The sequence below is a fragment of the Triticum urartu genome, chromosome 5A, assembly GCF_056163025.1.
Source record: "Triticum urartu cultivar PI428250 chromosome 5A, HENAU_Tu73, whole genome shotgun sequence".
In the NCBI taxonomy this organism is placed as follows: domain Eukaryota; kingdom Viridiplantae; phylum Streptophyta; class Magnoliopsida; order Poales; family Poaceae; genus Triticum; species Triticum urartu.
The window spans coordinates 529,895,966-529,967,332 of NC_141877.1; the positions used below are offsets into that span (position 1 = coordinate 529,895,966).

General features: G+C 44.2%; 4 protein-coding genes, 1 long non-coding RNA gene and 1 pseudogene across 26 annotated transcripts in view; 4 read left to right on the forward strand and 2 right to left on the reverse strand.

Annotated features, from left to right (window-relative positions):
• Positions 1–20,042: 20,042 nt before the first annotated feature.
• On the forward strand, positions 20,043–22,239 carry LOC125556527 (uncharacterized). 2 transcript variants are annotated; one of them, XM_087523095.1, is made up of 3 exons: positions 20,043–21,330; positions 21,857–21,913; positions 21,960–22,239. In XM_087523095.1, the coding sequence occupies exons 1-3, from the start codon at positions 20,134–20,136 to the stop codon at positions 22,017–22,019; spliced, it is 1,314 nt and encodes a 437-aa protein (XP_087379221.1). In that variant the 5' UTR covers positions 20,043–20,133; the 3' UTR covers positions 22,020–22,239. The 2 variants fall into 2 exon arrangements, with proteins under 2 accessions (XP_087379221.1, XP_048575201.1); XM_048719244.2 differs by having other exon boundaries at positions 20,045–21,330; positions 21,857–22,237.
• A 2,981-nt stretch (positions 22,240–25,220) lies between these two features.
• LOC125510277 (uncharacterized) lies at positions 25,221–29,292 on the forward strand. Of its 11 annotated transcripts, XR_015602584.1 has the most exons (6): positions 25,221–25,731; positions 26,665–26,823; positions 27,474–27,829; positions 27,925–28,564; positions 28,706–28,793; positions 28,948–29,292. It is a non-coding gene; the product is annotated as an uncharacterized LOC125510277 (long non-coding RNA). The 11 variants fall into 11 exon arrangements; XR_007284540.2 differs by having other exon boundaries at positions 27,925–28,793; XR_007284543.2 differs by having other exon boundaries at positions 27,925–28,793; positions 28,972–29,292.
• Positions 29,293–30,478: 1,186 nt separating this feature from the next.
• LOC125510278 (uncharacterized) lies at positions 30,479–37,813 on the forward strand. Of its 10 annotated transcripts, none has more exons than XR_015602587.1 (4): positions 30,480–31,969; positions 32,524–32,630; positions 33,968–34,284; positions 37,457–37,813. XR_015602587.1 is itself a non-coding variant. In XM_087521508.1 (3 exons), exons 1-2 carry the CDS (start codon positions 30,713–30,715, stop codon positions 32,599–32,601), a joined length of 1,335 nt encoding a protein of 444 aa, XP_087377634.1. In that variant the 5' UTR covers positions 30,479–30,712; the 3' UTR covers positions 32,602–32,630; positions 37,457–37,813. The 10 variants fall into 10 exon arrangements, 5 of the variants coding, with proteins under 5 accessions (XP_087377634.1, XP_087377633.1, XP_048531375.1 ...); XR_015602586.1 differs by having other exon boundaries at positions 33,968–34,106; XR_015602585.1 differs by lacking the exon at positions 37,457–37,813 and adding an exon at positions 34,975–35,853 and having other exon boundaries at positions 33,968–34,875.
• A 3,466-nt stretch (positions 37,814–41,279) lies between these two features.
• On the reverse strand, positions 41,280–43,908 carry LOC125507271 (uncharacterized; annotated as a pseudogene).
• Positions 43,909–63,667: 19,759 nt separating this feature from the next.
• On the forward strand, positions 63,668–66,928 carry LOC125510281 (uncharacterized). Of its 2 annotated transcripts, none has more exons than XM_048675421.2 (3): positions 63,668–63,918; positions 64,667–64,977; positions 66,284–66,928. In XM_048675421.2, exons 2-3 carry the CDS (start codon positions 64,693–64,695, stop codon positions 66,590–66,592), a joined length of 594 nt encoding a protein of 197 aa, XP_048531378.1. In that variant the 5' UTR covers positions 63,668–63,918; positions 64,667–64,692; the 3' UTR covers positions 66,593–66,928. The 2 variants fall into 2 exon arrangements, with proteins under 2 accessions (XP_048531378.1, XP_048531379.1); XM_048675422.2 differs by having other exon boundaries at positions 63,670–63,918; positions 64,663–64,977.
• A 3,047-nt stretch (positions 66,929–69,975) lies between these two features.
• The window catches only part of LOC125510280 (uncharacterized), a 3,006-nt gene continuing 1,614 nt past the window's right edge, over positions 69,976–71,367 (reverse strand). The window contains exons 4-7 of the mRNA XM_048675420.2: positions 71,203–71,287; positions 70,572–70,662; positions 70,373–70,479; positions 69,976–70,273 (exon numbers count right to left, since the gene is read on the reverse strand). Coding sequence (XP_048531377.1) covers positions 70,150–70,273; positions 70,373–70,479; positions 70,572–70,662; positions 71,203–71,287 — 407 coding nt within the window. The 3' untranslated portion in view covers positions 69,976–70,149. The remainder of the gene's footprint in view (positions 70,274–70,372; positions 70,480–70,571; positions 70,663–71,202; positions 71,288–71,367) is intronic.

The window sequence follows — 71,367 nt, forward strand, 5'->3', positions numbered from 1 at the left end:
GAGATGCCTTAACCATCTCTGCCAAAGCTGAACTAGGTCCCCGCCAAAAGAAGAAGAAGAAGAAGCTGAACTAGCTCAGAGCATTGTATAGCTAGCCACAGCCGATGCAGGAATATTTGATATCACAAAATACACTCTTGTTACGAGCTAGCCTCGTGGCCCAGAATATCCACGCATGTTTGCAGACAAGGTCGCCAAATTGAAATGCTGGAACATGATCCCATCCCGAAAATTACGAGCAAGAGGCACCTTCCTTTTCCTTCCTTCCTTTCCATTAGTCTTTCTCGTGCAAATGCAACTTAATTTTTTTTAACACAGTACAGACGCAAGCACTCACAACTGAGACTTGAATCCTGATGGACTGGGGATACCACTATCCCTTTAACCATCCAACCACATATTGATTTGCGCGAATGTAACTCAATTAGTACGTACAGTAACTATGTTTCACTGTTCCAATAGACATTGGATACCAGACAAGCCATGTGTGACCTCTGATCTAGGCGGAGTTAATGCGTGACCGGACCGGGGTTTCCAAGCAAGTGCAGGCCAAGTCAACCGTCCAAGTTTTCGCCATTTTCCCAGCAAAACTACGCGTCATTTTTTCACTATAAACTGAGCTCAATTGACATCGCTGAGAGAAAGCGTCCCTAAGCCAACATGAAACTGCTCAAGCTCTTTGTCGTCCTGGCAATCTTAGCTGCTTTGTGCACCTCAAATGTGTCGTCGCAGGCTAGCGCGCTAGGGAAGCAGCCAAAAAAAGCGCCGAAAGTTGGTGTGCCGGTGAAACGGCAGAGAAAAATGCCTCCAGCACCAAAGCCGTCGATGTCGGTGAGCTCTGAAAAGCCAAGGACTCCACCACCACAAACATAGAAGAGTCGAATGAAGTCGGTGTGCTGCCTCCACCACATCGCAGATGAGCACACAAGGGAAGAGCGCATAGTTCACCAAGTGTGCCCCCCGCCGCCTTCACCATGAGCAGCATGTTATGAGCTGTGTGCAGTCGTTGGAGCTTACATTTTCTCCTCAGTCACCATTATATGCCCATCAGATCCTGACTTTTCGTATGCTTAGCATTGTTGTGCCCATTTAGCGTAGATCTGTACACACAATGTTGTTGTTTTGTCAAATAAAGTTTCATATGTGGAGATTCATTGCCCATTTGTTCAACTTGTGTCACAAATTAAACCAACTAAATAGGCTAGATTATGGGATATTTTACCTTGGCAAAAATTTATGAGGAAATGTGCAAAAACTAAAAACAATCTAAATGGCATCTGAGACGCCCCTGGTATGCTGGGTTGTCCTATATATGCCACATTGCAAAAAAAGAGAGCCACTTCCAGCCTTCCAGTTTTTCATCTTTCTTTCCTTTTTTTTTCCTGTGATGAAACTTCTCATGTGCCAATCTCTATGAAATGCTCGCTTTACTAAAATTGGACAAGGAAAAGTATCCTTATGTTTTTCGGTGTTTTTTTAAATGAAACAAAATTCATAAGATATACCAAAAAGATATACTCTTCACGAAGCTTTTTTGCTGTAATTTGAAGTTGAAAATAACTCCTTAAAATAATATTAAAAATATCAGACAAGTCCTTTGACTTGAGCAAGAAACGTTCTAGCTAGGATGAAAAAAAAAACTCCATCCTTTCCGGTTTATTATGCTTGTGTGTATCCCTAGATTGATAATTTGACAAACACAATACGTACAAGTTATATATATCCCAATAGTTATATATACCACTAGAAAATACTTTCCATTTGAAGTTTCTAGTGATATTTTTTCTGAAATATATCTCGTATCATGGTCAAAATTTTAATCTAGGGATACACACATGCCAAATGAACCGGAAAGGTCGGAGTATTGGCTTTTATATAAAATTCAACACAAACTCGGCATATAAAAGAAATATCATGTCACATCCAATAAAACCAATGTTCTTGGATAAGTTGTTGTAGTCCTGTAGCGCCGTAGCGGCTGCACACGTTTGGGCCCAACTTGCTATGCGATAGCACCGCCCGAGTCTTCGATGAGCACACAAATCTTAGAAATAGAAATGTCTGACCGCTAGCTTGAGACAAAAAACCAACCTTTTTAATGGAAGGCCATCGTGACATGACTTATTTCATGAAATAATAGTTACATCATATGAGTTTACTCAAGATAAAATTAGGCGCCTCATCGACCCAATTACAAGATGAATTAGAAGTATAACTATTTCTAGTAATATCATGAGCCCGAGCACGTCGGCACTGCCCATCCTTCCAGCTAACCTCCCCACCGGACACCCTCTGTGCCGCCCACCTCGGCAGCCGGCACAGAAGCATGCAAAGCCACCAACAAAGATCCACCCACCGGCATGGGGGGGCCCCACGGACCACCGCCCACCACCAAGAAAGCTCACCGGGAAGTCCATCTGCGATGCCGCCGTCGTCCAGCAGCCGGAGCACATGCTATTGTAATTCAGTGAATCAATGGAGACATGAAAATGTTTCCCCAATGACTTTGCACTCGCTACTGGTATTGGTATCAAAATTTGTCGAAATCAACCTTCGTTTCCCTTCATGTAGATCAATGAAATACCAACACCAGTACTAATATCCTAGATTGCACCACCCCCTCCTTCCTACAAATTTACCTCAGACTGCCACTATCCCCCGCATGTCCGCCATTGAATGCCTTTCTCCCAATCTTAGAACATTGTAGAAAATTGCTTGCTGGTTGTCGTGTCAAACTACTATCAAAAGGCGATCGCCTAATACTTCTAACCATGGTAGTCAAATCTCTTTAGACCTACTTTGTACTCCCTCCGTTACTAAATATGTCTTTTTTAAAGATTTCAATATGGACTACATACGGGGCAAAATGAATGAATCTACACTTTAAACTACGTCTATATACATCCATATATAGTCTACATTAAAATCTTTAAAAAGACTTATATTTAGGAACAAGGGAGTATCTGTTTTTTAAGTTCCAAAAAAGGTTAATGTTAAATGTTAAATGCACTCGAGTTTCCTAGTTATTGTTAAATGTTAAGATAGATTTCCGGGTTAATGATGGAGTAAAAACAACATGCAATATACATATAACTTTTTTTTGAAACGAGGCAAAAGACTTGCCATTTTCATTGATTAAGAAGAAGATAATTGCCCGGTTAATTAACGGAAAACCGGGCTAAAACCGATATAACCCAACCCATATGACATGGGTACCTTCGGCCAACCTGGCCACCGACATGGAACACAAAGCTGCAAAGAAGAAAGACATCCGCCGAGGAGTCGCAAGAGTCATCGTCATCACCGGTTGCCTCGAACGGGCGACTCCGACTTCACCGTAGAGCTCCATCATCGAAGCCACCCACAAACAGCTGCAGAAACCGTGGCGGCACATGCCAACAAATGGCCACACGTGCAAGCGACCGACAGCTCCGACTTTGACGACGAGCATCACAAGGGAAATATGCAGGACTTTGCGCCGAACGTGCCTACGCAAACCACGGAAGAGCACCTCGGACACGCCCAGAAGAGCCAACTACCGAAGTCCATGCCGCGACCCAAGCTCCTCGCGACGCCATCATCATTGCCGAACAGAAACCAACGCCCCACCTCAGCAAATCACGCAACGAAGATGCCACCCATCACTAGTGCAGAACCGGGCAATAGCACCGGTTCGTAAGGGCCTTTAGTGCCGGTTCGGTAACCGGCACTAAATTGTAGGCACTAAAGGCTCCCCCCCTTTAGTACCGGTTCAGCATTAACCGGTGCTAAAGGGCAACCACGTGGCACGAGCTAGCTCCGTGGGCGTGTAGGACATTAGTACCGGTTGGTAACACCAACCGGTACTAAATGTTTTGGTGTGTTTTGGTTTTATTTTTTATATTTACTTTAATTTTGTGTTTTCAATTTAATTTAGTGATTGTTTTACATTATAATGAGTTGTTAAATCATTAGGTGATTAGTTTGACTGGATGCGTGTGGATCCTAGCTAAGTCATCAAGTATATGTCATATCCATATTATATATACTTGATCACCTACTTAAGTGATCGGGGTAATATGGATATGGCATATACTTGATCACTTAGCTAGAATCCATCCATTTGAAACTAATATGCAATTTTTTTCATAAATGATATAATAACTCATCATCATCATCATATTAATTAATATAAAAACTCTTGCATCATATATATCATCACCAACGGTTTTCATAGGAAAGATATCATCGAGTTCAACATGGTAATGATATTATAAGCGTTCATAACACCATAGAAGCAAATCACTCTTTGAGATTAAGTTCAGGACGAAGAACACGGACATGAGAGGACAAGTACTAAGAGTATGAACTAGCTAATTAATCACTCCTGCTGCTCTCTCTCAGGTAAAATAGCATAGAACATGTATAGCTTTGCTGATTCATCATATTGGAGCATGCAGATGAACCTGTCTCCTAATCGTGGTTTGCGCTTCTGATTGCTACCCCTAGTACTTCTCTGTGATCGTTCACAATTTTGCTCCAGTCTTTTACTATTAAGCATTCCTTGCTATTAGAAATTCTGAATGCACTAAAGTGCATTGTAGGATATCTTGGCCGTAAGCTAACAATATTCATGGTACCTTTAGTCTCGATCCAATCAGGCACAACATTCATCGGGAGTCCCTGTTGAAGAATATCGTATAGTAACATACTTAGCAATGAAGTTTAGCTTAAAAAAATAATGTATGCAAAAGATGCACTGAGGAGAAATAGTAAAAATCTTACCATCTTTCCTAAATATATGTGACCGTAGTTCAGTACGAACACTATTGGTCGCATGTTTTGAGTACTAACATTTCTAAGTGCAGAAAAGAAATTTGTCTTGACAGCATCAAGATCCTCAAGCCATGAAACATAATGACTTGTCTCCTCGCAGTTTAGTTCAGCCCCGGGACAGTGGACGGTCCTGTCTACCAAGCGCCGGACATGTTTGCTTGATTGGAAGTAAGCTGTCAATATAAATTGAGATCTATTAATTATTCAACTGGTTCAAATAATCTCATATCGAAGACATAAATATGGTTGAGAAACTCACATAATGGTAGAACTGGAGGCGTCTGCACATCGACCCAGATGTATCTATTACCTTCAATATCATCTTCCGGACGAATATCAAAGGTGATAACCATATCAGGCTCAAATGCATAAGCCTTGCATAGTGCTTGCCAAGTTTTGCATTCAAAATAGGTGTATGTGTCTGCATTGTATAATTTGACGTTGAAGGTATAACCATGCTCGGTCTTCAAGTAAACTCTTTTTACCTCCATAGTTTCGTCAGGACTGAAACCTATCTTATCCAAGACAAAAATTCTTGCATGGCAGGGGATACGCTAGTAGAATAGTGAAAAATTAAAATTAAAAGGTGAAGCAAATGAAGAATAAGTCATGCTTAATTACGAAAAAAGACTTGTCGTTGTGACTTACTGTATCCACTTCGAAGTTCTCATCCAGCTTGATGCTGAAGCGTCTATCATCAACTAGAAAATTTCTGTCGCACAGGCCGCGCTGGTCTTTGCAGTATTCGCACATAATGAAATCATGTTCGTCGTCAGACGACATTCCTATGTTCATAGGTGAAACATTAAACACTTATTAGTTTTATTAATTCAACTAATTCTGTTAATTTTCTAAATTTTCTTACTAAAAATAAACTTGTTCTATTAATTTTCATACTAAAAATAAACTAGTTATATTAATTCAACTAGTTCAAATCTCATATATATATATACCTAATTAATATCTAACTATACTAATTCAACTAGTTCAACTTGTTCTAATTCATGTAAATATATTTGTCATTAATATTTAACATTTTTTCCATACAATTCATCTAACATTAACATTCTAACATTATTATCTACGTAATTTATCTAACATTAATCTAAACAACAGAAAATAGAAAATAAGTAAAAACAATGTGTGTGTGGGTGGGTGGGTGTGTGTGTGTGGTGTGTGTGTGTGTGTCTTTCTCTGTGTGAGTGTGTGGTGTGTGTGTGTGTCTCTCTGTGTGTGTGTGTGCGTGTGTACGACCGGGGGGCGGCGGCGTACGGGCGGCGGCGGGCGACGACGTGGGGACGGGTGCGGCGGGCGAGAGGCGGCGGCGATGTACGGGCGCGGCGGGGGCGACGGGCCAGGCGGTAACGGCGACGACGGGTGGCGGGGGCGACGGCGGTGACGGCAACGACGGGTGGCGTGGGCGACAGCGGTGACGGCGACGACGGGCGGCGGGGGCGGCAAGGGCGACGCGCGATGGGGCGACGGGCGCGGCGAAGAAGTTTGGATCGAGAAGAACTACTGGTGGTCGATGAAACTGATTTTTTCGTAGGTTCCATATATATAGGAGGGGTATTTAGTGCCGGTTGGAGCCACCAACCGGTACTAAACGCCAATTTTTGTTAGGCCAAGGGGCGGGAAACGGCCCCTTTAGTACCGGTTCGTGCCACGAACCGGTACTAAAGACCCCCCCTTTAGTACCGGTTGGAGCCACCAACCGGTACTAAAGATTGTGCGCTGCCACCGGCGGTGCACAATGTTTAGTCCCACCTCGCCGAGCGAAGGGCAGCCGCATTGGTTTATAAACCCAGCCGCGGCTGCTCCTTCGAGCTTCTCTATATAGCAGGCTTCTGGGCCTAATTAACTAGGGCGTGCTGCCCTGTGAGCCTGCTGGCCCTTCTGGGCCTGCATTTGCACGCCCAAGGTCTGGCAGGCCCACTGGGCAGCGCGCGAACAAATTTTTTATATAGTTTTTTCTTTTCTGCATTATTTATTTTCTTCTATTTATTTTTGAGTAGTTTTTTATATAGTTTTTTTTTCTTTTTTGCATTATTTATTTTCTTTTATTTATTTTTGAGTAATTTTTTGTATAGTTTTTTTTTATTTTCTGCATTATTTCTTTTTTTCTATTTATTTTCTTCTGGAAATTGAATGCTGCATACTGAACACAAAAGAAGTCCGGAGTTCAAATAAGTTTAAAAAACATTGAAGTGGCCATGTAACAGATGAGTTCTCGTCCGAAACCCTGATACTCCGAAAGAGTTTGTCCAGTTTGTACACGAAGTGCGTCCAGTTTTTGCCGTGACCCGCTCTACTCTTTCGTGCATGCTATGCAGGTGATATGATGATACCATGCCAAGTTTCAACATTTTCAGGATTCATTTTGTAGTGATTTTCAATTTCACGGTCATTTACCTCTCTAAACAATTACATAAATGATCGAAAAACAACAAATGATATTAGAACATGTTGGAAATTGATGACGTCGCTTTGAATGCTGCATACTGAACACAAAAGAAGTCCGGAGTTTAAATAAGTTTAAAAAACATTGAAGTGGCCGTGTAACAGATGAGTTCTCGTCCGAAACCCTGATACTCCGAAAGAGTTTGTCCAGTTTGTACACGAAGTGCGTCCATTTTTTGCCGTGACCCTCTCTACTCTTTCGCGCATGCTATGCAGGTGATATAATGATACCATGCCAAGTTTCAACATTTTCAGGATTCATTTTGTAGTGATTTTCAATTTCACGGTTATTTAGCTCTCTAAACAATTAGCTAAATGACCGAAAAACAACAAATGATGTCAGAACATGTTGGAAATTGATGACGTCGCTTTGAATGCTGCATAATGAACACAAAAGAAGTCCGGAGTTCAAATAAGTTTAAAAAACATTGAAGTGGCCGTGTAACAGATGAGTTCTCATCCGAAACCCTGATACTCCGAAAGAATTTGTCCAGTTTGTACACGAAGTGCGTTCAGTTTTTGCCGTGACCCTCTCTACTCTTTCGCGCATGCTATGCAGGTGATATGATGATACCATGCCAAGTTTCAACATTTTCAGGATTCATTTTGTAGTGATTTTCAATTTCACGGTCATTTAGCTCTCTAAACAATTAGGTAAATGACCGGAAAACAACAAATGATATCAGAACATATTGGAAATTGATGACGTCGCTTTGAATGCTGCATACTGAACACAAAATAAGTCCGGAGTTCAAATAAGTTTAAAAAACATTGAAGTGGCCATGTAACAGATGAGTTCTCGTCTGAAACCCTGATACTCCGAAAGAGTTTGTCCAGTTTGTACACGAAGTGCGTCCAGTTTTTGCCGTGACCCTCTCTACTCTTTCACGCATGCTATGCGGGTGATATGATGATACCATGCCGAGTTTCAACATTTTCAGGATTCATTTTGTAGTGATTTTCAATTTCACGGTCATTTAGCTCTCTAAACAATTACGTAAATGATCGAAAAACAAAAAATGATATTAGAACATGTTGGAAATTGATGACGTCGCTTTGAATGCTGCATACTGAACACAAAAAAGTCCGGAGTTTAAATAAGTTTAAAAAACATTGAAGTGGCCGTGTAACAGATGAGTTCTCGTCCGAAACCCTGATACTCCGAAAGAGTTTGTCCAGTTTGTACACGAAGTGCGTCCAGTTTTTGCCGTGACCCTCTCTACTCTTTCGCGCATGCTATGCAGGTGATATGATGATACCATGCCAAGTTTCAACATTTTCAGGATTCATTTTGTAGTGATTTTCAATTTCACGATCATTTACCTCTCTAAACAATTAGCTAAATGACCGAAAAACAACAAATGATGTCAGAACATGTTGGAAATTGATGACGTCGCTTTGAATGCTGCATACTGAACACAAAAAAGTCCGGAGTTCAAATAAGTTTAAAAAACATTGAAGTGACCGTGTAACAGATGAGTTCTCGTCCGAAACCCTGATACTCCGAAAGAGTTTGTCCAGTTTGTACACGAAGTGCGTCCAGTTTTTGCCGTGACCCTCTCTACTCTTTCGCGCATGCTATGCCGGTGATATGATGATACCATGCCAAGTTTCAACATTTTCAGGATTCATTTTGTAGTGATTTTCAATTTCACGGTCATTTAGCTCTCTAAACAATTAGGTAAATGACCGGAAAACAACAAATGATGTCAGAACATATTGGAAATTGATGACGTCGCTTTGAATGCTGCATACTGAACACAAAGAAGTCCGGAGTTCAAATAAGTTATTAAAAATAAAAAAGAGGTGCAATGCTGGTTAATTTGCTTCAAACCATTCGGAATAGTGTAAACTGCACTGCACATACCTCAGTGCAATCTATGCTATTCTGCAAGGCTTGAAGCTAATCAACATGCAGGTGAGCATTGCAACTCTTCTCATTGTCTGTGCACTCACGGCTTATAAACCGCTCATACTGCCTCTCTCTTGGCGAGGTGGGACTAAAAATCAGCTTACAAAGAAACTCTAGTACCGGTTCATGGCATGAACCGGTACTAAAGGTCTTCGTGGGGCCCCAGCCTGACCATAGCCTGACGCAGCCTCATTAGTACCGGTTCGTGGCATGAACCGGTACTAAAGGTTGCCGACGAACCGGTACTAATGATGCCCGCCCGCCTAGCCGTCGGAACCGGCACTAATGTGCTTCACATTTGACCCTTTTTCTACTAGTGCATCCACGGCGAAGATGCCATCTTCCACCGGTCTCCCAGTCATGGCCGGCTCCGAGACAATGCCCCCAAAGGAGGAGAAAGACGCGGAGACGCCTCCATCGCCCGATCCAATGGATCTAAGGTTTCCCTCCGGAGGCAAAGCCGTGTGGAGGAGGAGCACACCTCCACGACGGCGCTTCCAAGAAAGATCACGGCACCCGCGGGCGCCGCCGTCGCCGGCTCCGAAGAGGACCAGAGCAAGGATTTCTCCCGGAGATGACCACCTGCAGCCACCGACCGCCGCCCATCGACCACCACCTGCCGAAGCCGACCTCACTTCAGCCGAGTGCCGCGGTGCGCGCGCACGCCGTCCACGCCCAAGCCACGCCGGAGCCCGGACCAAGGCCGCCGCCCCGGAGTCCCATCCGCCGCCCGCAGCCGATGCCAGCATCGCATGCCACCCGCCATCCGTCACCCTCCGCTGCGAGCTCCCCCTCGCGAGAGACGACACGGGAAGAAGAGGTCCCGCCGCCGCCGGGTCCGCGCGGGCTTCACCCAGTGGAGCCCCCTGGCGACAGCGAGGGAAGGGGAATGAGGAGGGGAAGCGGTGGAAGGGGACTGCGTCGCCGCCTGCGTCGCCCCGGGGAGGGAGCCACGCGAGGGCTAGACTCTCTTTGGTTTCCAGATTGAGGAGACTAAGAAAATCCTATACATATAACATTTGGTTGCTATGTTATAGACATTTTTAAGTGTAGGCCATTATACAAAGTTTTTTCTATCAGATAAACTGTTGTAGTCATACAAATTTGGTTACAACTATATATTAAAATTTCAGATTTATATACTTTGAGAAAACAAAGTGCTTGTTTCAAGATTAAAAAATGATTAGAAAAGTTAAATAAAACATAGTATACCCAACAATATTTATAAAAGATTCCAGGAAAAACAATCAAGGGGGCGTTGGTTCGTGCACATAATATGTGAGAAGTGTTCAACGAGGTATAGATTCAATATTCTAATACCTAGGGAAAGACAAATGATGCCAGACAAGAGCCATGTGTGACCTCTAATCTAGGCGGTGTTAATGCGTGACTGAGTTTCCAAGCAGGTGCAAGTCAAGTCAACCACCCACGTTCGCACTATTTCGAGGTCAACTCAATTAGTCAACCATCACCTTCACTATAAGTTGAACTCACGAGATATAATCTGAGGGAAAGCTTCGTGTGTCAATAGTAGCTATGAAACTACTCAAGATCATTATCGTCTTGGCCATCTTAGATGCTTTGTCTATCTCAAACATGTCGTCGCGGGTTAGTGTGCTAGGGAAGAAACCAAAGCAAGCGCCTAAACGGTCGAGGATAATGCCTCCGCCACCAAAGCCGTCCCGAGCTAGGGCCTCCGTAGTGCCAATGAGACCACCTCCACCACCAACACAAAAGAGTGGAATGCAGCAATTGTGCTCACCGCCACCACCAATGAAGAAGAGCAAAGTGCATCCAATGCCCTCCACGCCACTACCTCCACCACCAACGCAGAAGAGTGTACCGTGGCCACCGCGCTTGCCGTCGCCTCCACCACCAATGCAAAAGAGCATAGCTCGGCCAATGCTCTTGCCGTCACCCCCACCACCGGCGAAGAAGAGCATAGATCGGTTGTTGCACCCACCGCCACCTCCATCAAAAACAACATATCATTAGAGTGTGTCATCATTGGACGCCATTTTTCCCTGTGCGACACCATTATATCCCACTAGCTTTGAAGTTTAAGTTTTTCATATTCTTAGTCTTGTAGTACCCATTTAGCACAGTAGACCCGAATGCAGATTGTTGTTGCTTCATCAAATAATGTTTCTTTATGTCGAGCATTGTTACCTGTGTTTGTTCAATTTGCGCCACAAGTTAAATAGACTGAATAGGCTAGGTCATATGATATTTTTATTTGGAATTGCAAGTCAACCATACTTAGTAGAAAGTTCTCGCTAGATATGCAAACCTATTTTTTCTCAATGCATATTTGATACAACATGTGGTATGATGGGTCACCGTTTGCCACATGGCAAACAAGAGCTCACTTTAAACCTTAATTTCCTTTTTCTCTTTCCAAGGGCTCGTCATTCACCATGAAATATTTTCTTTACTAAAAGAGTAAACGTGGAACTAAGTTTCACAATGAACAAGTCTTCCCTCACCACAAAACATTCTTCCAGGGAACCTAAGGTTCCTACAATGTAATAAAAATACTTTCCACAAATTTTCTGGCTGTAAGTTGGAACCAAAAACCAATACATTAAAATTAAGAAGTCCCAAAAAGTCCCTCGACTTGAGCAATAAACCTTTTTAGGCCAGGACAAATCCATGTTGGTTCATATACTATGTCATAACAGATTTAAATTATGTCACATATTATGCCAAGTGCTAATTTAGTGTGCATAACTGATATGACCATTCTGAATATACAAAAATTTAAATTTAAATTAAACATAACATCTAACGCTAGTTTTCTTTGAGGGAAAAACGAACAAGGAAGCATCAGTTGGTGCACATATCTGAGAGACTTAACATTGATCAATGAGACATTGCTTAAATATTCTAATTCGTGCATCACTTGCTGCACCCTTTATGTGACACTACGAATGGCCTTGCTAGACCTAGATCTGGCAAAATATCTATGATTTCAGATCACAGTGTAACCCCATGTCACATGCATGCATGGGTTTACTTCGTCTCAGTGGAAGCCTGGAAGGCCTTGGATTCCAGACGGGGCATGTGTTTGGATTCCAGACAAGCCATGTGTGACCTTTAATATATATGGTGCCAAGCCGTCACCGATTTTCCGAGCTAGTGCAAGTCAAGTCAGCCACCTAATTTTTCGCTATTAATTTTTATTAGTCAAGTCAACCACACATAGTTTCACTATAAGTTGAGATCATGAGATATCACTAATACTAAGCCTTCTTTGGCCAGCATGGAACTACTCTTCAAGATCTATGCCATCTTGGCCATCTTAGCTGCAATGTCTGCCTCAAATGCAACGTCGCGAGTTTGTGTGCTAGGGAAGCAATCGAGAAACTTGTCAAATGTTGGTGCCCAGGGGAGCCGGCAGAAAAAAAATGCCTCCAGCACCAAAACCGTCCCTACGAAAGTACGCCTCGCCACCAACAAAAGATTTAGTTCAGCAATTGCACTCACCACTGACTCCACCACCAGCACAGAAGAACCGAGAGCGGCCATTGTACTCGCCGCCGCCTCCACCACCAACAAAAAAGAGTAGAGGGCAGGCACCGCACTCGCCGCCGCCCCCACCACCAACAAAGAAGAGCAAAGTGCGGTCATTGCACTTAACGCCGCCTCCGCCACCGGTGTTGAAGAGTAGAGGTAAGCCATTGCATTCATCGCCATCGCATCCACCACCAACGCTGAAGAGCATAGTGCATCAATTGCGCTAGCCCCCGCCTCCACCACCAACGCAGAAGAGCAGAGCGCGGCCATTGCACTCAGGGTCGCCTCCATCATTCATGTAGAAGAGCATGAGTGCAGCCCGTTCACTGTCACCTCCACCACCAACGAGGCAGTTCATATCATGGCCATTGCGCTCACCCCGCCCCTACTACCAACAACATTTCATCAAAGTAGCGCGCAATCAGCAGACCATTAGACCTTAAGCTTCCTTATGCTTAATCTTGTCTATTATCGCAATGTTGCTTCTTATAATCAAATAAAGTTCCGTTTGCATGCCGGGATTCTGTTCATTAGTTTACAAATACCATGTACTGATAACTTAACAGAAACATGCTGAAGTCCTATCATGTTTTGATTTGGAAGCAATGGATGGTTGTCGGTTGTGGACGATTGTTACTAGGCCTGAAATTGCTCCGAACACTTGTTTCTTTTTCCAGGGAAAGCCAAGGGAGCATTGGTCCGTGCCCATAGGTCGTTTTTTGTATGAGAGGGAGAACAACATTGATCAATAAGACGTAGCTTCAATAGTTGTGTAACGTTGTTTACAAAATCATCTCCAAAATGCTTGCTTTTCGGCTTAAGGTGATACTTCCGGAGGTCATTGGTCCTACTCAAAGTGCATTTGTCCCGGGAAGATTGATCACGGATAACATACTCATTGCGTACGAGTGTGTGAATACTATAGAGATGAAGAAAGGAAAGTCCGGGTTATGTGTGGTAAAACTCGATGTGCATAAGGCATATGATCGAGTTGAATGGTGCTTTCTCAAGAGGATGATGCAAAGGCTTGGGTTTGCGGACCAGTGGATCGAATTGATCATGGAGTGTGTGTCATATGTGTCGTATAATGTCAGATACAACTCTGAGAGCACTGATGCTTTTACGCCAACACGTGGGCTGCGACAAGGGGACCCCTTGTCCCCCTATCTCTTTCTAATCTGTGTGGAGGCACTTTCTAGCATGCTTCAGGCGGAGGAGAACAATGGCACATTGACAGGGGTTAAGGTGTGTAGGGAGGCACCGCAAATATCTCATCTGATGTTCGCCGACGACTCTTTAATTCTTATGAAAGCATATGGCCCAAATGCGGCGTGCCTCCGAAGGGTACTGGATGATTACTGTGCTAGCTCAGGGCAGTTGGTTAGCGATGCTAAATCTAACATATACTTCAGTCCAAACACCCCGGTGGAGGAGAAAGTAGTGATATGTCAACACCTGAATATTAACACAGAAGCCCTTAACGATAAATATCTTGGGCTACCATTCATGGTGGGAATGGACAGGAGCGACTCTTTTGAGTATCTCATCGACAGAGTAAATCAGTTGATGATAGGATGGAAGGAGAATCTGCTTTCCACAGGGGGGAAGAAATGCTAATTAAGGTTGTTGCCCAAGCCATGCCGGTGTTCGCGATGTCTGTATTCAAAATTCCAAAAAAAATTTGCAAAGGAATGATGGATGCAATATCAAAATACTGGTTGGGAGATGACGACAACCATAAGCGTATCCATTGGGCAGCGTGGTGGAAATTGTGTGTACCTAAAGAAAGGAGAGGCTTGGGGTTCAGGGATTTACACAACTTTAATTTAGCTCTCCTTGCTAAACAGGTTTGGAGGCTGCTCGAGAACCCTGATTCTCTTTGTGCACAGATTTTGAGAGCCAAATATTATCCGAATGGAAAGTTACTGGATGCCAAGGTGAAAGTGGAAGCTCGTATACATGGCAAAGTATTTGTGCTGGTATTAATACGTTCAGGAGAGGGGCAATATGGCGCATAGGTGATGGATCACAAGTGAAAATTTGGGCTGATTCATGGATACAATCAAGTGCTGATGGCCGTTTCATTACACCACGAGGAGGAACCCTTTTGTCTAAGGTCTCGGGGTTGATTGATCCTGTCATTGGGTTATGGGATCAAGAGTTGATAAATGACGTGTTTTGTCCGTTTGATGCGCATAGAATTCTTGCAATTCCGCTGGCACCACATCGGTAGATGGAAGATTTTGTGGCCTGGAGGTTTACAAGGAACTTTACCTTCTCGGTCCGATCAGCTTATCATGTGGAGTCGCAACATCAATTTGCACGTTGGTATGAACGAACAGAGGGGGAGCCATCCCAGCGCTACCCGGTGTGGAAAAAGCTCTGGACATCGCCCGCCCCAGCAAAGATTAAGATCCACGCTTGGAAGGTTTTACACGGTTTCATACCATGTTATGGGGTTTTGGCAAATCGCCATATTGATACGTTTGATAGCTGCCCTATGTGTGTGGGTGGATGCGAAGACATTATGCATGCTTTCTTCACTTTCCCTAGGGCAGCTGAAATCTGGAGATGTCTGAATCTGGACGGGTTCGTGGAGGAGGCGTGTGATGCAGACAGGGCAGGCTCGGCAGCGTTGGATTATATTTTATGTGCTCCCACACATCAGACGTTGATCACAGATGTCCCAGCTCAGTTTCTAATCCTTATGGGTATCTGGTACATATGGTGGGAACGTAGACAACACGTCCACGGGGAGGAAGTGCAGACCGCGGCACGGGCCGCATTGTCGATCGCGGCGCTGGCAGCAAATTACTTCAAGGCTACGAAAAAGAGCACGACAGTGAGATCAGATGGATGGAGGAAACCACAGGAAGATTTCATCAAATTGAATGTAGATGCAGCTTTCCATGCAGATGCTCTCCAGGGGTTGTAGGAGCTGTTTTACGGGATTACAAAGGTGGATTCATCGCAGCTTCAAACGAAAGGATAGAGCATGTTGCTGATGTAGGGATGACGGAAGCATATGCTCTACGACATGGCATCCTGTTAGCGCAGCAGATGGGGATTAGCAAGCTTGTTGTGGAGTCGGACTGCCTTGAGGTGATTGACACCATGTACAATGGAGGCTTTACAGTATCGGGCGCAGCAACGATCTATTCGGATTGTTTGATCCTTATCATAAGTTATACTTCGGTGTCTTTTGTTCACTGCTCTAGGGAGACAAACTCGGTCGCTCATGTTTTAGCTAGGCAAGCGGTGTCGGCTCCACCTTCGGTGTAGATTGACGAGCCGCCGGCTTTCATTGTAAAGGGCTTAGTGGATGATGCAACACTTTTTTGATTTAATAAAAGGTTTCCAAAGTTTCAAAAAAAAAGACGTAGCTTCAATATTTCTAATACCTGTGACGGTAAAAGTGCATATGGTGATTAGACATTTATAGGCTTCCTAACTATTGCATAACTTGCCCCATCCTTCATCGCGATATTTCGAATGGAAGGTATTCAAACGTGGCGCAACAGCAGGTTTGACGGCCCCGTGGAGCAACAATGACAAATAATTAATTCGGATCTAGAGTTACCTCCTCATCTCCGTCACGGATACATTTACGTCGGTTAATAATACTTCAAATCCAACCTAGTATTCCATCCAAATATACTACGGTCTTATAAAAGTTTACAGAGAGAGTAGCTAACAATTCTGTTGCTCGCATAAGACCCTTCCGTTCCTACTCCTTCTGTAAACTAATATAAGAGCGTTTAGATCGCTATTTTAGTTATCTAAATGCTTTTATATTAGTTTAGAGGGAGTGTTTTTCTAGATATCTGCCACTACAACCACGCTTTAAAACAAACGCAGACGCACATACACAGTACTCCGTCTAGTCCTTTTTACTCTGTATATTATAATTCTCTAAAGTCAAACTTCACAAAGTTTGACCGTATTTATATGAAAAAATATCAACATCTGTCATGCTAAAGTTATACTCCCTCCGTTCAAAAATCTAATGCGCATAGTTTCTAACACACATACCAATGAATGTGCTGGCATTAAATTTTGGACAAGAAAACCTCCACTCCATCTCTCTCACGCCAGGTCCAAGTAGTACTAGTACTACTAGTACCGATTAGTACTCCAGCCATGCGTTGCCGACGCTAGTCTCCGGTGCCGTTGTCGTCAGGCGGCGCCTCCTCCGGCGTCGACGTTTGTCAGGCGACTCCTCTTTTTTCTTACTCCTCCCCATCTTCTTCCTCCTCCTCCCCCCTCCCCTTCATCCTTCAGCCAGTGTCACCGTGGTCAGCTGTACGCGGCCGCTGCGGCCGCCAAGAAGCCGTACACGGGTGCGTTGCTCCAGCTACTGGTGGCGGACTCGTTGATGCCTGCTGCAGTGGACGTAGAGAAGCCCGCCATGGAGAGAGAGGCTGGGCGGGGACGAGTAACTCCAGACATGGTCATGCCGAAGTAGAAGCGGACGCACGGGCCAGGTTCTCCTTCTACCCGCGCACGCTTGCCCGGCGGAGACACCCCACCTCCCCCACAAGCACAACGGCGCCAGGAAGTTCCACTTGATGACCACGCTAGGCGCCCGCAGCCAGATCCTGCTACCGGCGTCCGCCGCCGCCGGCCCCTCTGTCGTCTTATTGACCGAGTCGTCCAGCTTGATTCTCGCCGTCGTCGGTCGGTTCACGCTGCCGCCAGACGCGACACGCAGCTGCACGTGTTGAACGGGCTGGTGGCGGTGACTGCGCCCGACTGGTGGTGAATATGCTCTGCGCCGCCGACACTCGCGTGCGCGTGCTCGCGCTGAAGCTCCATCAGCTAGTGAATCTGCTTTGTGCCAGCGACCTTCACGTGCGTGCACGCGCTGGAGCTCCTCCTCCGTGTTGCGAGGCCATGGACACGGCGAGGCGGAGGCGATGCGTACGGGAGCAGGAGATATGCGGGGAAGAAGACAAGGAATATTTTCGTCAAGAGCGGGGCAAAGTAGCAAACACGCACTACAATTCGGAATTTTCCCAAAAAAACTATGCGTACTACATTTTGGAACGGAGGGAGTACAATATGAAACTTTAAGTCATGACACATCTATTGATATTGATTTCAGATTGTGAATGTTGGTACTTTTTTCTATAAAGTTGGTCAAACTTTACGAGGCTTAACTTCAGTCAAATTTTATATGCGAACTAAAAAAGACCAGAGGGAGTAATATATAAACTTTGGTCAGGAAGTGCGTTTACTTCACAAAACATTTCATCTCCTTGGACTTGAGAGCCACCTTAACTCTCCCCCTCTTATTGTAGTACCGTAACTGTTTTAGCTTTCCATCTATTTCCTCTGTCTCATAATATAAGAACATTTTTCAAACTGTTTGTTCAGACCTGATGCTCTTGATCTCTCATGAAATCGCGCAAGAACTGTCCTCACGGACCATTGTAAACTTTTATTATCACTGTTCTCTTCCCACTTCAAGCTAATTCTACCCAAACATTCCGACGTGCAGCTGTAGAGAAATCGTTCAGGCACTAAAAAATAAACCCAGACTGAGACATATCTGAGATATGGCACTAAAAAATAAACCCAGAATGCTCATAGGGATGTTGTCCGCGCCTAGTTAATTTATACTCCCTCCGGTTCAAAATATAATGTGTACTACTCTTTCAAAAAGTCAAACTTTGACCAGTTTTATGGAGAAAATATCATTGTCCACACCAAACTATTATACTTTGCAAGAATTAACGGCCCAAAAGAGCGTGACTCATAAACATATTATAGGGTTAGCCGACTTTCCTGGTTTTCGTGTTCGTTCTTTGGATCTAGTTCCCATCGTGTTCCAGTTTCGTTTTTCTTATTCTTTTTTGGGGGTCTTTTCATTGTTTTCTTCTTTTCCTTTTTCTATTTTCTATTTTTTTCCCTTTTCCCTTTTTGAGACATTTTTCTCTTTTCCATTTTATTGACCTTTCGGTTTTCCATTTATTTTGTTTTATTTTTTACTTCTTATTTGTTCACTTTTCCTCCACATTTTTTTTCTTCTTTTTCTTATTTCATTTTCATTTTTATTTCTCTTTGTCCCTGTTTCGCTTTTCCTATTATTTTGTTTCCATTTGCCCCTTTTCTATTTCTTCATTTATTTCATTTTCATTTTTTGGTTTCTTTTTGTAGAGATTAATTTTGTTAAATAACTTGTTGGGGTATTAAAAATGTTATTTACAGATAAAAAATGTTCAATGTATTATTAAAAAGTTTATCACTCCCATAAAAAAGCTTATCATATTTTTAAAAAATCATTCTAGAATTTAATAAATATTCAGTTCGTGTGGAACACATTCTTCATCTATTTAGTAAAATATCATAAGCTGTTTAAAAAATATTCATCTTTTATTAAAAAATATTGATCATGAACCAAAAAAATATGCATCATTTTTATAAAAAAAAAGTCATCATGCATTAAGAAATTCACCTTGTATTTGAAATATCGTAGTGTATTAAAAAGAAGATCTCCGACACAACTAAAAATTATATCAGAGTTATTTGAATTTATTGTCTCTAGCTCCATCCTTTGCACTTTCACTTTTCCTCTAGCCTCGCCGCAAAAGCTATAGAACACCAAACCCGCGCAAGCTGGACTAACACCATAGCTTTTGAAAAGCCGCATGAGTCGCTCGTCCTAATGGATGAGAACATAAAATCGTTGAAACGCATTGTGGCCGGGGACACACACTTTGCATGGAAGGTTGTCGGACCGCTGCTTTGTTGCCATATTGTCGAGGAAGAGGCCAAGAATAGAAAAGAGTGAAACAGGATAACCACTTTCTGCCATTACCGCTTTGACGGGACAAAGTGTAGGATGATGATCCACATATCTAATACTTATGATCCACGAGACAACAACACCAGAAACACCTTGATGTGTGCCTGTCAGCCATGTTAACCACACCTGGACGGGGACAGAGTCATGCGACATTGCCTCCACCGTTGAGTCGCCACAGACATGGACACAGAAAACTAACCTGAGAAAAATTTAAACTACACTCCAACTCTGTTTCGTGTTTCCCTCGTCTCCTCGTGGCGAAGTGCCCACCGAAGACAAGGGGGGCCGGTAGGTGCAAACACGTGCGGAAAAATGGAGCTTCTCTTCCTTATGCCTTTTTTTTAGAAAGCTCTCTTCCTTGAGGCTATAGGGTCCAATCCAACCATATCCTTTTTTTAAGCAATGCAAGCATATAATATATCCTCTAGGATGCAGGGCTTCACAGTCGTAGAAAAGCAGTGCTCCGATGTATACTCTTGGCCCATATAAAGCAACAGCCCGGCCGAGGCCTGGTTAGCTATGCTTGGACAAGGCCCAGTTGTGGTCCATCGCGGCGGCCACGAGAACTGGGAGATGAACAAGGCACAGCCCCTGCCGCTCGTCTCTCGTCTTCTCCGCCGCCATGGCCTCCGACCTCGGGCAACCGCCGCCGGCGAAACGCCCGCCGACGGCGCCCACCACCATTACTGCTATCGGCGACGACCTCCTTTGTGAGATCTTCCTCCTCCTTCCCTCCCTTCCGAGCCTCGTCCGCGCCGCGCTCGCCTGCCGCACCTTCCTCCACGCCGTCCGTTCGTCCCCCGCCTTCCGCCGCCGATTCCGGGCACTCCACCCGCCGCAGATCCTTGGCTTCTTCTGCGACCCCGGCCGCGAAGCCGTCCCTCCCTTCGTCCCCCTCCGCAGCCGCTCCGACCCGGACCTAACGGCCGCCGTCCGCGGCGCCGATTTCCTCCTCACCCGGATCCCAGAAGACAGCGGCGACTCCACCCTCGGGTGGGAGCTGCAGAGCTTCCACGGCGGCTACGTCGTCCTCGTCAACAATGCCACCGACCAGATCGCTGCCTACAACCCCCTCACGCAGGCACTGCATCTCTTCCCCCACCCGCCCGAGGATATCATCTTCTCCATCTCCCCTGAGTTCCACATCCTCTTCTCGGAAGAGGACCAGAGCGTGTTCCGTATGGTCTGTGTCCAGCACCAGGACACGCCGAGCCTAGCCGTCTTCTCAACGGCGACCAGCGAGTGGCAGGTTTTTCCGTGGGTGGAGACCCCGCCACATCCTGAAGGCGACGTTCGCTTGTTCTACCCTGGCACGCAGCTGAATGGATTTGTCTATTGGAAACACGCGAGCCAAGCCTATGTGCTCGCTCTCAACACCGTGACAATGCAATTTTCTAGATTGAGCTTGCCGCATTTCTTGGCAGAGATAGAGGATATGCTGTTTAGGCTTGGCCAGACCAAGGATGGGAAGCTCTGTATGGTTGGGGTAGATGACTCTGACGCAAAGATAGGAACACTTGTTGTTCGTGTTTGGGGAGCCGATGATGACGGTGTTGAGAAATGGATGCTGGAAGATACTTTTTCACTGAGTACATTCATTGATGTCACTAAGTCTTCAACAGAGTATGATTCCACGGTGCAGATTGAAGCATTTATCGATGGCTTTGTGTACCTCTGTATTAAGTATGGTGAGCATACCGAGTCCCTCATATCCCTCTGCCTGGAAACAGGAAAGCTAAACAAGATATTTGATGATACATATACAAGCCCTGCTCATCCCTACTTCATGTCATGGCCTCCTTCTTTGGTATGCAACAAGGTGAGCCCGTGCTTGAGTACCCTGGTAAAGTATTTTCAGATGTTTGGTCCTTCGATTTTGTTAAGTTACTTCCGAGCATTGGATTATTGTATAATTGTGATAATCTGCCATTAATTCCACATTTTACAATTTTAGTCAACTGTTTTTTGTTTATTCATTACACAGCAATTGCTTGACACTGAATCTTGATAAAGTACCACACCATCATTTCTGATTTGCATAACTCATGGTACATGAGTTCAAATGCAGATTTTATATTGGTAGGAGGGTGCAATATTTAGCATGTGTTTGTGCAGATTTTATGACGGCACAAGGATATGCAGTGCTTGTCATGCCCCCTATCATTTGCCATTTCGGCAGATCATATGAGATGGCATTGGTGTTACAAATCTTATGTCATTACCATTTACTCTTGTGGATGCTAAACTTGTCTATCCTTGGAATCTATACTCCATAGCATTGCACGATTTGTTTGCGAAAAACTTGAATCCTTTACTTATGCTCAAATATCCTTTTTGGCTCTTAGGAGGATTCACAAACCAAGATTACTGGAGGCAGTGTTGAGGACGCTGGTTCTGTGGGAGCATGACAAAGAAACTCCCTCTGTTTTAGTCACAGTTCTGTGGGAGCATGACAAAGAAACTCCCTCTGTTTTAGTCACAGCGCCACAATCGCACATATTTGATTGATGACGATGAAGCGAAAGTCACGGAGATAGAGTTTTTTTTTACTTTGTATTGGGAATGATAAAAACTCGGCAAACAAAATCACTACAATGCATAACTGACAACTGTGAGCGATCGTAAATTGAGAATAAGTGCCAACTTAGATAGCTTTAGGGAAAATGCAGAAAGAGAGTTGATGGAATTTATGGGACGCGGAGTTTCTGCACCCGAGCTCAAATGAGCTCGGGTGAACAGTAAAATCAAAACTAAATCAATTTTTTAAAAAAAAATCCAAATTTTTTTTGGGAGAAACATTGACAAAAGTTCTAAGTGCTTGCAAAAATTCGCCATGAAATCACATTTCTAGAAGGCGTGGCAAAAAAACAAAATCAGTACTCTGAAAAAGCTACTTTCAAAAGCATTTTGGAGCATTGAATTTGTTTTTTTTGCCACGCTTTACAGGAATGTGATTTCATGATGAATTTTTGCAAGCACTTAGAACTTTTGTCAATGTTTCTCCCAAATATTTTTTGGAATTTTTTGATTTTTTTTCGATTTTATTGTTCACCGAGCTCAAATGAGTTCGGGAGCAGAAAGGCATTTTCGGAATTTATGCTATCTTGCTGTGGATTGAGTTTCAGGCCCTTTTATTCTTATCTTGACTAGTTGTCTGTCATGGGTGCACTGTTTTTATTCTTATCTTGACAACTTGTCCATCACGGGTCCACTATTTATATCCTTATCAATCCGGTAATTTTTATCATTTGACTCTAACCCCACTTTTCCATCATGGAACTCAGTTTCCTTTTGATTGTTTTCTTTTTGGCTTGTTTTTGGAAGTTCTAGAGAGTTATTTTAGTTCAGCAGTAATTATTAGGGGTTTACTACAAAGAGGAATGAGCTTATTTTGCATAGTCTTGCTTTGTCATGTCCGCTTGCATACGTTAAGAACTGCTCCCTTTGTAAATTAGTTGATCTAAAACATCTTATAATAGCTTACAGAGGTAGTATTAACATGTACTCCCTCTGCACCAAAATTAAGTGTCACCAAAGAGTTAGCTATGGACAGGGATGCGTGGAAGCTTGCTATTCATGTGCCAGAGCCATGAGTTGGTTGCGAGATCTTATGGGTTTCGTCTCTAGCCTACCCCAACTTGTTTGTTGTTGTTGTTGTTGTTGTTGGTGGTGGTGGTGGTGGTGGTGGTGGTGTTGTTGTTGTTGTTGTTGTTGGTGGTGGTGGTGGTGGTGGTGTCGTCGTTGTTGTTGTCTGCTACAAACTAAATCAACAACACTCTAAAACATCTTATAATAGTTTACAGAGGTAGTATTAACATGTACTTCCTCTGCCCCAAAAATAAGTGTCACTGATTTAGTACGAACTAAATCAACGACATTTATTTTGGGCAGGGACGAAGCTAGAAAAAATGGGCACTAGTGTCGGTCGCTGCCGGCTATAATAAAAAGAATAAGCATTTTGCTTAATAACAAATTTGTTTTCAGATTCAAAAGCTTGTCATACCGAAGCCGCCGCTAGTACCGGCACCGCTTCGCTTTGCTGCCGGAGGCCGAAATGTTGCTCGTGCCCTTGCCATAGAGGGCCGCCACGCACCACCCATGAGTCCATACGGGCGAGGAGGAAAAGCCTCGTTGCCGCCCGCGTCGCACGGGCTTCGCCCGGCTGTACCTACACCGGCGGCAACGAGGAGAGGAACGGGAAATTGATACCCGTAGGGTAGCAGCGCTAGGGTTCTCCCATGGCGCTCGTGGGGAATGCCGTGGGAACCCAATTTTTTTTTCCTTTTTGCAAAGTGGATGTGGGTAAAATCATGTACGGTTAGCAGTAATGCTACATGTACAAACAGATTACAGGATTTTACAAAGAGGGTTAATTAGATTGGTTAATAGGTGGGGAGGCGGCCCACCCTTTCTAAAAATCAGGGATGACAAGTTTGTGATTGGTCAGTAGATAAAAAGAGTTTGTAAACTTATGTATTTGTTTATATGTCTAGTATTTTTGTACGGTTAGACTAGATATTGTGCCGCTGCAGTCGTCTGATATCAAAATAAAAGGACCAGCTTAGCCAGCAAACATTCGTTGGGGAGGATGACAATTGCAAACGGTTTGCATGGCAATTTATGTTGATTGAAGATGATGAATTTAGTTACCAAACATGACAAATCCGTCTAGGTTCATTTTTTTGTTAGTATTTGCTGTACTTGCGAACTAAAATATTTCATTCTCACAACAATATAAGTTGTCATAAAAAATGTTTGATTTGTTATCTCCTGCTAAGGAACATCAGCTGAATAGCGTTACCAAAATAAAATTGCCGCTGGTTCAGGCCTGTGTACTTCCACCGAGAGGTGAGAGAAAAATTGATTGAGTAGATTGTTACTACTACTCCCTTCGTTTCTTTTTAACCCGCATATAAGATTTGATCAAAGTCAAGCTTTGTAGAGTTTAACTAATTTTATATATAAATATATAAACATTCATAATATGAAATCAATATTATCAGATGCACCATGAAACGTATGTTCATACTATATAGTTTTAGTATTGTAGATGTTCATATTTTTTAATATAAGTTTGGTTAAACTGACTTTAAACAAATCTTATATGCGAAGTAAAAAGAAACGGAAAAAGTACCCCCGTTTCTAAACATAAAATGAGTACGGTTTTTACCAGTGTAGAATTGAGGATCGAGGCAGCAGAGAGATGACCAATGTCCGTTGATTGAAAAATACATCAATTGGTGAAAGAATGATGTCTCTTTATGTAAAGACATGTCCCTTGGTAAAAAGGTAATTTTTCGTGGAGAGACATCTCCCTTGGTAATTAATTTTATTTGAATGGTGAAATTGAATTAACTATGCCAAAAATAATGTAGCGCACCATTCAATTTGTTTATGCACTTCAATGATATCTAAACTTCACAGCTCGTTGATTAAAAATGCAATAAATTTATAAAAGTTGAAAACAAATTTACAGAACATATAATAATATTGCAACAAAGCGGGGGCTTTATATTAGTTTATTCTAAAACTGACCCCTAATATAGCATACATGTTAAGCCACATCACGCTACAAAGAACCGTTACTTAATCTTTACCTTTATATACTAATAGACCAGCAATTGCTTCTGGTCGTCCGTCGTCGGCGTTTTTGCAAAAAAGTCCCCCTGTTTCTGTGAAATTTACCCACGATCCTTTTTAAAGTGAAAAAACGTTTCGAGCCCAGATCTGGCCCGCCCAGGTCCGAGCGCCGCCGCCGCCGCCGCCGCCACCAACGCCCGCAGAGCGCCGACCCCGAGCTCCTCCTCCCCGGCCTCCCTCGCGCGTCGTCCGGCGACCGGCGCCGCTGCCGGCGACCACCCAGGTCATGCCGCCGCTCCCCTGCCTTCTCTCTTTCTCTCTCTCTCTCTCTCCCTCTCTCTCTCTCTAATCTCCTGTCTCTCCTTCTCTCCAGGAGCTCAGCACCAGCGCCACGGATGCCCAGTCCTCGAGCTCACCTTGGAGGTTCGAATGCCGCCACGGGACCTCCACCGGCCAGATCCGGCGCCTCCCTCCCGTATCCGCGCGCCCTCCACCTCCTCTACCCGATCCGGCGGCGCCAAACCCGCCATGACCTCCACCATGGCGCCCGTCGTGATCCTGTGCATCCTCTCCGTCGTCGCACGAGGACTTGGACGCCTGGCTCGCTGACAAACTCCCCCAAATCCTACAGGAGGTTCAGGTACTACATCTACCTGATTAATTTCTGAATTCCACTTCTTTTTTGTGCCTGTATGTGCAATTGAGGGAGACTCTTCTTGATGATCTTGTGTGACAAATCTTACACGGTCAGTTTGAATGTGTGATACGTTGTGTGATCCAGCGATGAAATTCAGTTCGTGCTGCTATGTATCAGTCAAGAGAATGGTACAGAAAAGAGAGAATGAGGACAATAGAAAGTGAGTGAGAGAGTGTGAGTGATTAATGAAGGGGTATAGGCTTTGTACTACTACATACAGTACATTGTACAAAGAAGGAAGTGGGTAGTGTGCTATCTTTGTTGTGAAAAGGGAAGATTTCTTTCCTGAATCATGTACTGGTGGATTGATGATCTAGCGATCATATGAGTGATTAATGAAGGATAACATGCATATTCAGTTCACCTCTCAATTTTTATGGCGCCAAGCTTGATCTTTATCCATCTAACTGACTGAAAGTATCTTCTAATCACTATTGAACGCATATGTTAGTTAGTTTGACTGTATACACCACACAAAGAGCAAAAAATGAATTCTAGGGGGATCTGCGTCCGGTGGCTGCGGACGAGCGGCGCTGGGTAAAATTGGAGTGGAGGTCTGTAACTAACCTCACCTTAATTAGGGGCTCCAGATGCATCATCGGCATACTTAATTTCTTCAGACATCTCACCTTTTCAAGATCTCTTAGTCAGTTCCCGTCCATAGGAAGAGCTGGTAAATGCTCCTTTATCTGCTCACAGTTTCCCTTTTCTTGAGTTGCAATATTAAAGTTTGGTTTCAACGCTTGAGCCCAAAGTCCTGTGCAGTGTGTCTTCAAACTTGGTGCGTGATGTTTGTGCAATTTTGGTTGTTCTTTTGTACAGATTTTAATATGATGTTCTGCACATTGACGTGTGTATAACTGTGTTCTTGTGCAGCCAGAGTGTTCATGGGAGCCTTTGGCGGGCTGATTGGCCTCCCCAGCCCATGTCCATGAGTTGACTCCATCACCCTCTGCCCCGATCACCGGCCTGGACCAGGAGCATCTTCTACGTTGCAAGCAAAGATGATGAAACACCTGGACCATCTTGCACGCGGTAAGAAAATGATTTATTCATCAATCAATGGTGGGTAGCAAGTAGCTCGAAGTAGACAACAACTTTGGACACTTTTGCCTGTTTCCACTGCCTGTTAATGTATCAGGATGTGTGGCTTAACTTACATAGACTAACTGTGCTCATGAAATAGTTGGGTTTATGTTGCATCGTTGCTGTTCAACCTTCTCTAGAACCTTAAACAATAGGCTATTTTAATCTTGTTGTTCAAGTAACATGTTAAACTTACACGGAAGCCAATTCAAATGGTTTTAGTATAGCTGTACAACCAGCTGCTAGAAAAGGAAATTACCTTCCATGTAGCCATCGGGTTCAGGAAAGGAGTCGAATTTGCCAACTATTCTCTTCCTATCGCCATCTTCTCTGTTTTGCTGAAGGGTTAACTCTCAACACCCCTGCATGAGCCCCAAGGCACCACATGATTCCTATGATACACCGATATTCGGCCGGTCCTACATTGATGAACTAATCTTCGTATGATATGTGACATTGGGCAATTTTCTTTATAGCCCGCGGTAGCAGGCAGTGTACTTAATCTAGCTTCAGTTATAGAAAAATATGACAATGTAATTTTGATCCAGATCTTGACTCCAATCTCAGGACAGGAAAAATGCAATTTCTTTTATATGCAGCTTGCAGTCTTTGCGACGCGGTGGCATAGAAATCAAGGTCCTATGCATACTAAATGTGCAGCTTGGCATGGCTCTTGGCACACACACAGTCCATCAGATGAACAGAGCACTCTTGGAGTACTTCTGTATTTCCTACAACAATATTACTTACATTTAGTTTGGTGCCGTCATGGAAATTCAGATGGGCGTTCCACAGCGTGTTCAGAATAATACTTTGCAAGGGACAGCAGGTTGACGTCGAGCAGCAGCAGCAGGTTCTGCAGCTTCGACGACCCCGATGAGTCCGCGGTCGTGCTCAACTCCTGCCAGGAGGGTGTGGAGGAGTTTCCCCTTGAACTCCATGACCTGATTCTAAGGTTCGTAATTTAGCCTATTTTTGGCTGTTGATTACTCCTTTGTTTCTTTGTACATGTTCTGATTAATGGTGCTTTGGAACTCTTGTGGTCCGTAGGTCATGTTCTACTGGCACTCACTTCACCTGAACAGCTGGACGAGATGATAGTGGATATACTCAGTGCAGTATATTGCTATAAGGTTGCGTATTAGCTTCAAGTGATTTTACTCTTATTGGTATCTTGACAAAGCTTGAAGTATATGTTGGTGTCTTGATAGATACAAGCCTCCCTCTTCTGCCCTTCTTTTCTCCATCCTCTTCAGGTCGCTAGCACATGTGAATGGTTCTCGTCAAGAGCATGCTTGTGACATCATTACTATATGTGATGTAGGGCAAAATGATGTTGTCAGAAGGTAAAAACACATTTAATCATTTGCTATTTTTTTCCTTGCCCGTTTCCACCGTCATATACACTGCATCTCCCACTGTAACGGACATCCAAATTTGTATTCTTCAAAGTTTTAATCATCTCTATTGCAGCTAAGTGTTCAAGTGCATCTCTAGCCAAGTTCCCTTTGCTATTGTGTTGTATTTTGAGGAAAGGTGGCTGAGCAGCTCGTGGCATCCGTGTCGCGCCTGCTCTGCTGCTGCCTTGACCCGCCGCCGACGTCGCCGGTTGAGCCGCAAGGGTGCAAGATCATTGTGGGGCCCATTGCATGGGCGTTGAGTATGCTTGATTGCCATGTCGTAGGCGAAGGTGCTAGAGCTTGGTGGCGTGTTTGTGATGTTTTTTTTCTCCCGTTGCAACGCATCGATTGATTTATTCATGCATCTGTCGATTTACTCTAAATTTTTTTCAGTCGTCAAACATTAACTGGATTGGTTCGTGGATATGTAGTGTGACAAGTCGTGTGAGATGAAGGTAGTGAACCACCTCAATGTGAAGCCAAGTATGTGGTGGATTTGCCATGGAAGATGGAAAACTGGTAAGGGTAAAAGTTTGAGCTGTCAAATTTTGTGTGATCGAGGTCTTGGATGGTCAAACCTAAAACGTTCAGTGAAGATTCAGATTACATATGGATTCCTTTTTGTTGCCTACAATGCTATAATCACGCTAACTATGCGCATGGTGTGTACCAGAGATGATTCAAAAATTGCTTGCAGATGGATGTCAAGGAGACCGAAGCCCGTTGTGCCAAAACTAACACATTAGAATCTTTCAATTTGCTGCTACCATATTTCAAAGTAAGAACACGATGATGCAAAGGAATCTTATTGTATAGCCATATGTAATCTCAATTTGTTGCTATGTATAAACTATGATAGGAGTAGGCCCATATAGATGTGTATCCATTTTTGCCTTCTACTGATCTATGACAAAGGGGGTGTGCTGGACTAAGTGGCCGTTACTATTGAAGCAAAGGAGTGGAACTCGCAAATTTTCAATGAATGGAGGTCATCTTTCATATGGATTTTATTATTAAATACTTGCAGATGTGTCTCACTTCCTTAGATCATGTTTGATTCTTAAATTTTTAGATGTTTCATGTAACCATCAATTATGCTACTGGCAGTCCATGTACATTCTTTTTACCTGCTCTAAAAAATTATCTCGGTTTATAAGCATCATTTTAACGTACAAGTAAGATTATGAGTTGATCCGTGCTGAAAACAATTCAGTTGAGGTAACAAACATGTTAACAAGGGTGCAGGTTTTTCTATACATAATTTCAGAAGTACTCCCTTCATTCCTAAATATATGATGTTTTGGTAGTTTAATTTGAACCACCAGAATGTAAGGTAACAGAGGGAGTACTATTAACTTTTTTGGCTAATTTCCCGAACTAAATCACTAAAGCTTTTTGAACCATTTATTTTTGAGCTACGGAGGAGAGCAAATATTATTCATGGTATATTGTAATTAAGAAAGAAGAGTGATTTAATGGTAAAAAAAATACATGATAAGTATTGCACCAATAAAATATCTATGCCACCAGCCTAATTCTCGCACCTTGTATTCTCCCCTTGCAATGCACGGGCATTTTTGCTAGTTATATATCAAGTATTAATCAAGGCCTTTTGCCAAAAAGAGGATCAATCAAGTCCGTTAAATCTTGAAAGTTGGAGCATACAAACATTCATATCCTTTGGTTAATACCCATCACCTTTTTTAAAATGATGTCTCTCCATGGAAAGACACGTTCCTTAGCTGAAAGATGACAGTTGGTGCCTGTGAATAGTCACACCCTTTGGTTCGAAAGACCATTGTCTTGGTGAAAAATATATCTTCCTGGAACGACACATTAGTTGGTGAACAACGTCTCTTCATGGAAAGATACACCCCTTGGGTGAGACGATGCCTCTTCATGGAAAGACGTATTAGTTTAAAAGTTACATAATATAATTACTTGAATTACAAATCACCAAATTTAGTTTGTAATTTTCCAAAATATGCAACCATCAAAATTGTCTCAATCGTGCCAACAACTCATGTAACAAAGTTTATCATTTTAATTTTTTATACGTTTCAATACATTTGAACTTCATGGCAGAAAAAACAATTTTTTTTAAGAATTGCAACACTATCCTCCCTATGCACTCCCAGTGCCCAGCTCAGGTCAACACATGCCCCACGTGCCTCCTCCTCTTCTCATGGCGGCTGCCGGTGGTAATCGCCACCTCCCTCTTCCCCTTCTTACTGATCCTACACTCCGCTTGGCAGCGGTGCGAAGAGACAACTTTTTTTTAGGTGAAGACAGACTGCAATGGTTGGATGCTGGCCCACAGAAAATACAGCCCATCCCAGGCCCAGGCTATTATACCGTAGTCCAGGCCCAACTGTTGCCCATCGCGGTCGAGTGAACTGGGACACGCAGCCCCCCTCGTCCTCATCTTCTCCGCCGCCATGGCCTCCGACCTCGGGCAACCGCCGCCGGCGAAATGCCCACCGAGGGCACCCACCACCATTACCGATATCGGCGACGACCTCCTTTGCGAGATCTTCCTCCTCCTTCCCTCCCTCCCGAGCCTCGTTCGCGCCGCCCTCGCCTGCCGCACCTTCCTCCACGCCGTCCGTTCGTCCCGCGCCTTCCGCCGCCGATTCCGGGCGCTCCACCATCCGCAGCTCCTTGGCTTCTTCCGTGAAACCGGCCGCGAAGCCATCCCTCCCTTCGTCCCCGTCCGCAGAAGCTCCGACCCCGACCTCACCGCCGCCGTCAGCGGTTCCGATTTCTTCCTCTTCCGCCTCCCTGAAGACAGCGATTCCACCCCCGGCTGGGAGCTGAAGTGCTGCCACGACGGCTACCTCGGCCTCGCCAACAATGTCACCGAACAGATCGCTGCCTACAACCCCCTCACGCAGGCACTGCATCTCTTCCCCCAGCCGCTCAGGGAGATCCTCAGCAAGGGTCTGTTCCCCCAGCCACAGCGGCCCAAGGAGATCCGCATGGAAGTCCTTGAGTTCCATATCCTCTTCTCCGAGGAGGACCAGCGGGTGTTCCGAATGGCTTGTGTCCAATTTCGGAACATCTCGAAGGTGCCGGTGTGTGTTGCTGTCTTCTCACCGGCCACTAGGGAGTGGCAGGTTTTGCCATGGCCGGCTCCACCACAGCCTGTGGATGACGACGGGGACGACTGGTTCGGCTTTTGCCCTGGTATGCAGATGAGTGGATTCGTTTACTGGAAACACAAGAGTAAAGCCTATCTACTTGTTCTCGACAACGTGACACAGCAGTTCTCTAGAGTGAATTTGCCGCATTTCTTGGGAAAGATAGACCCTACGCTGTTCAAGCTTGGTCAGACCAAGGGTGGGAAGCTCTGCATGGTTACGGCAGATGACTCCGACGCAAATATAGGAACGCTTGTTGTTCATGTTTGGGGAGCTGATGATGACGGTGTTGAGAAATGGATGCTGGAAGATACTTTTCCACTCAGTACATTTATTGACGCCGACAAGTATTTAACAGAGGATGATACCACGGTGCAGATTGAGGCCGTTATCGATGGCTTTGTGTACCTGTCTATTAAGTATGATGATTATGCCGAGTCCCTCATATCCTTCTGCCTGGAAACAGCAGAGCTAAACACGCTCTTTGATGATACATATGCAAGCCCTGCTTATCCCTACATTATGTCATGGCCTCCTTCTTTGGTATGCAACAAGGTGAGCCCGTGCTTGAAGACCCCGGTAAAGTATTTTCAGACGTTTGCTCCTTAGATTTTGTTAAGTTACTTGCGAGCATTGGATTATTATATAGTCTTGATAATCTTCCATTAATTACACATTTTACAATTTTGGCCAACTATTTTTATTTATTGCTTAGACATCAATTGCTTGTTTCCAATTCTTGATAAAGTAGCAGACTATCATGTCTGCTTCACGTAACTCATAGTACATAAGTTAAATTGCAGATTTTATATTAGTAGGAGGTTGCAATGTTTAGCATGTGTTTGTGCAGATTTTATGGTAGCACAAGGATATAGAGTGCTTGTCATGCTCCCTATCATTTGCCATTTGGGCACATCATATAAGATGACATTGGTGTAACGAATCTTATTTCATTTTCATTTACTCTTGTGGATGCTAAACTTGTCTCGTTGGAATCTATACTCTATAGCATTGCACGGTTTGTTTGTCAAAAACTTGAATCCTTTACTTACGCTCAAATATCCTTTTGTGCCTTAGGAGGATTGACAAACCAAGATTACTGGATGCAGTGTAGAAGATGCTGGTTCTTTGGGCACAGAAGAAACTCCCTCTGCTCTTGTCACAGCGCCGCAATCACACAAATTTGATTGACGACGATGAAGCAATAGTCATGGAGGTAGAGGTCTTTTTACTTTGTATTGAGGATGATAACAACTCTGGCAAGCAAAATCACTACATATGATGCATAACTGACAACCTTGTGCGATCTTATATTGAGAATAAGTGTCGACTTTGTTAGCTTTAGGAAAAAGGAAGAAAGATAGTTGACGGGAAATGCATGAGTGGAAGTTGTTGATATCTTGTCTATGACCAAACCTTTGCCGGTTGAGAACTAGCCTGTTTGGAGTGATCATGGTGTACTTTTTCTCATGAGATGAGCTTTTATACAAATGCGTTGGTACTTTAGTTTTTGATGCTGTGAAAAGGTCATGTTTTTGTTTCCTGTTTAGCTAGAGGGCAAGCCATGGAATTTACGCTATCTTGCTGTGGATTGAGTTTCAGGCCCTTTTATTCTTATCTTGAGTAGTTGTCTATCATGGGTCCACTATTTATATTCTTATCAATCCAGTATTTTTATCATTTGACTCAACTCACTTTTCCATTAAGGAACTCAGTTGCAAGAGCACACACGCAAGAGCACCTCCGGCCGCCGCCTTGCGCTGCCACCTCGCCGGAGCTCCACCAGCGTCCGTGCATTGGTCTCCACTGCTGCCCTCCTCTGCCCAGGGCTGGGTTGAGGAGAGATTTTTATTTTTATTTTTTGTGGGTCCCACAAGTGACTGGCTGGGAGAGATGATCTTTTTTATTTATCTGACTAGGCTGACTGGGATTGCTGACTGGACTGCTGACTAGGCAGTCAATGGTCAAAACCAGTCAAAACAGAGTCAAAACCATGCCAGGGTTGGTTTTTGTCCGGTTTTCAGAGTTCGGGGTTGATTTTTAGACGGCTTTGGAGTTCAGGGTTGTATCTTAGACTTTGGTGGTAGTTCAGGGTTGTAATATGGACTTCTCTCTTTATTTTTCATGCTGTTGACCTGTTGATGTGGAGATACATGAAAGTGAGTAAGAAAACGTCTAGTCATTTATCACAGTTTTCGTTGATTCCAGGATTCACCGACCATACATTCTTCTACTGCAGTATTTTTCTTGCTCTCTAGCTGCTTCGGGATCTGCTCTTCATTGCTTCGAGCCTTTGATTTCCAGTTCATAGTTTCTTTCTCCATTTTTCTTCTTGGTGGACCATCAGCTATTCTAGTGTTCCCAGTCACAGAAAAAAAAGGAGATAAGAAGCTATTCCAGTGTTCGCATGTGGCCAATTTTGTGTTCACCTTGAGGCCTCTTTTGCAGACACTGTTTTCTTTCTAGATGCACTCAAACTTCAGCAGCAAATATTTTCTTAGCTCACATATGATGTTTGACTAAACAAACATTTTTTGCTATTATTTCTAAAAGGAGGTATGTGACTCCTGAAGAAAAAGGGGATCTATGGTCGATTGCTGCTTCGCGACGAGGTGTGATTCTCCTTGAATATGTGGGTGAGCCCAAATTGTACGCGGGAGCTCTCTGGTCACCATTGCTGCTGACTGCTGAGGTACATGCTCTGCAACTGAAATCCTCTGTGCCATGATCGCCTCAGCCGCAACCCTTACATGATTAGGATATCATTAATATGTTGATGGAACCTGTGAGGACTTTGGCTCTGAATGAGGATGGCCATGGCGCTGGAGAGCATGCAACGCCCTCCGTACATGGGCGTAGAACTGCCGCTGGTGAGAGCCCTTAGATTTGTGGCCTGTGCCCCCTTGATTTCTTGCGTCACATATTTTTCTCCCAGATTTTCCTTCTGCTTTGACTTTTTTCTTTTCTTTAAAAACACGAGTCACAGCACACTGACAGAATGCGTACTGCGACCAGAGTTGTGGAAAATTAAGATTGAGGAAGTCAGCACGGGTGCTATCGACAAAAATATTGCTTTGCACTGAAAATATACATTCTGTTTTCATGGTACACAGAAGGCGTCAAAGTTCCAGCCATGGCTTTTTGATCCGTGGAGTTGGGATACAACCACCCTGTAGACATCCAATCTGATAGTTGTTTCTCTGCTCTCCCTCTCTCTCTCTCTTTTACTTTCCTGTAGACAACCATTGCCGCTCTTCACCCTTTTTTTTTGCGGGGGGTGAATCATGAGGCAACAGGTGGATGGGCGTATGAGGCTCAACCACACCACAACCATCGCTGGCTCCTACTCTAATGTCCTGGACAGTGGCGTTGCAAACACTGTCGCCACTAATCTTCTCGCACTTGTGCGGCCGACTGTGCTTTGCCTCAACCGCTCCGCTGCCACCATGGGTCCACTTCAGGTTGAGTCATCCTTCTAAGTTTAAGGGAGTATCAGTCTTTCCTCCGACATCGTTGGCCCTTCCACCTCCTAACCCTTACCTTGTTCAACTGTGTCACAGTAAGGGTGAGGTTCAAGATGACCTTTGTGTAGGTGCGATTGGGATGAAACGACCTAGCGACAGGGGCAAAACTGGTATGGTATGGATATCTCCCAACCGACAATACAAGCTATAGCCTTCAGACATTCTGTGGCAAGAAAATCAGTTACTATAATATGATTTCTATTCAGATTCTGATTTTTGGTTGCATATATAGATATGGTATTTGGCACTGACCGATATTTGACTGGATAGTATCTTAGATAGTTCTTGGATAGCTGCCATCTGCTTATCTTTCCGCACAACATATTGTGAACTGGCTTCACTCAACGTGTATCCAACATAATTACATTGACATTGGGGCTCATATGTGAGAGGTCAATATCGGTTTAAGCATGGCATGCTTATAATAGAATGAAATAAATAATTGTAAATGATATCCTAACTTAGCAGTTTTCCAGTTGTCTCCATATTGTGCAAACATTATTTATGTTGTTCTTTTCTACGCAATGTCTAATGAAATATTTATTACCGTACCGTATTCAATATTTATCCTTTCCATATTCGTGATCGGCACAATATCAATATGATTCGCATCCATATTAATATTCGATAACTATTGATACCATTCCCTTGTAAATCAAACTGTTGGTGCCAAACAAAACAACTTCTTCCTTTCCCCCCTCCCTTGTCAATGCTGTTTCATTCTAAAAACTAAAATGCATCGTCGTTGTTCGAGCTCGAACTCGACAGCCATGACTTCCGAACTAGGGACACCATATCTGATGAAACACCTGCCACCGACTCTCACCACCATTACCGCTCTTGGTGATGACCTCCTTTGCGAGATCTTCCTCCGCCTCCCATCCCTCCCGAGCCTCGTCAGAGTGGCCCTCGCCTGCCGCACCTTCCTCCAAGCTATCTGTTCGTCCCCCGCCTTCCGCCGCTGCTTTCAAGCGCTCCACCCGCCCGAACTCCTTGGCTTCTTCATTCAATCTATCTACACCATCGTCCCTCACTTTGCCCCCCTCCGCAACTGCTCCGACCCCGACATGTCCGCCGCCGTTCGCGGCTCTGATCTCTCGCTCACCCGCCTCTCGGAAGACATCGGTTCCTCTCTCGAGTGGGATCTAGAGAGCTTCTATGGACCCTACCTTGTACTCATCAATCAGATCACTGCTCAGATCGTTGCCTACAACCCCCTGACGCTAACACTTGATCTCATCCCCTGGCCGCCCATTGAGATCTCCCGCTCCTCCTTCCTTGAGTTCCACATTATCTTCTCGGAAGAGGACCAGGGGGTGTTTCGTATGGTCTGTGTCCAACACCATCGCCCACAGTTACCACATGTGGAGGCATACATCGCTGTCTTCTCAACAACCACTAGGAAGTGGCAGGTTTTGCCGTGGGTCGAGACCCCGCCGCCGCCACAACCTGAGGATGATGATGACATTCGCCATTTTTACCCTGGTATGCCAATGAAAGGATTCATTTATTGGAAACAGACAACTCGAGCCTCTGTAGTCGCTTTCAACACCACGACACTACAATTCTCTAGAGTGGATTTGCCGCCGTTAGTGAGAGAGAGATACTATATGCAATCTAGGTTTGGTCACACCAAGGATGGGAAGCTCTGTATGGTTGGCGCAGATGACTCTGGTGCAAAGAAAGGAATGCTTATTGTTTGGGTTTGGAGAGCAGATGATGACGGTGTTGAGAAATGGATGCTTGAAGATACTTTTCCACTGAGTAAAAATTTGTTGATGCCACCAAGTCTTCAACAGAGGATGATGCGAGAGTTCAGGTTGAGGTGGTTATCGATGGCTTTGTGTACCTGTCTATTAAGTATGGTGCGCAAGCAGAGTCCCTCCTATCCCTATGTCTGGAAACAGCAGAGCTTAACAATCTCCTTGATGATGCACGTGCAAGCCGTGCTCATCCCTACCTCATGGCGTGGCCTTCTTCTTTGGTGTGCAACAGGCAAACCCGTGCTTGAAGATCCTGGTAAAGTTTCTTCAAACATATAGTTGTGATAAACTGCCATTCATTCCACATTGGGCAATTTTCAACAACTGCTTTCGATTCATTTACTATTTGTTATACAACAATGGCTTGATTCTAGGTCTTGATACAGTAGGCATGCATACTCATGTCTGATTTGTGTAACTTAGTATGAGGAATGAGGATGCAGTATTTAGTAGGTTGTGCTCCCTGTTGTTTGTCATTAGCGCAGATAATATGATAGCACAAGGAAATTAGGTGCTGCATTGCTATTATTTGAGGCTGGAAAGTTGTCTTCACTTAAGTGTTGTCTAAACACTAGTACTTTTGATGCTAACCACTATGATAATGAGACGTCGTTGGTGTAACAGATGTTATTTCATTTCCATTGCTTGTGTGGATGCTAAGCCTTTCTATCTTTTTTATCTATAGCCTTTTACGGTTTATTCATATAAATACTTGAATCCCTTACTTAACACTGAACTATTCTTTTACATCTCAGGAGGATTCACAAACCAAGGCTACTGGAGAGTGTTGTGGACGCTGGTCTAGCGGGCACAAGAGAAACTCCCTCCTCTCTTGTCTCAGCAGTCACAATCTTGCAATTTCTTTTATCAATGGCGGTGAAGCAGAAGTGTCAGAGATAGAGAGGGCCTTTTTACTTTGTTGTAATTCGGGGATAATAAGAACTGTTTTGCAAGCAAAATTTTCTTATGAGATGAGCCTTTTGTCTGAATTGTGTTTGCGAAAATTGTTTGTATGTGTTGGTTATGGGTATGAAATGGCATGTGCTAGTTCCATGTACTAGCTATATATATCAAGGAAATCATAATTTTGAGTTTGTTATGTTACTAGTAAATTCCAGTTGATACCTTCTCTGCAACATATATACTGATCATTCATACTTGTTCCTGCCTTATGTCTTGCAGCAAACATGGGGCACTCTCGAGCATCAGCAATTTGCACATTACATTCCCTAGTGCGCGCGTGCCTCCTTGTTTGCTGATGATGATGGCATCGTCTTCCTCGAACATAGCTTGTGCCACTGAGCTCAATGTCATCATATCATGCAGCTTTGGACATTTTTCACAGGGCAACCGGACTAAAATTAAGCTGGAGCAAATGACAAAAGAGTGGAGTTACACCTATCATATGGCCTCTGGAGGAGGTTCATCACTCATCAGCTTGCCCCAAGACACCAATTGCCAGTTAATGAATCCCCCCCAATCAACCACCTTGGTAGTATGCCTCTTCCGGACTGCCGTCTCCGCTATGCAGGAGTGAGTCTCGGCCAGCAGCACTTGACAAGCTGGATGCCGGGGCGTATTGAGCTGCTGCATCCAACCCTCTCGGCTAGCTGTGGCGCTGACGAAGCAAACTCTGTTGGGTAAATTAGATGTCTGGTGTGTTGGAGCAGGCGCAGCCAGCACACAAGAGCGGAATACAACCATTGTGCTCATCACCACCAGCGCAGAAGAGCAGAGTGTAGCCAGTGCCCACAACACCGCCAGCGCACAAGCGTAGCATGGCCATTGCGCTTTGTGTCGCCTCCACCACCAGTGCCGAAGAGCGTAGCAGGGCCATTGTGCTTGCCGCCGCCTCCTCCTCCTCCACCACCACCGACGCACAAGAGCATAGTTCGGCCATCGTTTGTTATACCCAGAAAAACCTTAAAGAAACAACTTATACAGTACGTGTTATTCATTCCGAAGGACACATTGGATGCCAGACAAGAGCCATGTGTGACATCTCATCTAGGAGGTGTTACCGTGTCACCGGACTGCATGCCAAGCAGGTGCAAGTCAAGTCAACCACCCAAGTTTGCACTAGCTAGTTTCCAAACAAGTTGCGGGTCAACGGCCAGCCACCATTTTCTTTTCACTATAAGCTGAGCTCACGAGATATATATCCTTGAAAACAAGCATTTAGTTAGCAAAGATGAAACGTAACTCCTCTTCGTCCTAGCCATCTTGGCCGCCCTGTCAGCCTCAACAAACATGTCATCGCAGATTAGTGCGCTAGGTATGCAGCCAAAAAAAAAGCGCCGAAAGTTGGTGTGCCGGTGAAACGACAGGGCAAAATACCTCCGGCGCCGGACCCATCCCGTGCTAGGATCTCGTCGGTGCCAAGGCCACCACCTCCGCCGGTAGGACTGGTGAGCGGGATGGAATCATTGCGCGCGCCGCCTCCACCACCAACGCAAAAGAGCATGGTGCAATCAATGCCCTTGACACCACCTCCACCACGAGAGCATGACATGACCGTTGCGCTTGCCTCTGCCTCGCCGGAGGTGCAAAAGAGGCTAGCGTGGCCATTGCACCTCCCGGCGCCTCCACCACTAGTGCAAAAGAGCACAAGTCGGCCATTGCGCTTGTGGCCACCTCCACCACGAGCAACATATCGCGAGACCACAGGGCCATTTGATCATGCATTTGCTCCTCAGCTACCATTCTATTCCACTAGCCCTTAAGCCTCCGTATGGTCAATCTCATAGAATGCATTTAGCATCTATACGCGGCATGTTGTTATTTTGACAAATAAAGCTCCTCAAGTCGAGATTCATTACCCATATGTCCAATTTGTCCAAATAAAGCTCCTCAAAATGTTGTTATGTGCATGGAATAGTTCTTTTCCCTTCCTTCAGGAACAAGTAGAGGATATAGCATCTGCTGACAACTCTTGGAATTGTTTGCTAAGCCAGATTTTATCTCTCTGCTATTGCTATTGGATGCCTATTTCTTCCTATTTCTTGATCAAGCATTCAGCACAGCTAACCATTGTTTTTGTCATCATCCACATTAAAGATCATCTCTAAACTACGTAAGGAGTAGATTTTTGGAAGGAAGGGGCACAAGGCTCAGAATTGGAGTTGAATAGCATAATCTCTGAGGTATGAAGTAGACGCTATAACTGCAAACTGAACTTACCCTTAGCAAGAACAACCGAAGCCAACTAAATTAACAGAAAAACGAATTTTACTCTTCAGAGCTCATTTCTCTTATTTCATTTTGAGTCAACTGAAAGTAATTCAAAACTTATGAAAGTTGAAACCTCATCTAAACTTATAAACGTCGTCTACATATGCAAGTTGATCTACTGGATACAGAATATCCACTTGTCTTCATTTAGATGAAAAGACAAGTTGATTTACTAGGTACAGAATATCCACTTGTTCATTCAGATGAAAGGATACTATGTAGTTATTTGAGTACTGCATAGCCTAGAAAACATTATCCTAAATGATTACTGGGGATTAATGAAATATACTTGCCATGCTTGATCCAGAAGACCTAAACTGAACAAACAAGACTTCAAAACTATTATTTTGACTTCTGGGCATCCATAGGAAATTTCTTTTGCCTTTTGATAAAGTTGGGGTTTGTTTTAACTCACACAAAAATACTTATAGAACATGTAACGAAAAAGAACTACTCCCTCTGTTCCTAAATATATTCATCTTTCTTTCTTAACTGTTGATGTGATGCATAATGGAAGCAGTTAAGAAAGAAAGATGAATACTAGAAGAATCTATTGGCTGTAGACCATAGGGACTCTAGAAATCAACGTGATGACCGGTTGATACAGAAGTGATTAATAAAGTTGATTATGCATCACATCACCAGTGTCATATGAGTATCGTGAAAAAGCCCTCTGATTAATGAATGCCTGTTGTTTTACCCACTTTCCTGCATCCCGCATCAATGGGCTGAATATCCTGAAAATATATATTAACGCTATGATCTCAAGTTAGTTGAATCAATAAGCTAAAATTACTAACGGGGATGAAGAAGCACCAGTTCGGGACCTTGCATGCTTAATGATTCATCAGAATTAAGTTCTTAGTTTTCAAAGTCATCGTTACCCGTTTCAGATGTAAAACCAAGCAGAAGGAAACCAACTACCATAGTGTGTGTGTGTGTGTGTGTGGGGGGGGGGGGGGGGGGGGGAGGCGGGAAATGTTACAGAGGATAAGACCGAGACAAATCATAAAAAGACGAGCAATGAAAAGATAAAAAAGAGTAGATTCACAGCAGACAAGTATCAAGCCAAGAAGCAAAGGGGTTCTCAACACTCAACTCGGTGATGCACAGTGAAATAGCATCCTCCGGGAAGATAAGAGGCTCATGATTTGGTCTCTTGCCAAATAGTCATACTGATGTTATATCCACACATTACCCATAGCTTATATCCTACAAGTATTTGAAACTAGCAGATGATGTTATCTCCACACCGTCCAAAAACTGAAGTATCAGCACATATAAACATGAGCGCATCTCATCAGAAGAAATACACCATCGTCATTCCAAAGAGGTTGGTTCAACTTATCATCGCGTCTCTCTTTCTGCCCTTCTCCTGTAGCCATCAATGCCGTCACTTATCCTTAAGATACAACCTCTTGCAGTTTTCTATTCTGCAGCTAGCTAGAGACTTCTTCTCGCCCTCGATATATAGATAGTAGAAATGCCTCTATCTCTGCAACTTTTGCCCCAATGCCATTAATCAGAGCTTCCTTATATGATCGAATGCGGTGACAAGAACAGAGGGAGTTTCTTCTGTGACCACAGGACCATCATCCACCAAATTGTCTCCGGTAACTTTGGTTTCTAAATCCTCCTGAGGTATAAAATGATTTCCGTGTAAGTAAGGATTCAAGTGTTTGTATAGACAAATCGTGCAAAGGTTATAGACTCCGATGCTATGAAATAGATCTTTATATATAAAAAAGGTACAGTACAAGATAGATATTTATAGAAAATGGTACAAGACAGATTTATTTAGCAATGACCAAAAGCAAGGGAAGTGAAATAGTATACTTGTCAAACCAACACCCTATAATGGTCAAGATTACAAAGCATTGTGTAGACAACATTTTAGTGAAGAGAAATTCCTAGCCTAAGATACTATTAATGCAGATATCACAAAAGCTGCACAAACCACATGGAAAAAGCTAAAATAGTGTATACAATCTGCAATTGAGCATAGCACGTATGATTTACTGCTGGTGCTATTGTAACTGGACTCAGCATGAAGCCATTGCTGTGTAACCTAACTCAATAACAGTTGACCAGAATTGCAAAATGTGAAACTGATGGCAGATTTTCATAGCTATATATACAACATCCATCATATTCCTTTCAAGTAACTTAAATGCATACAATATATATGGACCAAACGTCTGGAGAAATTTGACCAGCATGTTCAAGCAAGGGAGAGCTCACCTTGTTTCCTACCAAAGAAGGAGGCCATGCCATGATGTAGGGGTGGATATTGTGGTCCCGTGTATGATTGAAGAGCTTGTTTACATTCTCTGTTTCCGAGCAGAAGGATATGAGGCACTCAGTGTACCTATCATAATCAATAGTCAGGAACACAAACCCATCGATGACCGCCACAACCTCCACCGTAACGTCATGGTCTTTTGAACACATAGTGGCATTGATCAACGTGTTCAGCAGGAAAACCTTGTGCGGCATCCATTTGTTAACACCGTCACCGTCGGCGCTCCACAGCCAAACAGCAAGCGTTCCTTTGTCTGCATAGACGTCATCTATGCAAGCCAAGCAGACATTCCCATCCTTGGTCCAACCAAGTTCAACTTGTGTAGGGTCTATGTCTTTCAAGGGTGGCGGCACATCAATTCAACGTAATTGCGGCGTTGCAGTGTTGAGCACGACCGTTTACAATTGGTTTCTGATATACCTACATGATAACCTATCATGTTGATTCACAAGTGTAGCAAAGTAGGCATTGTTGTCGCCTCCGTCCTCCCCGGGTTGCGCCGTCAACAATTCTACCCATGAGAAACCCTGCCACTCCCTGCTGTCTGATGAGAAGACAGAGAGGCGAACTCGTGCGCGCCCCCCTTGCGGGCGATGGACATAGACCACATGGAATGACCTCTAGTCCTCTCCGGCGGAGAAGATGATGCGGAAACGAAGGAAGCGGGGATGGCAGGTCTCTCGAGGCGGACCCGAGAAGATGTCCAGCGCCTGGGACGTGGATTTTTAGAACATCTGCACCCGGGCCCTGCTATCCTGCCTGTCCAATATTGCTTTAAGATATGTGCAACACAACTAACTTGCTATATGAAATTTTCTCTTTTTTGCTTCTCTCACATAAAACATGTCTTGAAGTTCAAACCTTCGTAACGTGACAAAGCTTTATATCTAGAATATAGGATAAATCTTTCAGAATTTTTTATCAAATATAAATATACAAAATATGATTTTTTAATGTAGAAAATCATAATTTATATATTTATATTTGACCAAAAAATCTGAAGATTTATCCTAGATTCTAGATAGAAAACTTTGCCACGCTGCAAAGGTTTAAACTTCAAAACATGTTTTATGCGAGAGAAACAAAAAAAAGAAATGTGTTTACACGAATTGCGATGCACAAAATAGATGGCTAGATAAGGAGGACTTGGATGCAGGTGTTCTATTATATGTTTTCGCCAGCGCCTGCGTGAGAGGGTTGTAGGCAGCGATCTGCTTGGTGCGCGTGTTCTGGAGGACGACGTAGCCGCAGCGGCAGTCTCTGATCTCCCACCCTGGGTTGCCACTGTCTTCCGGGAGGCGGGTGAGGTGGAAATCGGCGCCCCGGACGGCGGCCGTGGGTCCGGGTCGGAGCGGCTGCGGAGGGGGAGGAAGGTAGGCAGGCATGCATGGTTTATGCCATGGCCAAGGGTCGTCGAAGAATCCAAGGATTTCGGGGGGGGGGGGGGGGGGGGGGGGGGGTGGAGCGCCTGGAAGCGGCGGAGGACGAACGGACGGCGCGGAGGAAGGTGCGGCAGGCGAGGGCGGCGCGGACGAGGCTCGGTAGGGAAGGGAGACGGAGGAAGATCTCGCGGAGGAGATCATCAGCTATAGCGGTGATGGCGGTGGTGGTAGCCGCCGGGCCATACTTCGCCGGCGCCAGCGACGCAGAAGGTGGCTCTAGCTGCGAGGCCATGGCTGTCGATGTCGAGCGGCGTCCGGCAACGGATTTTCATCTTGGACGAACGCCGGCAGAAGCACTGTTGATACAGACGGGTCGTTGAAATCGGAACCGATACAAACTCTTTTCTTGGTTGAAACCTATACAAAGAGCATCTCCAATGGTTTCATAACCGTAAAATAGCCTAAACGTTTTACATTATGGAACGAAGGGAGTACGATTTAAAGATGAAAGTATGTAAAATAATTGTGGTTTAAAGATTGAATAAAAAAAAGCTCTCCAACGGTTCCTATACGCGTAAATTTTTTACGTGATACTACATAATCTCCACAAAAAACCCTCCACCTACGGAGCGAAGATCTTCCAGTAAACTTTGATATCGTGCACATCTTCAAAGGCGTCCATAAAAAAGGAAGGTTTGTATTGTCCTCTAGGGGTTTCGTGAAACTCAATGTTGACGCATCTTTTGACTATCATATGCTGAAGGGTAGGATGGGGGCAATCTTACCAGACGACAAAGGTAGTTTTATTGCAGGAGGAAATGAAAAGATCGACCATTGCATGAATGTTCTGATGGTAGAAGCTTTAGCTCTCAAATTTGAACTAACATTAGCGCAAAGAGCGGGATGCAATCGATTAATCATCAACTCAGATAATCTGGATGTGATTGAGACCATGCAGGACGGAGGACAATCTACGGGTTCGGCGGCGGCAATTTTCGATGACTGCTTTTCACTATGCATGTGATTTTATCATGACTAGATTCAAAGATTGTAATAGAGCTAGACGCAAATAAAGTAACACATGAACTTGCTAGATTAGCTAGATTTTCTTTAACTTCGAATTGGTTTTATGGAGCCTTTAAATGAAATTGTAATTCGATGTACTAATTATGTCTAATGAATAAAGTTTCGTTTTAAATAAAAAAACTTTGATATGATGCAACCGCTGAAGTTTAAGGGCGCCTTTAAGTTCGTGTTCATCCCTGCCTCATCCCACCACCACCCCACACCGCCGTCGGTCGGAGGAACCGGGACGTCCACCCACACCGCCCCGCCGACTAGGTGTCTGTCCAAGGACCGGCTGCGCCTCCCCACACCACCCTGTCGTTGTTTGGATGTACCGGTTGTTGGAAATATGCCCTAGAGGCAATAATAAAAGCGTTATTATTATATTTCTTTGTTCATGATAATTGTCATTATTCATGCTATAACTGTATTATCCGGAAATCGTAATACACGTGTGAATACATAGACCATAATATGTCCCTAATAAGCCTCTAGTTGACTAGCTCGTTGATCAACAGATAGTCATGATTTCCTGGCTATGGACATTGGATGTCATTGATAACGGGATCACATCATTAGGAGAATGATGTGATGGACAAGACCTAATCTTAAGCATAGCACAAAGATCGTGTAGTTCGTTTGCTAGAGCTTTTCCAATGTCAAGTATCTTTTCCTTTAACCATGAGATCGTGTAACTCCCGGATACCGTAAGAGTGCTTTGGGTGTATCAAACGTCACAACGTAACTGGGTGACTATAAATGTGCACTACAGGTATCTCCGAAAGTGTCTGTTGGGTTGACACGGATCGAGACTGGGATTTGTCACTCCATATAACGGAGAGGTATCACTGGGCCCACTCGGTAATGCATCATCATTATGAGCTCAAGGTGACCAAGTGGTTGATCACGGGATCATGCATTACGGTACGAGTAAAGTGACTTACCGGTAACGAGACTGAACAAGGTATTGGGATACCAACGATCGAGTCTCGGGCAAGTAACATACCGATTGACAAAGGGAATTGTATACGGGGTTGATTAATCCTCGACATCGTGGTTCATCCGATGAGATCATCGTGGAGCATGTGGGAGCCATCATAGGTATCCAGATCCCGCTGTTGGTTATTGACCGGAGAGTCGTCCCGGTCATGTCTGCATGTCTCCCGAACCCGTAGGGTCTACACACTTAAGGTTCGGTGACGCTAGGGTTGTGAAGATATGTATATGCAGTAACCCGAATGTTGTTCGGAGTCCCGGATGAGATCCCGGACGTCACGAGGAGTTCCGGAATGGTCCGGAGGTAAAGTATTATATATAGGAAGTACTGTTTCGGCCATCGGGACAAGTTTCGGGGTTATCGGTATTGTACCGGGACCACCGGAGGGGTCCCGGGGGCCCACCGGGTGGGGCCACCTATCCCGGGGGGCCACATGGGCTGTAGGGGGTGCGCCTTGGCCTATATGGGCCAAGGGCACCAGCCCCTATAGGCCCATGCGCCTAGGGTTTCCATATGGGAGGAGTCCCACTAGTGGAAGGCACCCCTAAGTGCCTTGGGGGGGAGGGAAACCTCCCCTGGCCGCCGCACCTAGGAGATTAGATCTCCTAGGCTGCGCACCCTCCCCCTTGGACCTCCTATATATAGTTGAGGAGAGGGAGGACTTCAGACCTCAGCCTTTGGTGCTTCCCTCTCTCCCTGTTACATCTCTCCCTCGTAGTATAGGCGAAGCCCTGCTACTGTGACGCCCTGCATCCACCACCACGCCGTCGTGTTGCTGGATCTTCATCAACCTCTCCTTCCCCCTTGCTGGATCAAGAAAGGAGGAGACGTCATCCGTTCCGTACGTGTGTTGAACGCGGAGGCATCGTCCGTTCGGTGCTAAGATCTTCGGTGATTTGGATCACGTCGTGTTCGACTACATCATCCCCGTTCTTTGAACGCTTCCGCTCGCGATCTACAAGGTACTTAGATGCATCTAATCACTCGTTGCTAGATGAACTCCTAGATGGATCTTGGTGAAACCGTAGGAAATTTTTTGTTTTCTGCAACGTTTCCCAACAGTGGCATCATGAGCTAGGTCTATGCGTAGTTCTTCTTGCGCGAGTAGAACACAATTTGTTGTGGGCGTAGATTTGTCAACTTTCTTGCCGCTACTAGTCTTTTCTTGCTTCAGCGGCATTGTGGGATGAAGCGGCCCGGACCAACCTTACACGTATGCTTACGTGAGACCGGTTCCACCGACTAACATGCACTAGTTGCATAAGGTGGCTGGCGGGTGTCTGTCTCTCCCACTTTAGTTGGAGCGGATTCGATGAACAGGGTCCTTATGAAGGGTAAATAGAAGTTGACAAATCACGTTGTGGCTTTAACGTAGGTAAGAAGTCGTTCTTGCTAGAACCCTAAATTCAGCCACGTAAAACTTGCAACATCAATTAGAGGACTTCTCACTTGTTTTTGCAGCAAGTGCTTTGTGATATGATATGGCCAAAGTTGTGATGAATGATGAATGATCTATATGTGATGTATGAGATGTTCATGCTATTGTACAAGGAATCACAACTTACATGTCGATGAGTATGACGGTGACAGGATGATCATGGAGCCCCAAGATGGAGATCAAAGGAGCCATGTGATATTGGCCATATCATGTCACTATTATTATTTGATTGCATGTGATGTTTATCATGTTTTGCATCTTGTTTACTTAGAACGACGGTAGTAAATAAGATGATCCCTTACAACAATTTCAAGAAGTGTTCTCCCCTAACTGTGCACCGTTGCTACAGTTCGTCGTTTCGAAGCACGCCGTGATGATCGGGTGTGATAGATCCTTACGTTCACATACAACGGGTGTAAGACAGTTTTTGTTGGGGAACGTAGCAGAAATTCAAAATTTTCCTACGTATCACCAAGATCTATCTATGGAGAAACTAGCAACGAGAGGAAGGAGAGTGCATCTACATACCCTTGTAGATCGCTAAGCGGAAGCGTTCAAGTGAACGGGGTTGATGGAGTCGTACTCGTCGTGATTCAAATCACCGATGATCAAGTGCCGAACGCACGGCACCTCCGCGTTCAACACACGTACAGCCCGGAGACGTCTCCCATGCCTTGATCCAGCAAGGAGGAGGGAGAGGTTGATGGAGATCCAGCAGCACGACGGCGTGGTGGAAGTAGCGGGATTCCAACAGGGCTTCGCTAAGCGCTGCGGGAGGAGGAAGATGTGTCACGGGAGGGAGAGGGAGGCGCCAGGCCTTAGATTGGTTTGCTCCTCCTTTTACCCACTATATATAGGGCCAAGGGAGAGGGGGAGGGCAGCCCTTGCCCCTTCCTCCAAGGAAGGGTGCGGCCAAGGGTGGGGAGGAGTCCATCCTCCCCAAGGCACCTCGGAGGTGCCTTCCCCTTTTAGGACTCTCCCCTTTTTCTCTTCTCTTGGCGCATGGGCCTCTTGGGGCTGGTGCCCTTGGCCCATATAGGCCAAGGCACAACCCCTACAGCCCATGTGCCCCCCCGGGGCAGGTGGCCCCACCCGGTGGACCCCCGGGACCCTTCCGGTGGTCCCGGTACAATACCGGTGACCCCGAAACTTGTCCCGATGGCCGAAATAGCACTTCCATATATATAATTCTTTACCTCCGGACCATTCTGGAACTCCTCGTGACGTCCGGGATCTCATCCGGGACTCCGAACAACATTCGGGTTACCGCATACTAATATCTCTACAACCCTAGCGTCACCGAACCTTAAGTGTGTAGACCCTACGGGTTCGGGAGACATGCATACATGACCGAGACGTTCTCCTGTCAATAACCAACAGCGGGATCTGGATACCCATGATGGCTCCCACATGTTCCACGATGATCTCATCGGATGAACCACGATGTCAAGGACTTAATCAATCCCGTATACAATTCCCTTTGTCTATCGGTATGTTACTTGCCCGAGATTCGATCGTCGGTATCCAATACCTTGTTCAATCTCGTTACCGGCAAGTCTCTTTACTCGTTCCGTAACACATCATCCCGTGATCAACTCCTTGGTCACATTGCGCATATGATGATGTCCTACCGAGTGGGCCCAGAGATACCTCTCCGCTTACACGGAGTGACAAATCCCAGTCTCGATTCGTGCCAACCCAACAGACACTTTCAGAGATACCTGTAATGCACCTTTATAGTCACCCAGTTACGTTGTGACGTTTGATACACCCAAAGCATTCATACGGTATCCGGGAGTTGCACAATCTCATGGTCTAAGGAAATGATACTTGACATTAGAAAAGCTATAGCATATGAACTACACGATCTAGTGCTATGCTTAGGATTGGGTCTTGTCCATCACATGATTCTCCTAATGATGTGATCCCGTTATCAACGACATCCAATGTCCATGGTCAGGAAACCGTAACCATCTATTGATCAACGAGCTAGTCAACTAGAGGCTTACTAGGGACATGGTGTTGTCTATGTATCCACACATGTATCTGAGTTTCCTATCAATACAATTATAGCACGGATAATAAATGATTATCATGAACAAGGAAATATAATAATAACCAATTTATTATTGCCTCTAGGGCATATTTCCAACAGTCTCCCACTTGCACTAGAGTCAATAATCTAGTTCACATCGCCATGTGATTAACACTCACAGGTCACATCGCCATGTGACTACCACTCAAGAGTTTACTAGAGTCAGTAGTCTAGCTCACATCACTATGTGATTAACATTCAATGAGTTTTAGGTTTGATCATGTTGCTTGTGAGAGAGGTTTTAGTCAACGGGTCCGAACCTTTCAGATCCGTGTGTGCTTTACAAATCTCTATGTCATCTCCTAGATGTAGCTACCACGCTCTATTTGGAGCTATTCCAAATAACTGTTCTACTTGGAGCTATTCTAAATTGTTGCTCCATTATATGCATCCGGTATCTCTACTCAGAGCTATCCGGATAGGTGTTAAGCTTGCATCGACGTAACCCTTTACGACGAACTCTTTTACCACCTCCATAATCAAGAAAATTCCTTAGTCCACTAGTTACTAAGGATAACTTTGACCGCTATCTTGTGATCCATTCTTGGATCACTCTTGTACCCCTTGACTGACTCATGGCAAGGCACACTTCAGGTGCGGTACACAGCATAGCATACTGTAGAGCCTATGTCTTAAGCATAGGGGACGACCTTCGTCCTTTCTCTCTATTCTGCCGCGGTCGAGCTTTAAGTCTTAACTTCATACCTTACAACTCAGGCAAGAACTCCTTCTTTGACTGATCCATCTTGAACACCTTCAAGATCACGTCAAGGCATGTGCTCATTTGAAAGTACTGTTAAGCGTTTTGATCTATCCTTATAGATCTTGATGCTCAATGCTTAAGTAGCTTAATCCAGGCTTTCCATTGAAAAACACTTTCCCAATAACCCTATATGCTTTCCAGAAATTCTACATCATTTCTGATCAACAATATGTCAACAACATATACTCATCAGAAATTCTATAGTGCTCCCACTCACTTCTTTGGAAATACAAGTTTCTCATAAACTTTGTATACACCCAAAATCTTTGATCATCATCAAAGCATACATTCCAACTCCGAGATGCTTACTCCAGTCCTTAGAAGGATTGCTAGAGCTTTGCATACCTATCAGCATCTTTTAGGATTGACAAAACCTTTCGGTTTGTATCACATACAACCTTTCCTCAAAAACCGTCGAGGAAATAATGTTTTGACATCCTATCTGCAAGATTTCATAAATAATGCAGTAATCGCTAATATAATTCCAACAGACTCTTAGCATCGCTACGAGTGAGAAAGTCTCATCATAGTCAACTCTTTGAACTTGTCGGAAAACATCTTAACGACAAGTCGAGCTTTCTTAATGGTGACATTTACCATCATTGTCCGTCTTCCTTTTAAAATCCATCTGTGCTCAATAGCCTTACGACCATCAAGTAGTTCTTCCAAAGTCTACACTTTGTTTTCATGTATGGATCCTCTCTCGGATTATATGGCCTCGAGCCATTTATCGGAATCCGGGCCCACCATCGCTTCTCCATAGCTCATAGGTTCATTGTTTTCTAGCAACAAGACTTCCAAGACAGGATTACGTACCACTCTGAAGTAGTACACATCCTTGTCATCCCACGAGGTTTGGTAGTGACTTGATCTGAAGTTTCATGATCACTATCATAAGCTTCCACTTCAATTGGTGTAGGTGCCGCAGGAACAACTCTTTGTGCCCTGCTATACACTGGTTGAAGTAACGGTTCAATAACCTCATCAAGTCTCCACCATCCTCCCACTCAATTCTTTCGAGAGAAACTTTTCCTCGAGAAAGGACCTGATTCTAGAAACAATCCCTTATTGCTTTCGAATCTGAGACAGGAGGTATACCCAACTGTTTTTGGGTTGTCCTATGAAGATGCATTTATCCGCTTTGGGTTCGAGCTTATCGGCCTGAAACTTTTTCACATAAGCGTCGCAGTCCCAAACTTTTAAGAAATGACAGCTTAGGTTTCTCTAAACCATAGTTCATACGGTGTCATCTCATCGGAATTACATGGTGCCCCCTTTTAAAGTGAATGTGGTTGTCTCTAATGCCTAACCCATAAACTATTGTGGTAATTTGATAAGAGACATCATGGTATGCATCATATCCAATAGGGTGCAGTTATGATGTTCGGACACACCATCACACTATGGTGTTCCAGGCTGTATTAGTTGTGAAACAATTTCCACAATGTCTTAATTCTGTGCCAAATTCGTAATTCAGATATTCATCTCTATGATCATATCATAGATCTTTTATCCTCTTGTCACGACGATCTTTCAACTTCACACTGAAATTACTTGAACCTTTCAATAATTCAGACTCGTGATTCATCAAGTAAATGTACTCAACATCTACTCAAATCATCTGTGAAGAAAGAACATAACGATATTCACTACATGCCTCAGCACTCATTGGACTGCACACATCAAAATGTATTACTTCCAACAATTTGCTTTCTAGTTCCACTTTACTGAAACCGAGGCTTTCAGTCATCTTGCCCATGTGGTATGATTTGCATGTCTCAAGTGATTCAAAATCAAGTGAGTCCGAACGGTCCATTTGCATGGAGTTTCTTCATGCATATACACCAACAGACATGGTTCGCATGTCTCAAACTTTTCAAAAATGAGTGAGTCCAAAGATTCATCTACATGGAGCTTCTTCATGCGTTTTATACCGATATGACTTACGTGGCTGTGCCACAAGTAGGTGGTACTATCATTACTATCTTTTGGCACGAACATGTGTATCACTACGATCGAGATTCAATAAACCATTCATTTTAGGTGTAAGACCATTGAAGGTATTATTCAAATAAACAGAGTAACCATTATTCTCCTTAAATGAATAACCGTATTGCTATAGACATAATCCAATCATGTCTATGCTCAACGCAAACACCAAACTCGATGGTAGAGGGAGCGTGCGATGCTTGATCATATCTGCATTGGAAATACTTCCAACACATATCGTCAGCTCACCTTTAGCTAGTCTCCGTTTATTCCGTAGCTTTTATTTCGAGTTACTAACACTTAGCAACCGAACCGGTATCTAATACCCTGGTGCTACTAGGAGTACTAGTAAAGTACACATTAACATAATGTATATCCAATATACTTCTATCGACCTTGCCAGCCTTCTAATCTACCAAGTATCTAGGGTAATTCTGCTCCAGTGGCTGTTCCCTTCATTACAGAAGCACTTAGTCTCGGGTTTGGGTTCAACCTTGGGTTTCTTCACTAGAGCAGCAGCTGAATTGCCGTGTCATGAAGTATCCCTTCTTGCCCTTGCCCTTCTTGAAACTAGTGGTTTCACTAACCATCAACAATTGATGCTCCTTCTTGATTTCTACTTTTGTGGTGTCTAACATCGCGAATATCTCAGGGATCATCATATATGTCCCTGATATATTATAGTTCATCACGAAGCTCTAGCAGCTTGGTGGTAATGACTTTGGAGAAACATCACTATCTCATCTGGAAGATCAACTCCCACTTGATTCAAATGATTGTTGTACTCAGACAATCTGAGCACAAGCTCAACAATTGAGCTTTTCTCCTTAGTTTGCAGGTTAAGAAAATCGTCGGAGGTCTTATACCTCTTGACGTGGGCACGAGCCTGAAATCCCAATTTCAGCCCTCAAAACATCTCATATGTTTTGCGACGTTTCAAAAACCGTCTTCGGTGCCTCAACTCTAAACCGTTTAATTGAACTATCACGTAGTTATCAAAACGTGTATGTCAGATGTTCACAACATCCACAGACAACGTTCGAGGTTCAGCACACTGAGCGGTGCATTAAGGACATCAGCCTTCTATGAAGCAATGAGGACAATCCTCAGTTTACGGACCTAGTCCGCATAATTGCTACTATCAACTTTCAACTAATTTTTCTCTAGGAACATATCTAAACAGTAGAACTATAGCGTAAGCTACGACATAATTTGCAAAAATCCTTTTGACTATGTTCAGGATAATTAAGTTCATCTTATGAACTCCCACTTAGATAGACATCCCTCTAGTCATCTAAGTGATTACATGATCCGAGTGAGCTAGGCCGTGTCCGATCAACACGTGAGACGGACTAGTCAACGTCGGTGAACATCATCATGTTGATCGTATCTTCCATACGACTCATGTTCGACCTTTCGGTCTCTGTGTTCCGAGGCCATGTCTTCACATGCTAGGCTCGTCAAGTTAACCCTAAGTGTTTTTGCATGTGTAAAACTTCTTACACCCGTTGTATGTGAACGAAAGGATCTATCACACCCGATTAACACGTGATGCTTCGAAGCGACGAACTGTAGCAACGGTGCACAGTTAGGGGAGAACACTTCTTGAAATTTTAATGAGGGATCATCTTATTTACTACCGTCGTTCTAAGCAAATAAGATGTATAATCATGATAAACATCACATGCAATCAAATAGTGACATGATATGGCCAATATCATGTAGCTCCTTTGATCTCCATCTTGGGGCTCCATGATCATCTATTACAAGAACATGATCAATCTCATACATTACATATATCATTCATCACATCCTTTTTGGCCATATCACATCACATAGCATACCCTGCAAAAACAAGTTAGACGTCCTCTAATTGTTGTTTGCATGTTTTACGTGGCTGCTATGGGTTTCTAGCAAGAACGTTTCTTACCTACGCAAAACCACAACGTGATATGCCAATTGCTATTTACCCTTCATAAGGACCCTTTTCATCGAATCCGATCCGACTAAAGTAGGAGAGACAGACACCCGCTAGCCACCTTATGCAACTAGTGCATGTTTGTCGGTGGAACCGGTCTCACGTAAGAGTACGTGTAAGGTTGATCCGGGCCGCTTCATCCCACGATGCCGCCGAATCAAGATAAGACTAGTAACGGCAAGCATATTGAACAAAATCAACGCCCACAACTACTTTGTGTTCTACTCGTGCATAGAATCTATGCAATAGACCTAGCTCATGATGCCACTGTTGGGGAACGTAGCAGAAATTCAAAATTTTCCTACGTATCACCAAGATCTATCTATGGAGAAACCAGCAACGAGAGGAAGGAGAGTGCATCTACATACCCTTGTAGATCGCTAAGCGGAAGCGTTCAAGTGAACGGGGTTGATGGAGTCGTACTCGTCGTGATTCAAATCACCGATGATCAAGTGCCGAACACACGGCACCTCCGCGTTCAACACACGTACAGCCCGGAGACGTCTCCCATGCCTTGATCCAGCAAGGAGGAGGGAGAGGTTGATGGAGATCCAGCAGCACGACGGCGTGGTGGAAGTAGCGGGATTCCAACAGGGCTTCGCTAAGCGCTGCGGGAGGAGGAAGATGTGTCACGGGAGGGAGAGGGAGGCGCCAGGCCTTAGATTGGTTTGCTCCTCCTTTTCCCCACTATATATAGGGCCAAGGGAGAGGGGGAGGGCAGCCCTTGCCCCTTCCTCCAAGGAAGGGTGCGGCCAAGGGTGGGGAGGAGTCCATCCTCCCCAAGGCACCTCGGAGGTGCCTTCCCCTTTTAGGACTCTCCCCTTTTTCTCTTCTCTTGGCGCATGGGCCTCTTGGGGCTGGTGCCCTTGGCCCATATAGGCCAAGGAACAACCCCTACAGCCCATGTGCCCCCCCGGGGCAGGTGGCCCCACCCGGTGGACCCCCGGGACCCTTCCGGTGGTCCCGGTACAATACCGGTGACCCCGAAACTTGTCCCGATGGCCGAAATAGCACTTCCATATATATAATTCTTTACCTCCGGACCATTCCGGAACTCCTCGTGACGTCCGGGATCTCATCCGGGACTCCGAACAACATTCGGGTTACCGCATACTAATATCTCTACAACCCTAGCGTCACCGAACCTTAAGTGTGTAGACCCTACGGGTTCGGGAGACATGCATACATGATCGAGACGTTCTCCTGTCAATAACCAACAGCGGGATCTGGATACCCATGATGGCTCCCACATGTTCCACGATGATCTCATCGGATGAACCACGATGTCAAGGACTTAATCAATCCCGTATACAATTCCCTTTGTCTATCGGTATGTTACTTGCCCGAGATTCGATCGTCGGTATCCAATACCTTGTTCAATCTCGTTACCGGCAAGTCTCTTTACTCGTTCCGTAACACATCATCCCGTGATCAACTCCTTGGTCACATTGCGCATATGATGATGTCCTACCGAGTGGGCCCAGAGATACCTCTCCGCTTACACGGAGTGACAAATCCCAGTCTCGATTCGTGCCAACCCAACAGACACTTTCAGAGATACCTGTAATGCACCTTTATAGTCACCCAGTTACGTTGTGACGTTTGATACACCCAAAGCATTCATACGGTATCCGGGAGTTGCACAATCTCATGGTCTAAGGAAATGATACTTGACATTAGAAAAGCTATAGCATATGAACTACACGATCTAGTGCTATGCTTAGGATTGGGTCTTGTCCATCACATGATTCTCCTAATGATGTGATCCCGTTATCAACGACATCCAATGTCCATGGTCAGGAAACCGTAACCATCTATTGATCAACGAGCTAGTCAACTAGAGGCTTACTAGGGACATGGTGTTGTCTATGTATCCACACATGTATCTGAGTTTCCTATCAATAGAATTATAGCACGGATAATAAACGATTATCATGAACAAGGAAATATAATAATAACCAATTTATTATTGCCTCTAGGGCATATTTCCAACAGTTTTACACATGCAAAAACACTTAGGGTTAACTTGACGAGCCTAGCATGTACAGACATGGCCTCGGAACACAGAAGACCGAAAGGTCGAGCATGAGTCGTATAGAAGATACGATCAACATGAAGATGTTCACCGACGTTGACTAGTCCATCTCACGTGATGATCGGACACGGTCTAGTTAACCCGGATCATGTAATACTTAGATGACTAGAGGGATGTCTAATCTGAGTGGGAGTTCATTAATAATTTGATTAGATGAACTTAATTATCATGAACTTAGTCTAAAATCTTTACAATATGTCTTGTAGATCAAATGGCCAACGTAGTATTCAATTTCAACGCGTTCCTAGAGAAAACCAAGCTGAAAGACGATGGCAGCAACTATACGGACTGGGTCCGGAACCTGAGGATCATCCTCATAGCTGCCAAGAAAGATTATGTCCTATAAGCACCGCTAGGTGATCCACCCGTCCCACAGAACCAAGACGCTATGAACGCTTGGCAGACACGTACTGATGACTACTCCCTCGTTCAGTGCGGCATGCTTTACAGCTTAGAGCCGGGGCTCCAAAAGCGTTTTGAGAGACATGGAGCATATGAGATGTTCGAAGAGCTAAAAATGGTTTTTCAAGCTCATGCCCGGATCGAGAGATATGAAGTCTCCGATAAGTTCTTCAGCTGTAAGATGGAGGAAAATAGTTCTGTCAGTGAACACATACTCACTATGTCTGGGTTACATAACCGCTTGACTCAGCTGGGAGTTAATCTCCCGGATGACGCGGTCATTGACAGAATCCTCCAGTCGCTTCCACCAAGCTACAAGAGCTTTGTGATGAACTTCAATATGCAGGGGATGGTAAAGACCATTCCTGAAGTATTTGCTATGCTAAAATCAGCAGAGGTAGAAGTCAAGAAGGAACATCAAGTGTTGATGATGAATAAAACCACTAAGTTCAAGAAGGGCAAGGGTAAAAAGAACTTCAAGAAGGACGGCAAGGAAGTTGCTGCGCCCGGCAAGCAAGCTGTCGGGAAGAAGTCAAAGAATGGACCCAAGCCTGAGACAGAGTGCTTTTATTGCAAAGGGAAGGGTCACTGGAAGCGGAACTGCCCCAAATACTTAGCGGACAAGAAGGCCGGCAACACCAAAGGTATATTTGATATACATGTAATTGATGTGTACCTTACCAGTACTCGTAGTAACTCCTGGGTATTTGATACCGGTGCCGTTGCTCATATTTGTAACTCATCGCAGGAGCTGCGGAATAAACGAAAACTGGAGAAGGACGAGGTGACGATGCGCGTCGGAAATGGTTCCAAGGTCGATGTGATCGCCGTCGGCACGCTACCTCTACATTTACCTACGGGATTAGTTATAAACCTCAATAATTGTTATTTAGTGCCATGTTTGAGCATGAACATTGTATCAGGATCTCGTTTAATACGAGATGGCTACTCATTTAAATCCGAGAATAATGGTTGTTCTATTTATATGAGAGATATGTTTTATGGTCATGCTCCGATAGTCAATGGTTTATTCTTAATGAATCTCGAGCGTATTACTACACATGTTCATAGTGTGAGTACCAAAAGATGTAAGGTTGATAATGATAGTCCCACATACTTGTGGCACTGCCGCCTTGGTCACATAGGTGTCAAACGCATGAAGAAGCTCCATGCAGATGGACTTTTAGAGTCTCTTGATTATGAATCATTTGACACGTGCGAACCATGCCTCATGGGAAAAATGACCAAGACTCCGTTCTCAGGAACAATGGAGCGAGCAACCAACTTATTGGAAATCATACATACTGATGTGTGCGGTCCAATGAGTGTTGAGGCTCGCGGTGGCTATCGTTATGTTCTCACCCTCACTGATGACTTGAGTAGATATGGGTATGTCTACTTAATGAAACACAAGTCTGAAACCTTTGAAAAGTTCAAGGAATTTCAGAGTGAGGTTGAAAATCAACGTGACAGGAAAATCAAGTTTCTACGATCAGATCGTGGAGGAGAATACTTGAGTCACGAATTTGGCACACACTTAAGAAAATGTGGAATAGTTTCACAACTCACGCCGCCTGGAACACCTCAGCGTAACGGTGTGTCCGAACGTCGTAATCGCACTCTATTAGATATGGTGCGATCTATGATGTCTCTTACCGATTTACCGCTATCTTTTTGGGGCTATGCTTTAGAGACTGCTGCATTCACTTTAAATAGGGCTCCGTCGAAATCCGTTGAGACAACACCGTATGAATTATGGTTTGGGAAGAAACCTAAGCTTTCGTTTCTAAAAGTTTGGGGATGCGATGCTTATGTCAAGAAACTTCAACCTGAAAAGCTCGAACCCAAGTCGGAAAAATGCGTCTTCATAGGATACCCTAAAGAAACTATTGGGTATACCTTCTACCTAAGATCCGAAGGCAAGATCTTTGTTGCCAAAGACGGACTCTTTCTGGAGAAAGAGTTTCTCTCGAAAGAAGTAAGTGGGAGGAAAGTAGAACTTGATGAAGTATTGCCTCTTGAACCGGTAAATGGCGCAACTCAAGAAAATGTTCCTGAGGTGCCTGCACCGACTAGAGAGGAAGTTATTGATGATGATCAAGATACTTCTGATCAAGCTCCTACTGAAATTCGAAGGTCCACGAGGACACGTTCCGCACCAGAGTGGTACGGCAACCCTGTCTTGGAAATCATGTTGTTAGACAACGGTGAACCTTCGAACTATGAAGAAGCGATGGCAGGCCCGGATTCCGACAAATGGCTAGAAGCCATGAAATCCGAGATAGGATCCATGTATGAAAACGAAGTATGGACTTTGACTGACTTGCCCGTTGAACGGCGAGCCATAGAAAATAAATGGATCTTCAAGAAGAAGACAGACGCGGATGGTAATGTGACCATCTATAAAGCTCGGCTTGTCGCTAAGGGTTATCGACAAGTTCAAGGAATTGACTACGATGAGACTTTCTCACCGGTAGCGAAGCTAAAGTCCGTCCGAATCATGTTAGCAATTGCCGCATTCTACGATTATGAAATATGGCAAATGGACGTCAAAACGGCATTCCTTAATGGTTTCCTTAAGGAAGAGTTGTATATGATGCAGCCGGAAGGTTTTGTCGATCCTAAGAATGCTGACAAGGTGTGCAAGCTCCAACGCTCGATTTATGGGCTGGTGCAAGCATCTCGGAGTTGGAACATTCGCTTTGATGAGATGATCAAAGCGTTTGGGTTTACGCAGACTTATGGAGAAGCCTGCGTTTACAAGAAAGTGAGTGGGAGCTCTGTAGCATTTCTCATATTATATGTAGATGACATACTTTTGATGGGAAATGATATAGAACTCTTGGACAGCATCAAGGCCTACTTGAATAAGAGTTTTTCAATGAAGGACCTTGGAGAAGCTGCTTATATATTAGGCATCAAGATCTATAGAGATAGATCGAGACGCCTCATAGGTCTTTCACAAAGCACATACCTTGATAAGATATTGAAGAAGTTCAATATGGATCATTCTAAGAAGGGGTTCTTACCTGTGTTACAAGGTGTGAAATTGAGCTCGGCTCAATGCCCGACCACGACAGAAGATATAGAAGAGATGAGTGTCATCCCCTATGCCTCAGCCATAGGTTCTATTATGTATGCCATGCTGTGTACCAGACCTGGTGTAAACCTTGCCGTAAGTTTGGTAGGAAGGTACCAAAGTAATCCCGGCAAGGAACACTGGACAGCGGTCAAGAATATCCTGAAGTACCTAAAAAGGACTAAGGAAATTTTTCTCGTTTATGGAGGTGACGAAGAGCTCGTCGTAAAGGGTTACTACGACGCTAGCTTCGACACAGATCTGGATGACTCTAAGTCACAAACCGGATACGTGTATATGTTGAATGGTGGAGCAGTGAGCTGGTGCAGCTGCAAACAGAGCGTCGTGGCGGGATCTACATGTGAAGCGGAGTACATGGCAGCCTCAGAGGCAGCACATGAAGCAATATGGGTGAAGGAGTTCATCACCGACCTAGGAGTCATACCCAATGCGTCGGGGCCAATCAAACTCTTTTGTGACAACACTGGAGCTATTGCACTTGCCAAGGAGCCCAGGTTTCACAAGAAGACAAGGCACATCAAGCGTCGCTTCAACTCCATTCGTGAAAATGTTCAAGATGGAGACATAGAGATTTGTAAAGTACATACGGACCTGAATATAGCAGATCCGTTGACTAAACCTCTCCCTAGGGCAAAACATGATCAACACCAGAATTCCATGGGTGTTCGATTCATCACAATGTAACTAGATTATTGACTCTAGTGCAAGTGGGAGACTGTTGGAAATATGCCCTAGAGGCAATAATAAAAGTGTTATTATTATATTTCTTTGTTCATGATAATTGTCATTATTCATGCTATAACTGTATTATCCGGAAATCGTAATACACGTGTGAATACATAGACCATAATATGTCCCTAGTAAGCCTCTAGTTGACTAGCTCGTTGATCAACAGATAGTCATGATTTCCTGGCTATGGACATTGGATGTCATTGATAACGGGATCACATCATTAGGAGAATGATGTGATGGACAAGACCTAATCTTAAGCATAGCACAAAGATCGTGTAGTTCGTTTGCTAGAGCTTTTCCAATGTCAAGTATCTTTTCCTTTGACCATGAGATCGTGTAACTCCCGGATACCGTAAGAGTGCTTTGGGTGTATCAAACGTCACAACGTAACTGGGTGACTATAAAGGTGCACTACAGGTATCTCCGAAAGTGTCTGTTGGGTTGACACGGATCGAGACTGGGATTTGTCACTCCATATAACGGAGAGGTATCACTGGGCCCACTCGGTAATGCATCATCATTATGAGCTCAAGGTGACCAAGTGGTTGATCACGGGATCATGCATTACGGTACGAGTAAAGTGACTTACCGGTAACGAGACTGAACAAGGTATTGGGATACCAACGATCGAGTCTCGGGCAAGTAACATACCGATTGACAAAGGGAATTGTATACGGGGTTGATTAATCCTCGACATCGTGGTTCATCCGATGAGATCATCGTGGAGCATGTGGGAGCCATCATGGGTATCCAGATCCCGCTGTTGGTTATTGACCGGAGAGTCGTCCCGGTCATGTCTGCATGTCTCCCGAACCCGTAGGGTCTACACACTTAAGGTTCGGTGACGCTAGGGTTGTGAAGATATGTATATGCAGTAACCCGAATGTTGTTCGGAGTCCCGGATGAGATCCCGGACGTCACGAGGAGTTCCGGAATGGTCCGGAGGTAAAGTATTATATATAGGAAGTACTGTTTCGGCCATCGGGACAAGTTTCGGGGTTATCGGTATTGTACCGGGACCACCGGAGGGGTCCCGGGGGCCCACCGGGTGGGGCCACCTATCCCGGGGGGGCACATGGGCTGTAGGGGGTGCGCCTTGGCCTATATGGGCCAAGGGCACCAGCCCCTATAGGCCCATGCGCCTAGGGTTTCCATATGGGAGGAGTCCCACTAGTGGAAGGCACCCCTAAGTGCCTTGGGGGGAGGGAAACCTCCCCTGGCCGCCGCACCTAGGAGATTAGATCTCCTAGGCTGCGCACCCCCCCTTGGACCTCCTATATATAGTTGAGGAGAGGGAGGACTTCAGACCTCAGCCTTTGGTGCTTCCCTCTCTCCCTGTTACATCTCTCCCTCGTAGTATAGGCGAAGCCCTGCTACTGTGACGCCCTGCATCCACCACCACGCCGTCGTGTTGCTGGATCTTCATCAACCTCTCCTTCCCCCTTGCTGGATCAAGAAAGGAGGAGACGTCATCCGTTCCGTACGTGTGTTGAACGCGGAGGCATCGTCCGTTTGGTGCTAAGATCTTCGGTGATTTGGATCACGTCGTGTTCGACTACATCATCCCCGTTCTTTGAACGCTTCCGCTCGTGATCTACAAGGTACGTAGATGCATCTAATCACTCGTTGCTAGATGAACTCCTAGATGGATCTTGGTGAAACCGTAGGAAAATTTTTGTTTTCTGCAACGTTCCCCAACACCGGTTGCAGCCCCAACGAACCGCCCAGCCGCCTCCCGCACCGGCCCAACTGCCCACCCCCTTTCCCCGCGTGCACTGCTGCGCAACCACGGATTATTGTTGCGCCCCCACACGCGCCATCTCCGACCAAGCACTGTGTTGGCGCTACTCCATCCCGTTGCTGCCTCCACCTACACTCGCTGGTCGGACATTGAAGACCCCTAACGCCGCCTCCTAGGCTCCAACGAGCAACCACCACAAGCAACACCCGTTGTAATCGACTGTGTCTCCAATGAGCTCCCCCCGGCATGCATGTTCCATTTGTATGCTTGTTAAATGGGAAACAGAAAAAAAATACTACCTCCAATCCATAACAAGTGTCGCATTTTTGAACTAACCCCAGTTCAAGTTGTGGCACTTACTTTGGATTGGAGGGAGTAGATTTTAGGGGAAGAAGTTTACGGGAACCGAGAAAATACATCACGAGACAACTTCTCTAAATTATGTGGACATTTTATGAGGAGTTTTTTACATAAACTGTTGGAGATGCTAGTAATATGGAGCGTACTTTCCCTCGAAGGCCCCTCGGGGTAAACTTCTGTGCTGGCTTCTTCTTCTCCTGCTCGACCTGTAGCCTAGGCAAAACTAGCCCTTTTCCCATCTTCTCGCTCATATGGATTTGCCCAAGCAACAACAAAAAGAACAAATCAGTATGTATTAGAAATTTAGAACTGAATCTGCCCTCACACCCCCCTACCACCTCATGGATGACCAAAATAGCAAAATCAGATGATGTTTTTTCATGCATTAGGGCATCTTCAATGGCATACCTTAAACCAGACACTAACGTCCATGGACGCGTCTGCGAACACTGATACAAAAGCCGGTCATCCAACCTTGTGCACCAGACGTCCGCCTCTATTTTCTTTTCTCTATGTCCGCAACACTCAAAATAACTATAGATATATAGCATAAATAATTCTTCAAGCAGTGCAAATATTCAAATGCAACAATAGTTCAAATATAAATATTACAATCCAGACATCAAGTTGTCAAATAAAATAATTCAAGTTGCACATTTTTACTCGTTCATTATCGATAGATGAGGGCTCATGTTCGGCGCCTTAAGCACTAAGTTTCTCAACTGGCGCTCATGCGCCTCCTTGCGTGGGCCGACCCAACACACCCGAATTCCTTGATTTGGGAAAAGGTTCACAAATTTTAAAAATCATGAATTTGAAAAAAAATGTGGATTTGGGAAAGATTCGCCATTTTTTAAAAAAAATCGTGAATTGGAAAAACTTCTTGGATTTGAAAAAAATTCATGAATTGGGAAAAAGTTCATGAATTTGAAAAAAAAAATAATTTAAAAAATGTTCACAAATTTTAGAAAAGTTCATGTATTTGAAAAGTAAAAACAAAACCCAACCTGAAAAACCCAGAGAAAACCGCCTAAAAAAGGGTGAAACCTTCTAGAAGGTTCCTGAAACCGGTGTAAAGAAACCTACATGGGCCGGGCCATATAGCATCTATTGTCTACGAGTTAGCTGGCGCGGGGGGTCTGGAAGAGGAGATAAAGAAGTAACTGGGCCGAGCCCAAATGTGAAGAGGGGAGGAGTGTGCGTCATTTGGCAGAAACGGGCACTCGTGCCCTGGCACGGCCCAATTGTAAACGTCCCGGCCCATTTGGCTTTGATCCTGGCTCTCCGCCCCTGCCTCCTCTTTCCTGTTGGTTGGGTCCTCCTATCCGTCGTCCTCCAACCAGCCGCCGCCCGTCGCCCTCCTCCACGCCCCCACCGGCGGGCCTCCGCCGCGTTCCCCACCGCGTCCACATCTTGAGCTCATCGATCCCATCCCGTCCGCGGCGGTGACCAGCTGCAGCCTCCTCCTCCCAGGGGCCGCGCCTCTCTCTGCTCAGCTGCACTGGACTGGGCAGGGGATCCATTCAGCCTGATTTATCTTCTCGGCGGTACGAAAGCCCTAACACTCTACGATTCTTTTCTCTCCGGGTTGCTTCAGGCCATCCCTCAGGTGGTGGCGGCCTGACCTGACTGCTCTGATAGAAGCTCGTTTTCTTTCTGAATAAGTAGTTTAGGAATCCCTCAGGCCTTGCGCTTCTCATTTAGCCAGCATGTGAACTTGAATCAAGTTGAATTAGGGATGCTTTGCCTGGTTAATGTGATGCCTCTCCTCTCTAATTGTGCACCACGCTGCAAATCTTGTGCTTGCTGGATGCAATTGCAGTTATAAATTAGTACAAACCAGGGATCTTGAATTTCATTGCCACATATAGTTTACTTCTAGTCCAGATGTAACAAGGCTCAGAGGACAGATAGGTAGGGTCACATCTTAGGTACATTAGGAGAGGGTACCTGCTTCATCTGCGTTGGACATGGTCCATGTCTTAATGTGTATTTGCTGGCTGTACTAGCCAGAACAAATTATTCCATTTTTCACGAGGTTGGAGGATGGAAACGTATTAGTTGTTACTGTACACTCATTTGATACTTAGATTTTGTTATGTTCAGTACATTGCTCCCTCCCAGTCATCAATCTATTCTTGCTATTTCCAGGTCCATTATGGCATCTGTTATCTTCTGTAGCCCCCAAAGACAACTAGGAATTTCAATTGCATAAAAGAACATGTCCCACATAAACTTTGAAGTGAAAATTCCTATCCTTAGCTCATGCTTTAACACTCTGTTCTATCTAGGCAGATCCACAGGTGGAGCTAGTATCAACAATGTCAGATCCTGGTAAGGATGGCAATATGCAGCAGCTAGTCCCAATGGCACCACCACCGGCAAGGGCTTCTGGTGGTGAACTAGTGGCAAAGGCTGCTGTTGGTGACAGTGGAAAGCAGCTGGTGCTGGTGGAGGGTGGAGGAAAGAGCTCGGGAGGGGTCAAGCTACGGGAGGATGTGGAGGACATAGAGGTGAAGCTGAAGCGCATCATGGACAATGTCCCTGTCCGTGCCAGCAACACCTCTGGGTCCTCTGCTGGTTCTGGCTCTGGCGACTTCCACCAGGTACTCTTTCTCTCTCCCACCCTCGTACAAGTGGAGAATTCAGCTAAAATGAGTGTCAGGGTGAACCATTTTTTTCTTTTCCTTATTATGCGGATAGGACTCACACATAACTCTACATTATGGCTATGATGAGATTTATTTGTCAATTAGCACTTGAGTAGATGGTTCAATGTTTTGGTGAAGTTGCCATTTTATTGAACTTTGTCTTAAAGGAAATTTTGGGTCTATGGTTCATCTGAACATGAATTATTGATTCTAAATAGTTCTGGTGTCTATATAGGAAGAAAACACATTGTGCTTGCGTTAAAAAATGCATTTACAGAAGTCCCTTTACCTGTCGATGTTCTTAAGAATACTGACAGTAGAAAACACTTGAGTAAATTTTGTGTATGCTGTTATGCAGTTGACTATACCAAAACAATAAGACGTTTAAAATTTGCTCGATTCATGAATCTCTAGAACGCAAGTTGCTGTGGATATTAAGGTAGCATCATTGAATATAAATGAAAAGAATATGTTTTGCTGCATCACTTAATCAAATGGGAGGTTAAAAGGCTGACGAATGACCACTGTTTGATAAAATGTGAAGGTCTATTAAGTTATGATGTGATATAAGAGAAGGGATCAGATACAAGATCTTTGTATTTGTGGCTTAGCTGCGATCATAGGCACCATCACATGATAATCAGAAGTTCCAGTGGCTTATGAGTGCTGCAATAGAACTGAGGCCAGATCAAATTGCTATCAGCCTACCAGGAGAAGATTTAGTGTTTTGCCACTCATAACTCTTCATTTGAGTTATTAAAATGAAGTACTGCTGTTGGCTTGTGGGCACGATCCTAGCTTAACTTTAGAACTGCTATTGACTTGTGTGTGGGTTCAGATTGATGCATACAATCACCGTCAGTAACTGGGTGGGACAAAGGTTATCATAGTGGAGATTGTGTTGCTGAGACTGTACACAAGTTAATTCAAATTCTGCTTTCTTTGAGAATTGTGATAATAATAAATTCAAGTCATATTTTGTCCATCATGTTTCTTCACCAGTATTCTTGGGTAACATGATAGCAGCGGAAAATCATGATGTTTGTATTTGGTTCCTCCTGTTCCAGCATTCACAGAGCTAGAGCAAACTTTTTCTTGATGTGTTCTCAACTAATTTACTAGTTTTTTGTATGTACAAATCTAGCTAGCTCCAGTTTTCTCAAGTTTCATGACATGGATAGTTTTGAGAACTTGAATGGAAACACACTGGTGGTTAATAATCTGATTGTTTAACTAATTGTAAGCACTCTTGTTTTGACAGTATCGGCAAATGAGGAGAAGGGAACAGGACCGAATAACGAGGATGGAGACTGATTACGAAAAGAGGAAGCAGGTCGCCGAGTTCAATCTGCGGAGGGAGGAAAGGCTAAAAGCAGCCGAGGAGCGTACATCCAAGAAGCGCCTGAAGCGCCAAAAGAAGAAGCAGCGTAAGAATGAAAAGCGGGCCAAACCAAGCGGCGGTGGCGAGGAACCCAATAGCGAAGCAGTGCCTAAGCAGGTGGAGGAGTCAGACGATGACGATGAGGGTTCGGATTACGAGGGCGACGACAAGTTTAAGCAATGCAAATGAAGTTGTTATTATACTGTAGACCACCATTCATGGATATTACTTTTCATCACTAGTAGGGATTTAAGTAAGACGGGGGGCATGAACTGACATCGGGTGCTTGTTTTTGTAGTGATAGACTCGGAAACATACATGCTAGATTGGGTGCATTGGGCGCCCTGTTAGTTTGTTTTGGAAACGCTTGTCTGCTGTAAGATGGCAAACGGATGCCAGTGGGTGCTCATTCTCCTGGACGGTAGATGGGGACGGCGCATTGGTTTCTCGTTATGCAATATTATGTACCTTTTCCTGATGACATGGCCATGCATGAAACTTAGTGTTGAGGCTCTTTTTCGTCAACACCTAATGTTTCTTTTTTTGTAGTTAGTCTCTGAAACATATTGTATGAACTTGATTGCCTAATGTTTCTTTCTCTCACCTTATGTTTCTTTTTGGAATCACAACTCAATCCTGTGAGCATCAGATGAATTGCACCAACTGTGACTTTGGTGGGTTTCGCTTATTTTGACTCAGATTTTATGTAAGCAGAAGAAATACTCTCGTTTCTTGCCGTGCTTTGGTCAACATGTTGGTTATTATTTAACTTGCTTGGTGTTGTAATGGAAACCTCCCATCTTGGTTATCTTTGAAGGTTATTAGCATCTGAAGAACATATGTGTCAGTTTTTACTTCACCCAATTACCTCAAATGACAGAACTTTTTCTCCAAAAAATAAATAATGAGCACTCACGGAACCTCCCTGTTCCATTATCATTAATTAATACAGTACCAAACATCTACTACCTCTCTCTCAGTTTACAGGGCGTGCGCGTGCTCCTAGGTCGTCAATTTAACCAACCTAATACAAGTCATATATTACAAAAAATATACCAATATAAACTTCAAATGTTCTATTTTCAAACCGTATAATTTTTGTGTTATATAGTTTATATTAAGGTGATAAAATTGACAACCTAGATATACGCGTAGGACTTGTAAACTGAAACGGAGGTAGTAGCAAGCATAATCCCTCTTATATTACTCCCTCCGTTCCTAAATATAAGGTTTTTTTAGAGATTCGAGTAAGGAATAAATATGGAGCAACACTCTAAACTATGTATATATACATCCATCTGTAATTCATATTAAAATCTCTAAAAAGACTTGTATTTAAGAACAGAGGGAGTACATGATAGAATTCAAACGTAGCTTTTACAAGTTGGCACAAACACAGAGCAAAAGAACATCACCATCAACCATCATAATTAGTAAAACCATTAACTAATCATCGTTAAGAAAATAAACCAAAGACATGGATGGTTCACAGGGACAAAACCAATATCCCACCGCCCTTCATTGCTCCAGCATATATCATAGAGGATAATATGGGTCTTGGCATTTCTAATCCCAGCAGATATTCTGCCAAACAAAGGCGGCCCGGTCTGTTCAAAAGGCTAACAGCCGCTACTGGATGTTCAACAGGGAGCAAACACTAACTGCACTTGCATGCACAGGCCGTTATCTCCTCTCATCTCTGTAGAGTGATTTTACTTAGTTTCTTTGTGATGCGGTTAACATTATGCGACTAATCTAAACAAAAATTAATTGTATAACAACTACAGGAGCAGTCAAACTGCTGTTCTGCCTTCGGAACGGGGTTAGAGTATCACCATCGTGTGCATTCATTTCATCCTAATTTGATCTATGGACAATACGGCCCAATCTCTTCAGGGACAGGGTTGATTGCACCCATATGAATGCAGCAGCAAGAACGGGTGCAACGAAATAGTGCAACCGGAGCAGCAAGTATTCTTTCAGTTTGATTTGCAGGCAGGCAGCTGAAGATGGTAGGCGGACCAGGAAAGAACAGGATCAACTGCATTTGATAACAAGCGACCGTCTCAATCAACAAGAACAACAGAATTAACAGCACCTCGATCTTGATCTTGGTCCAACACGAATTAATACACGCAGAATCAACTCAACACAATGAAAAGAGGAAATTAATATTACCCTAGCCTCTCGACCAAACCCATAGTGGAGTGGGCATGGACAGTGGAGAGCTAGGAGTGGTGGATTTCCGAGCAGCACAACGACTCCAATGCCATGGGAAACAAAGGCGGGCAACCTGCCATTTTGCTCACATGAAATCCCACAACTTCAGTCTAGTCTAATCAGAAATTAACCAACTAACCAAGTGTCCAACAAACCAAAAAATAAATGGAAAGAAAAACATGATCAGGAGGAGCGACAAAGTAGTACGTAGTAGATAGCAATAACCTGAGCATAACAACCGACGAAATTGAAAAAAACAGCAGATAACTTCAGCCATGGTAACAAAAACAGATCTCAATCACAGGGCAACAGGAAAACTGCAGAGCAAGGAGGACAACTTACTAGTGCAAACAAAGAGAATATGTCCACCTAGCCTCACTCACCAGCCCCAAGGTAATTAAGTAGCCAGCAACAGTGTGAAGAACCAGGAGTGATGGGTCTCCGAGCAGCACAACGACCCAGATGCCATGAGAAACTGAGGCATAAGGTAACCTGCCATTTTGCTCGGCTAAAACTCTTAACTACTTCTACACTAATCACAAATCAGGCAGTAACCAGACAGCAAGAAACAAATCAAGAACATAACTTCAATTGCAGGCTCACGTAAGACCTTTTTCCCCTTAGGGGGCAGCACGCAAATAGAAGTTCAATTTGCGTGTAACAAAAGAAAAATCCAAAGTAGAACAGAGAAAATGTTATAAGGAAAATATGCTACCTACTTCATTTGAATTTGATAACAAGCAACATTACCTCAACATCAATCGACAAAATCAAGACAGCAGATTCTGCAAAAGTAAGACTACAGCAGATGCAACCATGCAAGCAGAACTCACTGGGCAATTAAACAAGGAGAGAAAATAAATGTTATCCTTAGCCCCTCCCAACCAGCCATGGAAAAAGTGGCCAGCCAACAATGGAGAACCAGGATGTCAATCTCCAAGCAGTACAACGACTCCAATGCCATGAGAAACAGAGGCAAAGGGTAACCTGCCAATTTGCTCGGCTAAACTCTCACTGGCAATCAAATAGAGAAGGACTTTGGCTGCTAATTCAGTTAAAATCATTTTCCCAAGAGAAGGCCGACCAGAAAATTGGTGTTTCAAGCACTAAATGAATTCAGCTAAAAATATAAACATTTTCCAAGACACTGCCGGGCGGTCACACAAACTGAGAGTACACCACAAATATGCATATTTTCCAGGTCAAAGTGGGTCTGGAAGAATTCAAATACTCCCTCCGTCCCATATTAATTGTCGCTGAAACGGATACTTCCATTTGAGCGACAATTAATATGGGCCGGAGGGAGTAGTAAATACTAACAGAAAGATGCTGAGGTCACGGCAAAGCATCAGTAAAACACAACCAGTGGGTTCTTCTCTTTACTCTTAGGAACAGGGTAAACATATCACCGTACAGGTAACATAGATGTTACAGTTATGTCATACAAATTGATCTTCAGAATTCAGAAACATCACAGGCTCCTCTTCCAGCATGCATACTGTCCAGACAACAAAGCATACAGCACATCATTTCATGTACCTATGCAGAAACTTGCGGTGGAAATCACTTCTGATGGTGTCGTTGATGAACCGTTTCGGTGTCTTAGTCTCTCCACGAGCTTGGTTCTTGAATACAACATCATCATCCCACCTGCGCCAACACACATATATGAACAAGATTAAGCTCAGGATAAAGCATGGCAGCATTCTTTTGTTAAAAAAAAGGCCACCAAGGCATCACTGTCTTCACCTTCTCTTCACATTGAAGGAGCCAGAGTTATTCATATTGATCAGTGGGTTTCCTCGCATCAGCTCAGCCTCCTTCATCTTGGCCTCTTCTTCTGCTTGCTGACGCTCCTGGAGCAAACAGATGGGACTTCACATTAATTCTCTAAACCTAAAGAAGAAGAGCACCTCAAAATGATAATACAGAGAAGAAAACAACAAACCTTTCTAAGCCTGTCCTCAGCTCTTTCTTTTTTAATCCTTTCGAGCTCTGCCATGAGTGCCTCAGTGTCATCGTCGTCGTCGTCATCATCACTGAATAAAAGTTTCAATTTGATGAGTAAGACATAGAATAAGTTGAGATAATCAGCTGAACTACAAATCTGGGCCCAGATAAACAGCTCTGTCCCAAAAAAATACCGGGACAATTGCTGCATTATTCTTTTTTGCTATTTTACCATATGTATTGTTGTAAACATAAACATACCACATCCAATAACAAAGTTTAAGGTAGATAACTAACACATATTGAACAGTTTCAGCCGGCCCCAGTCTACAATACAATTTATTCATGCAGATAGAAGATGTACTCCCTCCGTTCCCAAATATAAGTCTTTCTAGAGATTCCAACAAGTGACTACATACGGAGCAAAATGAGTGAATCTACACTCTAAAATATGTCTACATACATCCGCATGTTGTAGTCCATTTGAAATGTCTAAAAAGACTTATATTTAGGAACGGAGGGAGTATCAGTTAATCCCATCCATGCAAGTGCAACAGCAAGTAGAGTCTGGTCAGCATTTTGAACAGGTGTGATTGATAAACTACTGAGCAAGAACTAACTAAACAGACCTTTCATCATCACTTTTGAGCTCCACGTCAGAGTCGTCTGCATCAATTTCACGTGGAACTATCTTATCCTCATCCCGTTTTGAACCTGTGAATGTGGTTACCAGAAGAACAAAGTAAATCAGTATGCTGCCTTGAACATAAACAACACTAAACAGACTTTGCTAA

Excerpts from the sequence above, each read along its gene's own strand:
- LOC125556527 (XM_087523095.1), top strand. The coding sequence starts at position 20,134 with ATGGCCTCCGACCTCGGGCAACCGCCGCCGGCGAAACGCCCGCCGACG. Across the intron at positions 21,331-21,856 it reads CTTCTTTGGTATGCAACAAG|GAGGATTCACAAACCAAGAT; the intron begins GTGAGCCCGTGC and ends TTTGGCTCTTAG. Across the intron at positions 21,914-21,959 it reads AGGACGCTGGTTCTGTGGGA|CATGACAAAGAAACTCCCTC; the intron begins GCATGACAAAGA and ends GTTCTGTGGGAG.
- LOC125510278 (XM_087521508.1), top strand. The coding sequence starts at position 30,713 with ATGGCCTCCGACCTCGGGCAACCGCCGCCGGCGAAATGCCCACCGAGG. Across the intron at positions 31,970-32,523 it reads CTTCTTTGGTATGCAACAAG|TGTAGAAGATGCTGGTTCTT; the intron begins GTGAGCCCGTGC and ends TACTGGATGCAG.
- LOC125510281 (XM_048675421.2), top strand. The coding sequence starts at position 64,693 with ATGTCAGATCCTGGTAAGGATGGCAATATGCAGCAGCTAGTCCCAATG. Across the intron at positions 64,978-66,283 it reads GCTCTGGCGACTTCCACCAG|TATCGGCAAATGAGGAGAAG; the intron begins GTACTCTTTCTC and ends TTGTTTTGACAG.